General features: G+C 34.9%; 1 protein-coding gene across 1 annotated transcript; it reads right to left on the bottom strand.

Annotated features, from left to right (window-relative positions):
- Positions 1–31,940: 31,940 nt before the first annotated feature.
- On the bottom strand, positions 31,941–42,680 carry LOC133309012 (uncharacterized). Its single transcript, XM_061509755.1, has 7 exons — positions 42,399–42,680; positions 42,084–42,274; positions 41,880–41,974; positions 41,367–41,783; positions 40,420–40,528; positions 33,451–34,096; positions 31,941–32,280 (listed from the first exon to the last, which is right to left on the bottom strand). The coding sequence occupies exons 1-7, from the start codon at positions 42,643–42,645 to the stop codon at positions 32,159–32,161; spliced, it is 1,827 nt and encodes a 608-aa protein (XP_061365739.1). The 5' UTR covers positions 42,646–42,680; the 3' UTR covers positions 31,941–32,158.
- Between the last annotated feature and the right edge of the window lie 16,325 nt (positions 42,681–59,005).

Here is a 59,005-nt window from a genome sequence, read left to right as displayed (position 1 = left end):
AAATAATAATAATAATTTATTCTTGTTAATTACTCAATTAAAAGGAATGGTCATTCAATATTTTGCTGTATATCATTATTTTAATGCTATAGTTGTTTCCAACCCAATGAGTAGTTGGCTTTTCATATTCTTCACAAAATTATTATTGGTGGAGTTGAAGTATTATTGAGATTAAATACCAAGCATTAAGTATGTGCTTATATATATCTTAACTTTGGGAATAATTATTTATACTTATTCAATTAAGCTAATGAATGATATTTTGATATTATCATATTCAACTTCAACTATGAAGTGTTTGTTAGAATATTAAACATACTAATTCAAATATTTGTCAACTCTTCGTCTAATATATATTTCACAAATACACACATGTCAGAGAGTTGATTTAGAGACAACGGTAGAAAACATAGATAGATACTATACTAATCTAGAAGCAACTATAAAAATCCTTTTTGGTGTGGATAAATATAAAAAGCTATTACATGCTGTTATAAAATGCTGACAGTTAGAGGTGACAAATTGGGCTCGTCAAGAGGGCCAGTCCGCCAACACGTATTTATAATTAAATTAAAATTTCACCCTTATTCTTTTAAATTAAATTACTAAATCCAATTTCAATTTTTGTAAATACAAATTTGTAAAATTCAAAATACTAAAGACACAAATCATTATAAAAAATAATTATTTATTCTTATTCTGTAAATCGACTTTGCAATAAATGAAAGTTTATTTCTGAGAAATATTGAAAGAAGCCAAATCAAATTTTTTAATTTTTGAATGACTACAAATAAGTGATATACTTTTACGATTTGCGTTCACTTTTGTAAAATGAACAAACCGACATTTTTTTCCCGTCAATCGGAGGGATGGATAATACAGTAGCAAATAAATAAATCTAAGGTTGGAGAATAGAAAAAGAGGTAAAGAGATTTTAAGGCCCTTCAACCCATAATTCAAAAGGTCCGTATTAAGCACATTTTTTTGTATTAATTTTTTTTAAAGCTTCTAACAATTAATAGGGAAGGTTGATGAAGATTGACATATTTGGTATTTACCAAAAAAAAAAAAAAAGATTGACATATTTGGTCAAACTTTCCACCCTTGTTAGTCATGATTTGAGTTTGATTCTTAGATTCTATTTGGTAAGTGATATATAATCCCACTGCAAACCTTTAATGGGGGAAGGTTGATGATCTTTGTGACCTCACATGTATACCACTAAAAATGTGTTTAAAATAAAAGAATAGTGATAACTCATGTATCTTAAAATAATCATAAATAATATTTGTTTATCAATTTTGATTTATCATGAGTATTTTAGGTTTTTTAAGCTTTTATTCCCCAAGTATTTGTGGTTTGGCTGTTAGCTACTCTATACTCCTAAAAAAGCTGATTATTTATTTGAAGGAGATATTACATAACATTTAACAATATTTGATATTAGATAATTTTAAAAAATGAGGATTTTTGAAATTATCTAATATCACATGTATACCATCTTAATTACATCATTATTTTTTTAAAGATATTCCAATCTGTTCATTGCTTCGCAACTAATCCGATTCGGGGCGGGTCCAGATTAATGCTTTAAATCATGTATCTTAAAATAATCATATAGTATTTATAATAAGATTTTTTTTATCAATGTTGATTTATCTTTAATATTTTAGGTTTTTAAGTTTTTTTTCTTCCAAGTATTTGTGTATTGGTTGTTAGCTACTCTATACTCCTTAAAAAAGTTGATTATTTATTTGAAAGAGATATTACATATTTACCAAAAAAAAAAAAAAGAAAGAAAGAGATATTACATAACATTTAACAAGATTTGAAATTAGAAAATTTCAGAAAAAGAGGGTTTGTGAAATTATCTAATATCACATGTGTATAATCTTAATTATAACATTAAAAATGTGTTAAAAAAAGATGGTGATAACTCATGTATCTTAAAATAATCATAAATAATATTTATAATAAGATTTTTTTTTATCATTATTGATTTATCATGAACATTTCAGGTTTTTAAGTTTTTTTGGATATTTGAAGTAGATATTGCATAACATTTAACAAGATTTGATATTAGATGATTTCAATAAACGAAGGTTTTTGAAATTATCTAATATCACATATATACCATCTTAATTATATCATTAAAAGTGTGATTAAAATAAAAGATAGTAATAACTCATGTATCTTAAAATAATCATAAATAGTATTTATAATAATTTTTTTATTATTGTTGATTTATCATGAACATTTTAGGTTTTTAAGGGTTTTTTTCCAGGCATTTGTGGTTTGATTGTTAGCTACTCTATATTCCTTTAAAAAGTTGATTATTTTTTTGACGGAGATATTGCATAACATCTAACAACATTTGATATAATATAATTTCAAAAAATGAAGGGTTTTTAGAGGACACTCACTTTAATTAAGATGATTTATTATTCTTTTATTAAATATTTTTTTTTACTAATAATGATTATGTTTATAAAATATTAAATAGTTTTTAAGAATATTTTTTTTATTTGAAAGATGTTATGTCATATATTTTGGTTCAAATAGTAAGAATTTTTTTTTTTCAAAATCAGTGAACTCGAATTTGAATCGTCCCTTTCTAATGGATCCAACAAAATTCAAACTGAAATAATTGGATAATCAATTAATCGATGAATATAGAAAAAATATATTTGTAATGATTTAATATTTATAATATTTTTGGACGATAAAAAATATGATCTGTTATGATGATTTGTTATTTTTGAAAAAAATAATAATTTGTTGTTATGATGTCGCATTAGATAATTTAATTTTTATTCTAAAAATACTAAATCTCCATTTAAATTTAGTAACTTAAATAAAATATTTGATGATTTATAAAAGCATACTTCAGTACACTGTAATTAAAAAAGTGTTTGATGTCCCACCAAAAAAGGGTTTGATGTCCCAAAAAAAAAAAGAATTTGATGTTTGTCATTTTTAATAACATAAGTTATGTCATTTTAGGAGAGAGATAGACACAAAAAATAAAAATTATGGGGAGAAAGTTAGTAGTCTTTTTTTAATTTAAATTTTAAATAAATTTATTTTATTTTGTGTCTATCTATCTTAAAATAACATTTAGAATGGCAAAATTTTTTCCATTAATTTTTTTTTTAAATCTAATACATTTTTAATATTTTTTATTATCATTAAGGATATATTGATATATTTTTAAAAAATTACAAAAATCAAATCTTAGAGAGCACTATCGTAATATGATTTGATGATATCAAATCTTACTTTTTAAATTAAAATATAAATTAGAATTTGCTAAGGATTTGATGAGATGAAATCTTAACATAATTTTTAAGTTAAAGATTTGATAAAATTTTATTTTGAATTTAAAAATTGTATTAGTCAAGATGAAATCTTACCGTAATTTTAATCTTATCAAATCGTTTGTTTAAACCTCCTCAGGCGACTAATGTGATCCTCCTCTCTATATAAACCTCCTCTGGCCTAACCGTATTCCTCGTTCTAAAGTTTTAGGTTTACGTAGCGTAGCGTAGCGTATAATTTCGATTTTCGATCTACTCTAGTAGTAGTTCTCATGCTTTTGCTTATTCATCTTTTTTCGATTATATATGTTTGATGATCTCGTTCTTATGATCTCAAAGTTTGTTCTTATTTTTACGATCTGTTGCCGTAATCGTGCTTTGGTTTGCTTCCATTATTGAGGATGTCTAGGGTTTTTCCGATTCATATGCTTTTGCCGGATTGAAGATCTCAAGAAACTGATAGTTCTGGGAGTCTAGGTTTTGAACAGCTTGCGTTCATTCGTTTGGAGCATGTTGGAGTATGGATTTGAGTTTTCTGTTCTCTGGCTTTGCCAATCAAAGATCGGATCTTGAAGAAATTTTTGGCATTCTTGATACAGCAGTTTTTGAACGGCTAACAGCTCAGGATTACTAATTTCTTTTCTTCGATTAGTTGTTCTGCATTTTTATTTCTTAGGCATACGGATTAAATTGTGATCCTGTTTTTCTACAGCACAGTGCTTTAATGCTTTGGTGATCTCTATCTGGATTCTGAATTCTTGGATTTTTCTTTCCGTTTCTATCTTTCCTTGTTGGTTCTGAGCGTCTTGTTTTCTCTATTTACTTCTCGGGATTTCTGCTTGGGTGTTACAAGGAAGATAATCATGATAAGAAATATTCGCCGATTGAAGATATCAAGAAATTGATAATTCTCGGACTCTGTCTATTTGAAGTAATAGGATTTGAACTGCTTGCTTTCATTCGTTTGCAGCATGTTGGAGCATGGAAGTTTTCTGTTCGTGCCAATTAAAGATTTGATCATGCAGAAATTTCTGCCATTCTTGATACAGCAGACCAGAATGCCAACAACTCAGGATTATTAATTTCTGCCATACTTTTGCTTATTCATCTTTATTCGATTATATATGGTTGATGATCTCGTTCTTATGATCTCAGAGTTTGTTCTTATTTATACGATCTGATGCTGTAATCGTGCTTTGGTTTGGTTTGCTTCCATAATTGAGGATGTCTAGGGTTTTTCCGAGCGGATTGAAGATCTCAAGAAACTGATACTTTTGGACTCTCTTTGTCAATTATTTTTATGCATAATTCGATCATGGATTTTTAGGTTTTGAACTGCTTGCGTTTATATGTTTGCAGCATGTTGGAGTATGGATTTGAGTTTTCTGTTCTCTGGCTTTGCCAATCAAAGATTGGATCTTGAAGAATTTTTTGGCATTCTTGATACAGCTGTTTTTGAACCGCTAACAGCTCACGATTACTAATTTCTTTTTTTCGATTAGTTGTTCTGCAGTTTTATTTCTTAGGCATATGGATTAAATTGTGATCATGTTTTTTTGCAGCATAGTGCTTTAATGCTTCGACGCTCGTGCATAATTTGGTGATTTCTATATGGATTCTGAATTCTTGGATTTTTCTTTCCGTTTCTATCTTTCCTTTCTTTGTCTGTTCTGAGCGTATGGTTTTCTCTATTTACTTCTCGTGATTTCTGCTTGGGTGTTACATGGAAGACAATCATGGTAGGAAATATTCGCCAATTGAAGATATCAAGAAATTGATAATTTCGGACTCGTGCATAATTTGGTGATCTCTATCTGGATTCTGAATTCTTGGATTTTTCTTTCCGTTTCTATCTTTCCTCGTGGGTTCTGAGCGTCTGGTTTTCTCTATTTACTTCTCGGGATTTCTGCTTGGGTGTTACATGGTAATCATGATAGGAAATATTCGCCAATTGAAGATATCAAGAAATTGATAATTCTCGGACTCTGTCTATTTGAAGTAATAGGATTTGAACTGCTTGCTTTCATTCGTTTGCAGCATGTTGGAGCATGGAAGTTTTCTGTTCGTGCCAATTAAAGATTTGATCATGCAGAAATTTCTGCCATTCTTGATACAGCAGACCAGAATGCCAACAACTCGAGGATTACTAATTTCTGCCATGCTTTTGCTTATTCATCTTTTTTCTATTATATATGGTTGATGATCTCGTTCTTATGATCTCAAAGTTTGTTCTTATTTATACGATCTGATGCTGTAATCGTGATTTGGGTTGGTTTGCTTCCATAATTGAGGATGTCTAGGGTTTTTCCGAGAGGATTGAAGATCTCAAGAAACTGATACTTTTGGACTCTCTTTGTCAATTATTTTTATGCATAATTCGATCATGGATTTTTAGGTTTTGAACTGCTTGCGTTTATATGTTTGCAGCATGTTGGAGTATGGATTTGAGTTTTCTGTTCTCTGGCTTTGCCAATCAAAGATTGGATCTTGAAGAATTTTTTGGCATTCTTGATACAGCTGTTTTTGAACCGCTAACAGCTCACGATTACTAATTTCTTTTTTTCGATTAGTTGTTCTGCAGTTTTATTTCTTAGGCATATGGATTAAATTGTGATCATGTTTTTCTGCAGCATAGTGCTTTAATGCTTCGACGCTCGTGCATAATTTGGTGATCTCTATATGGATTCTGAATTATTGGATTTTTCTTTCCGTTTCTATCTTTCTTTGTCTGTTCTGAGCGTATGGTTTTCTCTATTTACTTCTCGTGATTTCTGCTTGGGTGTTACATGGAAGACAATCATGGTAGGAAATATTCGCCGATTGAAGATATCAAGAAATTGATAATTTCGGACTCGTGCATAATTTGGTGATCTCTATCTGGATTCTGAATTCTTGGATTTTTCTTTCCGTTTCTATCTTTCCTTGTCGGTTCTGAGCGTCTGGTTTTCTCTATTTACTTCTCGGGATTTCTGCTTGGGTGTTACATGGTAATCATGATAGGAAATATTCGCCAATTGAAGATATCAAGAAATTGATAATTCTCGGACTCTGTCTGTTTGAAGTAATAGGATTTGAACTGCTTGCTTTCATTCGTTTGCAGCATGTTGGAGCATGGAAGTTTTCTGTTCGTGCCAATTAAAGATTTGATCATGCAGAAATTTCTGCCATTCTTGATACAGCAGACCAGAATGCCAACAACTCGAGGATTACTAATTTCTGCCATGCTTTTGCTTATTCATCTTTTTTCGATTATATATGGTTGATGATCTCGTTCTTATGATCTCAAAGTTTGTTCTTATTTATACGATCTGATGCTGTAATCGTGATTTGGGTTGGTTTGCTTCCATAATTGAGGATGTCTAGGGTTTTTCCGAGAGGATTGAAGATCTCAAGAAACTGATACTTTTGGACTCTCTTTGTCAATTATTTTTATGCATAATTCGATCATGGATTTTTAGGTTTTGAACTGCTTGCGTTTATATGTTTGCAGCATGTTGGAGTATGGATTTGAGTTTTCTGTTCTCTGGCTTTGCCAATCAAAGATTGGATCTTGAAGAATTTTTTGGCATTCTTGATACAGCTGTTTTTGAACCGCTAACAGCTCACGATTACTAATTTCTTTTTTTCGATTAGTTGTTCTGCAGTTTTATTTCTTAGGCATATGGATTAAATTGTGATCATGTTTTTCTGCAGCATAGTGCTTTAATGCTTCGACGCTCGTGCATAATTTGGTGATCTCTATATGGATTCTGAATTCTTGGATTTTTCTTTCCGTTTCTATCTTTCTTTGTCTGTTCTGAGCGTATGGTTTTCTCTATTTACTTCTCGTGATTTCTGCTTGGGTGTTACATGGAAGACAATCATGGTAGGAAATATTCGCCGATTGAAGATATCAAGAAATTGATAATTTCGGACTCGTGCATAATTTGGTGATCTCTATCTGGATTCTGAATTCTTGGATTTTTCTTTCCGTTTCTATCTTTCCTTGTCGGTTCTGAGCGTCTGGTTTTCTCTATTTACTTCTCGGGATTTCTGCTTGGGTGTTACATGGTAATCATGATAGGAAATATTCGCCAATTGAAGATATCAAGAAATTGATAATTCTCGGACTCTGTCTGTTTGAAGTAATAGGATTTGAACTGCTTGCTTTCATTCGTTTGCAGCATGTTGGAGCATGGAAGTTTTCTGTTCGTGCCAATTAAAAATTTGATCATGCAGAAATTTCTGCCATTCTTGATACAGCAGACCAGAATGCCAACAACTAGAGGATTACTAATTTCTGCCATGCTTTTGCTTATTCATCTTTTTTCTATTATATATGGTTGATGATCTCGTTCTTATGATCTCAAAGTTTGTTCTTATTTATACGATCTGATGCTGTAATCGTGATTTGGGTTGGTTTGCTTCCATAATTGAGGATGTCTAGGGTTTTTCCGAGCGGATTGAAGATCTCAAGAAACTGATACTTTTTGACTCTCTTTGTCAATTATTTTTATGCATAATTCGATCATGGATTTTTAGGTTTTGAACTGCTTGCGTTTATATGTTTGCAGCATGTTGGAGTATGGATTTGAGTTTTCTGTTCTCTGGCTTTGCCAATCAAAGATTGGATCTTGAAGAAATTTTTGGCATTCTTGATACAGCTGTTTTTGAACCGCTATCAGCTCACGATTACTAATTTCTTTTTTTTGATTAGTTCTGCAGTTTTATTTCTTAGGCATATGGATTAAATTGTGATCATGTTTTTCTGCAGCATAGTGCTTTAATGCTTCGACGCTCGTGCATAATTTGGTGATCTCTATCTGGATTCTGAATTCTTGGATTTTTCTTTCCGTTTCTATCTTTCTTTGTCTGTTCTGAGCGTATGGTTTTCTCTATTTACTTCTCGTGATTTCTGCTTGGGTGTTACATGGAAGACAATCATGGTAGGAAATATTCGCCGATTGAAGATATCAAGAAATTGTTCTCGGACTCTTTGTTTCTGTCAATTATATGAATGTTATGCACCATTGGATCACGGAGTTCTAGGTTTTGAACTTTTTGCATTTATTCGTTTGCAGCACGTTGGAGTACAGATTTGAGTTTTTTGTCCTTAGAGTTGCCAATTGAAGATTGAATCAAGAAGAAATTTCTGCCATTCTTGATATTGCTCAGGATCTTTAATTTAATTTCGTTGATGAGTTGTTCTGTATTACTTTTAATATGGATTCAATCTCGAGGCATTAAATTGTTAGTATGTTCTTCTGCAGCATATTGCTTCGAAATGCATCGAGTCTCGAGCATACTTTGGTGATCTCTACCTGGATTCTGGATTCTTTGATTTGTCTTTTTGTTTCTCTCTTTATCTATTCTGTACGTCTAGTTGTGTCAATTTACTTTTCTGTATTTCTGCTTGGGTGTCACAGGAAAATATAATCCATAAATTGGTGGTCGCCTGTGGATGCAGTGGGGGAGATTATTGACGGACTGTTTTGGCTTTAGGTTTTATTACCCTTAATACAATCCTTTTCTTCTTTCTTTTTTCTTTTTGTGAATGTGTTCATTTTGGATTGACTGTCTTCTAGCTAGTGTAGCTAATTAATGATTTGGTAACTTGTCAGTGTTGGAATTCTTGTGTGTCTCTGTATCAGGAACGGGGTATATGGAGTATTAAGGCGCAGGAGTTTGCACATTTCCGAAGAGTTCGCTCTAACCCCCTAGTTCTCTTTGTCCTGTTCATCCTGTGTTTTGGCTTGGAGTATTCTGCTACTCTTATTTCTCTTTTTCTTTTTTATAATTTCTTATATGAATTTAAAGTATTTACTCGTCTAATTGGATTTCCTCTTCGTTACATGACATTCCTTTGGAATTGGAATAAGTATAAATTGTATGTTTTGTTTCTATATTGAACACCTGAATCTGCAGATATATGGGAATTTGGTCCAAATGGATGTGTAATATCTTTCTTAAGGTTGCTGTATCGGCATTTATTTTCAGTGAAAGAGTCAGTAAGTTTTTTTACCTGATATTTTTAGGTATTATTATTTTTATCATCGAAATATTTATTATTTACAATTTTAGTAATTTCTAACCTTGATAAGATTTGTTTGTATGATAATTTTTTTGTATCTAAGTATTAACCTTTGTGTTTCTATCCTGTAATAACATTATGCGGAGCATCAACGGTTTCAAACTATGTTATATCAATTTTCTATCTTCTTGCTTTGATTCTTTGCATTCGTGTGAAGATGAGTGCCTTTGTTCTTTATGCTGATTATCTGCATCTTTGTTCGGAGAATATTGCTATGGTTGCACTTCTATTTTGATGCTAAATTTTACATTATTATGCATATATTTGTCCTCGCCTAATTTTTAAGTACGAACGTTTGTTCTGTTATTTATATTCTGTATTCAAATCTTGAAGGCAGATAAGAAGTATGAAGCAAACGTGAATAATGAGCATCTTCCCTTCTGCTGGTGCTGGGTTTGTCATATATTTCCTTAGGAGTAACATGTCAGTATTTTTTAATTGATCAACTTAGTATTATTTTTGCTTGAAATTATTTAGATATTATTTTGTTTATGACTTTATTTCGTGACCTTTCTTTTTTTAACGAATTGCAGCGTCTTTGAAATTTTGAATCTAATTGTTTTTGCATTAAAGTAAATGCGCATGATGAGGCTGTTATTTTATGGAATTCTATTATCTTCAAAATTTTAAAAATCTTTTTTGTTTCTGTCTGAATTGCGCACGAAATTATTTAGATATTTTTTTATCATGCCACTATTCCTTTTTTATATTATAATTCCATTATCTTTGAAAATTTGATAAATTTTCATTTCTCACTATCTTTAAAATTTATATAATTGCTACCTTGTATTATATACACATTTTTTAATCACGTATGATCCCTTGAAAATTTCTTTTAATAGTTCTTTCTATTTTTTCTTGTGCGATCCTGGGAGGTGAAGTTTGTTTTGGTGTGTTTGAGTATATTAATTTTTAAATTAGAGGTTAACTTTTTAAGGTAAAATGCATTTGCTTGCTCCTAACAGCTGAAGAGAGATTGAAGAACGACTTTTCACACCTCAAAAACTAGAGCTAGTTCATTTGAACTTTCTCAATTAAGATAGTGATGACTCTATATTGGACTTGAAATAAAAAGTATGCCATCATACATATAACTCATCTATTCTGCATATCAAAGTTGTGATTTAGATTAACATGGTTATTCTTAAAAAAAAAACTGGATGTATGGTTTTGGAGATTCAATTTTTGTTGTAGTTTAGATTAGTACCTGCTCGAGCACAGGAGGCTATATTGAGCCTTGTATTCAGTGGTGTGGAAGCTAAGGCGGGAAGTTTTCTGTTATTAGAATGTGGAGAGATTAATACGGTAGTTCTTCTTCACGTAGGTGGGTAATATGGTTATTCTTCTTTGTAAATTTGGTCTATGTTTTGGAGATTGATATGTTGCAGATTAGTCTATGCTTTCTAAGACTTTTTTTAGCGAAGTCAAGAAACTTGTATGGAATAAGCACGTTGGTATCAGTCTGTCAGTTTCGGTTCATTATGTATTTTGTTTTTTCAGTATGCTGGTTTCAAGAGGAGTTGGGACTCCACAAATATTTTAAGGAGGTTTTTGTAGTTGGGGTATTTCAGGTTTTGAAGTAAGTTGTTGTGGTTCAGTTTGTAAAGTCAATGCTGGAGTTTTTTGCTAGCAGATTTATGCAAATGTCTAGTATAATTGTTTGGTTCACTTACTAACTAGTGCTGTTCAAATGGTTTGTCATCTAGAAAGCCTGTTGATTTCTGTTCAGTAATGCGTATTGTGCTCTTCAGTATACAATATGTTAAGAGGTGTTGAAGACTTACTTTAGTGTGCAGTTTTTTGCCATCCTTTCAAGCTACTTTGTTATTTTCATGTTCTTTAGCCAAAATGTTATATGTCTTGCCAGTTTGGTATGTGTTGATGCAGTAATAGAAGTGTTTTATCAGTATCTATTACATAGAGCAAACAGAGGTTAATGGATTGTAATATTTCCGGGAGATCAGCTACATCGGTTGCCCATTCATTGGCATTTTACGGTGTAAGGTACACTCGAGCGTTTTAAGAACTTTAGATAGAAGTTGCTTTTGGTGATTTTACTGTTCATATAAGAATGTATGCTCATCTCTCAGCAGATTTTTAATCCGAACTTTGAGAATTTTTTATCAAGTGAAGCGTGCTAACTTCACCATCTGCTTATTTTGGTAAATGTGTCTTATCTTGGATGCAAGCCTTTTTTGAGGATGTTTCTTATTTGCAATTCTTATGTTTGTAATTTATAGAGTTTACTTTTTGGGAATTGATGGTTACTTGACGATGTAGTATTCTATTGTGGATGTTTGAACAATTGTTTTGGATGTTTTCTTAAGCTATGATTTGTGTTTCAGATTGGTTTATTTTTTATTTGTGGGCATGTTATTGAGTTTTGAAGGATTAGTATGGCTGTGTTTTACTTTATAGGTGTGAAATAGAATTTTTTTTGAAAAAAAAGCCTTTTCATATTTTTCTTTTATACTAAGGACGTTGTTGGCGTACATGATTTTTGGAATCCATAATAGGGGGTTAAAATTGTAGTAGTTGGTTTCATGCAGTATTCGATATTTGGGTTTTGTATCCTATCTTACTCCAGGTGTTTAGTTCAGGAGACTTAAAAAATGTTTACCACTCATTACCGGTCTTTTGCAAATAGTCCTTTGTACTGTATTGTGTATTGGGTTTTTTGTTTGTTATTATTATTATTTTTTTTGAAATATTCCAATTGGTTAATTGCTTCGTGATTAATCCAATTGTAATCCCTAGCTGCTCAGTTCTCATGTACCAACCGAGCTACTCTAATTGAGTTAATTTTTTTAACTCCGCCTATGTGTGATCATCTATAAATTTTCAGTGATCCTTTGATATTATATTATATCCACTTGAATTAGAAATACATGGAGCCACGAGAATTTACTCGCACTCACATTTAAGTAGGTGTAGTATGTATCAAAGGAGTATTGAAAATTTATTGTATGACTATATAGCCTGTCCCAAGCCAGGATAAAGGAGGAGGGTTGTGGCATAATGAGTCTCTTATAAAAGCAATTAACACTTGTTGTCAGCAGTGGAGTTCGATTCAATATTTGTGCTTGTAGAATGTATAGGTGACCTTATGCTAATTTTCTGAGAACAATTTTTTTGTTAAATCCATGAACGGTTCATTTTTGCCATAAGAATCTTAGTCTAAAGCAGGGGTTGGCAAGTATCATTTTAGAATACAATTATATGATATTATGTTTTTTTAATTTAGTATTGCTTTTTATTTTTTTACTATACTTGGGCTTAACCTTTATTCTTTATAAATTAGCCTCACAAAAAAAATCAAATTGAGATAACATCAGGTAAATTTGAGCAACTTAAAAAACGACGTGTTGATAAAGGAAGCTAAATTAATGAAGTAAAAACGTAATTATAATATTGAACCCAACTTAGACTCAATCTGATAGTTCCAACAGTATTCTTAATGACAAGTACAAGTATTAAAGGGAAATTACAAGTATGAAAATGAAATAATAGTGAGACAATTACAAGTTACAAATAGCTACTACAGAATATTACTACTTATATTACTACCTAGAACACTGAGAGAGGCTCTGGTTCATTCCCAAATCATTCAAGAGGTGCTCAAAAGTTTCAAGTCCAAAGATGATGCTCTCTTATGCTTGTACTCCTATTTGTAACAAGCTTGTAACAAATTTCTTGCTATCCACATGACCACTCCCTAGCTGTCATTGCCTTGTTGTCATCACTATCCATGTGACCAATTTTATTCATTCACTACTGCTGATTCATCCCTTAATCACGTGGTTCATCTAATTCAATGCTCTTCTTCCTCATATTATAAGTGGTGGAATACAAAATTGGGTAACAAGTTCATTTTTTTTTTTTTGATAACACAAGTTCATTTTTTTTAGTTAGCTGATTTGTTGTTTCAGCCTATACTTTCACTTAATTATATTAAATGAATGAGTTAATGTACAATATTTTAGGAGAGTTACTAATCTCATGTTATTGGAGACAGTACTCTCATGTGAGAGAAAATACATAGGTTTCACAATTTAAAAAAAGAAAAGAAAAAATTGACATAAAATTCTATGGGTGTATAGTATAAGATAATTTTTTTATGCAAGAGGCTTATATTTCCCATATTTTAGATATCGAAATCATTTATTATATTATGCTATATAATATTTTTAATATCAGAATCGTATATTTAACCATATCATTATGGTATCTAAATTGTAAGTCTTTTGTTGGTGTTGAACAATATGATCTCTTATATCAAAGTGTTTTTTTAAGGAAAAATACATTTAGTCATTGAAAAAAACAGTATAGGCCCGTTTGGTTTGTAAAATAATTCTGGTAAAATTTTATTCCTTGAATTTTAAATAAACATGAAATGCCCTAGGTTTACCAACATAAAATGCCATTGAAAATGTGGTATTTCAGGAATATTGGGTAGGAAAATATTGTGTGAATTTTTGAGACAAATTTACCCTCCATTTCGTGCCTAAGTTTGCTTGACTGAAACATAATTTGCACTTGTTTGACATTCCTTCGGTAATCCTCTGATACACAAAATTGATTTGTCTGAAACTTGGCTATAGGAGTTGCTTTACACGTTCGCCATATGGAAGCCACATATGCCATGATTATAACACCTTGCAATTTTAAAACATATATTAAGATATTACATATAGATTAAAGGGTAGGATTAGTGAAAATCCTGAAATTAAGGTCAAAATACAAAGGAAGGGTAAAACGGTAATTAGCCAAACACGTAACCCTCAGAAAGTAAAGACTGAGTAGGAGGTCTCAAATGATAAAACTAACTATGGAAATGGATTCAGAACGAAAAATTGAGTCGTTAGGCAAGTTTCTGAAAATTTGGTGAATAGTGTTTTTACTAGGTAAAAATATCGCGGTACAGTTGCACTGTAAAGCGTGCCGAATGAATTTTGAGCTCTAGGTTTGGATATAAGTTATAAATGGTACTTAAGACTAGGAAATATGATTTCTGGTGAAAATTGATGGAAATTAATGTGTTTGGGGAAGCGTGCCCTCGGCGCGCGTAACAGCTTAAAACTGTGATTTCTCCGAACGACCGGAAAACTCCAGATTCATTTGATCAAAGGCTATTAAAGGACAATGGTTAATGTCAAAAATTAGAGTTTCTAAATAGTTTATGAATTTATGGACGTTTAGCGGAATAGGCGGGAGATTCAAATTAGTTTGAGATCGCGTGAGGTGGCGGTGGGGCCCACCTCACTTAAGTGGACTTTGCCACTTGGACAACATAAAAATCTGGTCATTCTCTCTCCTCCCCCCACCTCAAACCCGCGCCCTTCCTCCATGAAAGAGTGAGGAAGCTTTGCTTACAAAAAGAAAATCGACCAAAACACATCCAAGACTTGATCAAATCCAAAAGTGTTGAACCTGAAAGTTGCTCCAAATTAGCTTGTGTTCATCTTTCCTTCCTTGAGTGAGGCACAAAATTGAGTGGTTGTGGAGATAATCCCCCTCCTTTGGGCGGCGGTTTTGGCATTTTTTGTGGTTGTTGGTGGCGGTTTTGGACCGTTCAAAGGTTGAAATTCACTCTTGGGTTGCCTAGGAGTTGATTGGTGGTAAGCTTTCTCCTCCAATTTATGGTTTTGATTTGGATTGAATTTGTGACATAGAGTGGGTTGTATGAATTGATGTAGTTAGAGAGCTCGAAATTGTGTATTAGACAAATGTGGCTTAGAATGATGTTTTAGAGTTATTGATGTCATACAAATTATTGATATTGATATGCATCGAAGTGAGCCTTTGGGCGGAGTATTCTCCAGAACCTCTGGGTTACTGAGATATATTCGTATATCTCACCCCGCTTTGAAGATTTTATTTCAGGTAGTGCTAGTTGTGTTGGAGCGGCGGGGAAGAGGCCCGTAGGATGATGCCCATGGGCGTATTGTGGATTTTTTTATTTTGGGGTCACATGACCTAGGCTAGACTTAGGACATGAACATTATGTTGAGCTAGGACCATTCATATTGTCATTTTGTTCATGTCTCTTTTTGGCCAAGTTTAGTGGTTATTTATTATGTTTCATTTGAAAGTTATGGTGTTGTAATTAAAGTTGTAAATTGTAATATGTCCATTGGAGGTGATGTAAATTGTATTATAGAGACCATATGTAATATTGAAGCATGTATGTGATGAAAGGGCAATAGGCCTATTCTAGGATTTGATTTATGTTTTATGTCAAACAATGGCATGCAAAGGGATTTATGTGATTGAAATGATTTATAATGAAATCATTGAATTGTAAAGTAAGCTAAATGATATAAATTGTGAAGGGTTGTAAGAGCACCAAGGCATTGCTGGTCCTTGAGTGCCACCCATGTTTATTAGGTACAAAATTGAGGTTAGATAACACACCTTTCAAAGGTGGGATTTATTGGAAAAACAAAGGAAACTCTAGCGAAATTTCTAGAAATTGGCAGGATTTGGGTGAACTTTGGGAGAACATATCTCCCTCCACAAAAGTCCAATAGGGACGTGCCATACACCATTTTAAAGCTTGAGATGTCAACTGTCTTGTAACAAAATTTGAGAACCAAAGGAGAACCACGTAGCCCTGTAGGAGACAGAGAACACGAACTGTTCAGAACGCCCCCCTGCACATGGTGCTGTTTCTGGCAGTTTTTGGGGAATTTATTCCCGCTTTGTTTCTTGGCCAAAGTAGGTGTATGATATGTCAAATTGAAGCTTGAGGTGTCTAGTTTATTGTATACATATTTGAGAGCAATTGGATTAGTGGATTTTCCAGAATCGTTTGGAGTGTGAGGGCTGTTTGGAGCCCTGTTTGGGGTTGGCTGACAGATTGCTTGTCCAACTTCAAACGGCGATAACCAGAGCAAACGAGAACTTTATAAATCGTGTGATATCTTGTTAGTATAACACCTCTCAATTCTAAACTATATATTGAAATATTAAACATGGATTAAATGGAAGGATTAGTGAAAATCTTGGAAATTAGGTCAAAATACAAAGGAAGGGTAAAACGGTAATTAGCCAACACGCAACCCTAGGAAGATGAAAATTGAGTGGAAGGTCTCAAATGATAAAAATAATCCTGAAAATGGATTCAGAACGAAAAATTGAGTGGATAGGCAAGTTTCAGAAAATCCAGTGAATATTGTTTTTACCGGGTTAAAATACCGCGGTACCGTTGCACGTAAAGTGTGCCGATTGAGTTTTGAGCTCTAGGTTGTGAATACAAGTTATAAATGGTATATAGAACTAGGAAACATGTTTTCCGATGAAAATTGATGGAAATTAGTATGTTTGGGGAAGCGTGCCTGCGGCACGCGTAACTGCTTAAAACAACATTTTCTCCGAACGACCGGAAAACTCCGGATTCATCTGATGAAGGGTAATTAAAGGACAATGGTTAATGTTAAAAATTAGAGTTTCTAAATAGGTTATGAATTTATGGACGTTTAGTGGAATCGGAGGGAAATTCAAGTTAGTTTGAAATCGCGTGAGGTGGCGGTGGGGTCCACCTCACTTAAACCACTTAAGCCACTTGTCCAAGTGGACTATTCATCTTCATTTCTTCTTCTTCTCTCTCCTAGGGCCGAGCTTCCCCATGGAAATGGGAGTTCTTCAAATTTTTAATCTCTTCTAACTTTCTCTATACACAACCAAATCAACCAAAGTTTGTGAGCAAATTTGATGGAAACCACCACCCGAACCCGTTCCACCGATTAGTTTCCCTTGAAACCCTCTCTATTGTGAGAAAAGAGGCATATACAGCCACGAATTTATTGGAGAGTTTGTGATTTTGGGGTTGATTTCTTAAGTCGTTGCTTGTGGGGTGCTAGGAGGAGCCTTGTGACGTAATTGTGAGTAAGTTTCTTCACCTTTTGATGGTTGATTGATGAGTTTGATTTTCATGATCCCAAAGCTATGTTTTGATGATTTGTGTTGTTAGAGAGCTCAAATGGAAAATGTTTGTAGATGAATATGTCTTAGAATGATGTGTAGGAGCTATAAATGCAATAAAAATTATTGGTGAAAAATGAGTTTTAACTTGGGAAATTTTGGATTGATGCCGTGACTTTGTGTTTTGGATTTGTGTTAGGATTGTGTTGGTGAGTTGTTGTATGATTGAATGATGTTATAATGGGATTGTATGAGGTGTGGAATAGTTAAATTTGATTGAAAGTTCCTTGGAGTACACCTATGTAGAATTCGGCCTTGTGAAGAAATTAAGGAATGAGATGTTGTAAAATTGGTTGGATGATGTGTTTTGTATTGTATGGTAATTAGAAGGGTTGTGTGGTGATTGGAAGGTTGGAAAATCAATGGAAAAATATTTGGTAGTGTTGAGTGGGTAATTGGACCTAGAGCAAAATATTAAGCAAAACGATGTTAGGACTATGTAAATTGAAAAGTGGCACCTAAAATGGTGTTTTGATAACCTAAGGATGCTTAAGAAAATGAGAAAGAAAATTTAGAAAAATAAATTGCAAAATAACACTATAAAGGCCGAACCTTGTGTGGGGGAGGATTTTTGACGTTTTCATATTTTGATAGATTTGCCGTGTATTGATGATTCGTACATGGTTGTTGTAGGTTGCCGTACGTAGATTTGAACCCCGAACCGTGAGTTCAGTGGATTGCCCTTGGTCCCGGACCAAGTGGGATTGAGGTGAGTAATTGGAACCATGCTTGTAGAATTGTAACTTGCATGCGTTTGTATAAGTGGTAATTGATTGGGAATGTCCTCTGTGTAGGCATCGCTGTTGTGAAACGAGCTCGGAGAATATAATAATTGGGAGCTAAGTGGAGAGGACTATACAGGTAACCTCTTGGTACTGGGGCTTAATCCCCTTGTGTGTTCCACCATGCCTGTTGAGGGTGATGGTAGGATGTGTATATAAGTAATGTAGAATAACATGTTCATGCATATAGTATGTGTGTTGGTACATAGGATGTACGGTGTCTCTGGCCAGTAGACAGTTTGCCTTCGGGCGTTACGGACTTCCACTGGATAGGTCTCCGAGAGGGAGTTCCAGTTGACCTAGGGTCGTGGTGTGTGATCCTGATAGGAGCACACTAGGAAGTCTCGGGTGTATATGGATGGAGGGTGCCTTGGTTGGATGTTCTAGGAACACGCCTTGGTTGAAACTCGTAGGCTTATATGCCGAGCCAATAGGCTGGACGTTGCGTGGTATTGACATCGACCATTCCAGCTTCGTCGTATTTTGTATCCCTATGTTCCCATATTTCTCTAAATCCCTTGCTTTATCTCGTTTTCAAGATGTTATTTTATGTTATTTATATGCATCGAAGTGAGACATTGGACGGAGTATTCTCCGGAACCTCTGGGTTACTGAGATATATTCGTATATCTCACCTCGTCTTGGGGGCTTTATTTCAGGAGGTAGCAGTGGCGTTGAAGCGGATGGCAAGAAGCCCTTAGGATGATTAGCTGGAGGGTTATGTATTTTGCATTTTGTTGGCCATTGGGCCTAGGCTAGACTTAGCTCATGAAGAAGGCATGTGATTAGGGTTATGAGTACAATTTTGTCCATGAAGTATTTTGCCTAAGTTTAGTTTGATTCATCATGTTTGTTTTGGAGTATGTATAATGTAAATTGAAGGTTATGATTTATAAAATGTAATGCGTTATTGAAAGATTTGTAACATGTACATGAATTGATGTAATATGATGAAAGGGCAATAGGCCTATTCTAGGATTGATTTATGTTTTATAATGTAAACAATGCATGCAAATGGATTATAGTGATTGAAATATATAAGGTTTGAAACATTAAAGTAATGGAAATTGTGTAATTTGATATAAACTTTGATGGGTTGTAAGAGCCCCAAGGCATTGCTGGTGCTTGTGTGTGCCACCCAATGATTATTAGGTACAATTGAGGTCTTAGAACACATTTGCAAATTTGGGAATTTTTGGAAAAACAAAGGAAACTCTAGCGAATTTTCTAGAAATTGGCAAAATTTAGGCGAACTTCGGGAGAGCATATCTCCCTCCACAGAGGTCTGATAGGGACGTGCCATACGCCGTTTTGAAGCTTGAGATGTCCTCTATCTCGTATCAAAATTTGGGATTTTTCTGGGTTGAGCGTCGGCCTGTAGAAGGCAGAGAACACAGACTTCCCATTTGGTTACTGCACATGTGGCAGTTCTGGACCGGTTTTGGGAACATTATTCCCGCTTAGTTTCTTGGTCTTTAGGTGTATGATATATAAAATTGAAGCTTGAGGTATCTAGTTTGTTGTATAAAAATTTGAGAGCAATTGGTTGAGTGGATTTTCTGCAGTAATTGATTTAGTGAAGGATGTTTGGTGCTGTTTTGGGGTTGGTTGACAGATTTGCTTGTCCAACTTCAAACGGCGATATCCGGAGCAAAAGAGCTCTAAATAACTCGTGTGATAGCTTCCTAGAAAGATAATTGAGTGTAGAATAACATATCAAAAGATGGGAGGCTTGTAGAATGCGGTTTGTCCGCAGAAAATTAATGACCGAAACATGTTCGGATAGGTAGAAAACGTAAAAGTGAGAATTTAGCTAAGTGGGTTTATGGGAACCCCTTAGTGACTTGAGAGGAGTGTTATATGATATGTAAGCAGTTTAAATAATTGTTCCGCAAAGAGTTTTTAGTACGGTCACAACTTTTATTTATTACGGCTTTGTTATTGTTTTAAATGCTCGCGTAGTAAAAAGGAAAAAAGTTTACTCGTATTTTTATAAATGAACTGCTGTGATTGTAACTGCACTTAATATCACAATTAATGTTAACAATACCGGTGTACAACGGGCTGTTATAGTTATAAAGATAATTAAGTCTATAATAACATACTAAAAGATGAGTAGCGCGCGACGTGCGAATTTTCTGCAGTAATTAAAAGACCGAACCGAACCATGTTCGGATAGGTAGAAAACGTAAAAGTGAGATTTTAGGTAAGTGGGTTTATGGGAACCCCTTAGTGACTTGAGAGGAGTGTTATATGATATGTAAGCAGTTTAAATAATTGTTTCGCAAAGAGTTTTCAGTACGGTCACAACTTTTATTTATTACGCTTTGTTATTGTTTTAAATGCTCGCGTAGTAAAAAGGAAAAAAGTTTACTCGTATTTTTATAAATGAATTGCTGTGATTGTATCTGCGCTTAATATCATAATCAATGTTAATAATACCGCCGGTACGTAACGCGCTGTTACAATGATGATGCAGCAATGACTATTTCCTAAGTTGTGATTTTTTATAAGGCGTCCACAAAGTGTGTGCAAACCAAAGTGACCCAATTATATTTAACCGCTCTACCTCTGATGTTGATATCCCATGAAATGCCCAACCGACGATGTTGAGATATATAGTCCCACATTGGTTGTATGTGCAACTAATGTGGAGTTTATAAGGCCTTGGGCACTCCCAGCCTTTGAGCTAGCTTTTGGAGTGGTGACCTCAAGGTTCTTTACATGGTATCAGAGCCGGATTGGGCTCGAGGTAGCCTATTGATTGGCTAGGAGGCGGGTCGAGTACTTTGCGCTTCGGGTACTCGGTTGAGGGGGAGCATACCAATGGTGGGTTTCACACTTGAGGGGGAGATTGTTGAGATATTCAAGTGTGATGAGTCCCACATTGGTTGGTAATGAGCTAAGTGAAGAGTATATAAGTGAAAGGACCCATGAACCCAATGCCTTAAGGTTTTGGATTGAGACATGGTGTCGGATCAACTTGCTACGGTTGGTGTAGCCTTAGCTCATTGGTGGTGGCCCCCCGCCACGGGCTTCCCCTGCACTCTCTTGTGTGAGGGGGCGTGTTGAGATATATAGTCCCACATTGGTTGTATGTGCAACTAATGTGGAGTTTATAAGGCCTTGGGCACTCCCACCCTTTGAGCTAGCTTTTGGGGTGGTGACCTCAAGGTTCTTTACATACGATATACCAAATTAAATTTAATTTTCAATGACTATTACCTGTGATGTTCTATATTGCAGATTAGTCCGTGCTTATTGATACTTTTTTCAGCAAAGTCAAGAAACTAGTATGGAATGCTTGCAAAGTTCACTATTGTTAAATTAATTACATCATTATGCAATGGTTCATGATGGCCTTTCGAGTAGAAGTAAGCTTTTCATTTCGCAACTTTGTTATGTTGAGTTCATGCTATTAAAAAACTATTTTAAGTGTCAAACTTAGTATTCTTGTATATGCTATTAAAATTTTTATTTCTTATTAAAAGTAGTTTAATCCTTTATACCCGTCAACGAATAAGAAAATTCTTATTTTGTATGTTGCTAGTGCTTATAGCTTTTATTAGCATTGATTATAACCTTGCCAAAATGAATCTTGGTAGTTGATATTATTTTGCCATATGTGTATATTTATTTCTCATATATTGTGTTGTTTTATTATAGTTGTTGACTAAATGTTGCTATCCCTTTGGCGTGCACAGAGTTCTAGATTTTAGTGTTTTTTATGTATCAATCTTTTTGCTTGGTTTTTATAATGTGAAGATTGTAATGTTTGCTTATCAAGTGATATCTCTTATCAGAATTTTGGCGTTTAATGCAAGTGAGAAGCACCGTGTGCAGTTTGTTCTTTGGGATTTTTTCTATGCATACTGGAATGAGTTCTTTTTTATATTTGCAAGGTTCTTTTATGTGTGGATGTTGGTGTGTCCGGACAGGGGTCACCTTTAAAACAGGAACGAGTTTCTATGCATTCGGGTAAAAATCTTGCTTCCTAGTTGTGATAATGCATGCGAGGATGAAACTTGTAATTCTTTGGCCAGAATGTGTGTAGTTTCATTCAATGAAACGAGGGCATAATTGGGTCAGTTTAGTTGTTGCAACTAGCAAGTGATGATGGTCCCTAGTTGTGATGATACGAGGATGAAACTTCTGATTCTTTGACCAGAATGCGTGTGGAGTGACCAGAATGCGTTTGGAGATTCGTGCAGTGAAAGGCATCGGCAACTAGCAAGTGATGACGGAGATAAAGTTTATTGCAAGTGATTTTAGTTTTTTATGCAGCACTGACATTTTGGCTGACTGTATGAAATGAGTTTTGCTTTGCCGATTATTATGCTTGCTGGTTCCGATTTTGAAGTTTGCTGTTGTTTTAATGACCTGCTGCCATAATAGAAGATTGCCGATTGAAATGCTTTTGCTCTTGAGAAATTTATTGTTCTTGGACTTTTTGGCCTCAATTATTTGAATACTATTATCCTTCAATTTATCAGGGGATTCTAGGTTTTGAACTGCTTTCGTTTATTCGTTTGCAGCACCTTGATTTCTGGATGAGTTTTCTTTCCGTAGACTTCTGCAATCATAAAGAGTGGATGTGAAGAAAAATCTGCCATCTGTGACAGCAGATCAAAACGGCTAACAACTCATTTATTTTATGGCTCTGATCGCGCTAGGCATTCGAATTGAATTGTGAACCTGTTTCGAATGTGTCGAGTCTCCTACATAATTCGGTGATCTCTAACGTCAATTCTGAATTCGTGGATTTCCGCTTGCATGTTATTGGGAAGACAATCAATGAATGTGTGATGGGCTGTGGAAGAGGTGGTTGGGAGAGCATTGATGTACTTGCAGTTCATCTTTAGGTGTTATTACCGTTAGCATTGATGGAGTTGCAGTATTCAAATTAAATTGTGAACCTGTTTTTCTGCAGCGTAGTGTCTCGAAAGCATTGAGTCTCAAGCACAATTTGGTGATATTTACTGGATTCTGAATTCATGGATTTGTCTTTTCTTTCTTTGCGGATTCTGTCCGTTTACTTAGTTTACTTTTCCGTTATTTTCGCTTGCGTGTTATAGGGAAGACAATCAATCAATGTGTGATGGGCTGTGGAAGAGGTGGTTGAGAGAGCATTGATGGACTTGCCGTTCGTCTTTAGGTGTTATTACTGTTAGAACTGTCATTTTAATTTTCTGTTTTTTATTTTATTTTTGATGTTTTCGTTGTGGATTTGGGTTGTCTTCTGGCTGGGTTCTGGATTTTGATTGTTTGGCAGTGTCAGAAATTCTTGTGTGTTTCTGTATCAGGAACAGTATATTAGGCGTAGGAGATTACACGTTTTCCGAAAAGCTGTGTATTTCTTTGCCTTCTTGGGACAGTTTGGTTAGGCCCTTAGCTATTTATTCTTGTTCTTATCTAGTAATTCGCTTTTGCTGGATTGAAGATCTCAAGAAACTGACAGTTCTCGGTCTCGTTTTGTCAATTTGAAGTAATAGGATTTGAACTGCTTGCTTTCATTCGTTCGCAGCACGTTGGAGTATGGAAGTTTTCTATTTGCAAGAGTTGCCATTTAAAGATTTGGTCATGTAGAAATTTCTGCCATTCTTGTTTGTTTCTGTATCAGGAATAGTATATTAGGCGTAGGAGATTACACGATTTCCGAAAAGCTGTGTATTTCTTTGCCTTCTTGGGACAGTTTGCTTAGGCCCTTAGCTATTTGTTCTTGTTCTTAGCTAGTAATACGCTTTTGCTGGATTGAAGATCTCAAGAAACTGACAGTTCTCGCTCTCTCTTTTTTTCAATTTGAAGTAATAGGATTTGAACTGCTTGCTTTCATTCGTTTGCAGCACGTTGGAGTATGGAAGTTTTCTATTCGCAGGAGTTGCCGTTTAAAGATTTGATCATGAAGAAATTTCTGCCATTCTTGATACAGCGGACCAGAACGCCAACTACTAAGGATTACTAATTTAGTATCTTCAATTAGTTATTCTGTGTCTTTATTTTCTGGCTTTGAATGAGGCATACAAATTAATTTTTCAACCGGTTTTTCTGCAGCACAGTGCTTTGAATGCATCGACCCTGCGTGCATAATTCGGTGATCTCTGCCTAGATTCTAAATTCTTGGATTTGTCGTTCTGTTTCCATTTTTTTTGTCGGTTCCGAGTGGTTGGTTGTCTTGATTTACTGCAACTACGTGATTTCTTCTTGGGTGTTACAGGGAGGATAATTATGACAGTAAATATTTGCCGATTGATATCCTTTTGTCGGATTGAAGATCGATCTCAAGAAATTGATAGTTCTCGGACTCTTATTTTGTCAATTATTTTAATATCATTCTTCATTTGGTCATATGGTGTTTTAGGTAGTGAACTGCTTGTGTTTATTCGCATGCAGCACGTTGATCTGTGTTATTTTAATGATTAGTAATGAAGAAATTGACAAAATCGGGTTATGAAGAAATTTCTTCATTTCTTTATACAACGAATCAGAACTACTAACAGCGAAGGATTAGTAATTTAGTTTCTTCAATGAGTTGATCTGTGTTATTTTAATTGTATGGCTTTGATCGCGAGGCATATGAATTAAAAAAATTTTGAACTTGTTTTCCTGCAGCCTAGTGCTTCAAATGTGATCGTCTGTCGTGCATAATTTGGTGATCCTTACCTGGTTTCAGTGTTCATGGATTTGTCTTCTGTTTCGATTTTTCTTTCTTGTTTCCAACTGTTTGGTTGTCTTGATTTACTTCTCCGTGATTTCTTCTTGGGTGTTACAAGGAAGATTATCGTGATAGGAAATATTTGCTGACTGATATCCTTTTGCCGGATTGAAGATCTCAAGAAATTGATAGTTCTCGGAATTCTTGTACGTTTCTGTATCAGGACTATGAGTTTACACGTTTCATTTGCTTCCTTAACGGGAGGAATTTGGGATAGTTTGGTTAAGGCCCTTAGCTCATGATGATCTGTGTTGTGTCATGGTTTGCAGAATTCTGCTACTCTTATTTTGCTGTTTTCTTGAAAATTCTTATGATTTTCAAGCATTTCCTCTTCTAATTGGAGATATCCTCTTCTGCACAGCAGCACATGATGGAATGGTGGTAACAAGCTTATGTCCCTTTGGAATGGTGGTAATAAGCTTAAATTGTTTGTTTCGATTTTATATTCAGCACCTGAATCTGCTGGTAGATGGAAATTTGGTCTAAACAGGGATGAATCAGCATCTTCCGCATGGTTGTATCATATTATAGTCAGTATTGTTTTGAAACTTCTAAGAAATTATTTTTCTTTATCAAACTGTTCTTTTATATATAATTTTTTAATAATTTCTTACCGTGACAAGGTTTATTTATATGGTCCTCTATATTCTTTTAAAACTCAGTATTGGTGTTTGTTAATTCCGATTCTTAAGTGCACAAATTGATGATTGGATTTTAATGATTTTTCTGTTGTTCAGGATTGTTGATCTAGGTGTTGAACTTAGTTTGCAGTACCTTGTGGTCTGGAAATGTATTTATGCTCTTAGGCATAGCCAAATTGAACACTGGATTTTAAGAATGTTCTTCTATTATATCTGCAGAGGTTTTTATCAGATGAAAGCAGCAAAGAGCCCTGAATTATTTGATTTTACTTTTAGATGAGTTTGTTTTGTATTGTTTTGTATTGTTTTTGTTTTCTGGAATTGATAGCCATGAATATTAATTTAATAGTGAACTTGGTTTTGTGCAGCGTAGTGTTTCTAACTATTTAATGTGACATTAGTGGTTGTGTATCTCGATTGTTGTCTTCTTGCACGGGTCCTTTGTGTTCAGGATTAGAGCAGTAGAGCTGTTTTGATTTGGTGGCTGACTTGCGCGTGAATTTATTCAGATATTTTTGGTATCATGCCATTATTTCCTTTTACAATAAAATTCCATGGTCTTTGAAATTTCGAAAAATTTCCTACTTGAAAAAGGTGAAGATTCAAACGCTCATTGCATGATTCCCTAAATGTTTTTTAATAGATACCTGCCTATTTTTTCCTACGATCAAATTGTTTTTGCATAGATTATTAGATGTATTATTTTTTTTTTGTAATAAGACTTTTTTCCGTACAATTCTTTCATCATCAAAGTTTAAAAAAATTCCTACCTTTTATTATATAAACATATTAAGAGGGGTGTATTGGATTGAAATTTCAAAGGATTTTAATGAATTATTTTCGGACAAAAAAATTCGTTGGTATTCGATTAGGATTTTAATGGATTGAAAAAAAGTCATGTGGTATTCGATTAGGATTTTAAAGGATTATTTTAAAATCCGTTCAAATCCGTTGGTATTCGATCAGGATTTTAAACAATGGAATCACAATCTCGTGGTATTCAAAAATCCGACGATTTTAATGGATTTTCTATGGGTGTGGATTTCCTAAGACTTTTTAGTGAAAAATAATGAAACAATATCAATTTAAAGAAAGATTGAAACTTTCATAATATGAACCTATATTTCATAACAATACATTCAAGAACGAAATTCCTTCACTATAGGAAACATTTTCAAACAATTGAAAAAAATTTGAGAAATTTTCTAAACTTTCATGTAATTAAACTCAAAATTTCATATTCAAAATTTTCTTAGAATATTCAATGAAAATATGCATATGATATATGGTTAGAAAACTCTGATCACGTAAAACAAAAACCCTAAGAATTTCAAGATCAATTGCAAAAAATTCCAAACGAAATTTTATCATGAACTTTAGATTCTATATGCAAATTTAGAATTATTTTTATAATTAAAAAAAATTGGGTGTTATAATCATACATGCATAACTTTGATGACAAATGAAGAAGATAATTTTAACCCATTAGATATGTGAAAAGCTGTTGTATAGTAATTTTGAATGTTTGTTAAAAATTATATTGTGTTTTACTGATTGAGAAAATTATATTAGGTTTTACTTTTTTTTATTAATTTCATTGCATTTCTTTGTTATTTTTATGGAGAATATTATACTTACAATCTATTTTTGTTTACAACCTTTTACAACCATATCTTAACCGTTGATTTTCGTCAATCAATGGTTATTATTTTCACAAATCAAACTCATTAATTAATATTTAATTTGGAAGTTAACCGTTGATATATGGTTATTATTTTCGCAAATCAAACTCAAACTCATTGAGAAAATTATATTAGATTTTATTGATATGTGGAGAGTTGTTGCGTAGTAAGTTTTTAGATAATTTTCGACCCCTTGTTAAGTTTACTTTTTTTTTATTAATATCATTGCGTTTCTTTGTTATTTGTTTTTATTGACTTTTGTAATTATGAATATTCGGTAAAAATTCATATAGTTTTTTAAAATCTTATAAATCCATATTGTCCTTTCAAATCTTATGAATTCTATTAAAATGCTTTAAAATCCAATCCTATGAAATCTTGATTGTAAAAAAAGTCTTTTAAAAAAGTCTATAATGTCTCTTCAATTCTAAAATGTCTTTTAAAATCTGTAGGATTTTTTATCTCAATTTTTTTTTTTTTTTAAATCCTAATCCTGACACTTCTTATTTTACCTATTATCCCTTATAAAATGTTTTTTTATTGTTCTTTCTTTCTTTTTTCTTTTTTTACTCGATCCTGGGTGGTGAACTTTGTGTTGGTGTTTGAGTTGTGTGCGGTTGTAGTTTTTAAATTAGAGTTTTTATAGTTCGTAAGTATGTTGTTCATTTTGGCTTTGAATGCAGAGTGGTACAGAACGAGTTATGTACTTTTTCCGTTTATTCCATCTAGTGTTCTGCACAGCTTCTGTTAATTTGGTGAACCTCTGCCTCAAGAATATCACTTTTCTCCTCTCAGTTTTATACATTCCCAGATGACTGGGACAAAAAGAGTTGTGAAATTGTTTCTCTCAATTATTTCTTGTTACAATCGCTACCAGGTGAATAGCAATCATGGAATTCTTTGATTGGCTCAAGACTGATGATCTACTCTCTTCAATGAGTTGTGAAATTGTTCTTTTTAGGCTATGAGTTGTGAAATTGTTCCAAGTATTTCATCCTTATTCGGTGTAGTATCCTGGCCACCTGCTAACTTGGTGACCTCTGCTGGATTCAGTAAACTCAAATTTCTCATTTTTTGATTTTATACATTTTCAGCTGACTGGCTTGTACGAAATGAAATTGTTCTCAATTATTTTATCTGAGTCTTAGGATAATTGGTGATTTATCACATCTATTCTCTTTTTTGGATTTTAGACATTTTCAATTGATGATAGACATTCATTACTTGTCTATGATTTGCAACTGCTTGAATGTGCATGCTGGGCCATGACAGCAGGGAATTGATAGAGAGATTCATTTTTAGCCTTGGTTATTGTTACGTCTAAACATTATTCTTTTGTAAGGCTTTTTACAAATAAATATCAAACTATTTTTCTACGAAGTGGACTCTGGATTTCACTGTTTTCGTTGGATTTTGGTTATCTTAACTGTGTGCAATTAATTCCTGGCAGTGTTGAAGTCATCTTGGGTTTCTGCTGAAAGAAAATAGCAATGTAACTTTTAAGGTGTAGTTCCCTGCCTTGTGAGTTCTGAACATCGCAATGGTGGAGCTGGTTGTGGTCCTTTGTGGTTTGTTCTGATGGTTTGTGTGCTTGTTGCAACGGCTGTGATGTGGTGTTTGTTGTTAATTCTGTCACATTCCTCGTTTCATGTCATATGTGGCCTCTATTGATTCTGTTAGGGTTGCTCATTGTGTTAATGGTTGTTTTTGGTCGTGGATGGGCTGTATTAAGGTTTTCTCTGCTTCCATAAGCTCTTCGGTGATTTCATCTCGCATTTCTCTGGTTGCTTTAAAGTGAAGTTAATCATTTGCTTCTGTGGTCACAACGAAGTTAAAATTTTTTGTGGCATTTTCTTTGGGAGAATGGGTTATTGTTTCAGGTTCTGAAGTTCGTTGCTGTGGTTTGGTTCATACAAGCTGGATATCTGTTACATTTTGTGCATGAGAAGGTGTGCTTACTAATTTGAGGGGTCCAAAATGGTATCAGGCTGTTGGTTTCTGTTCATTATATATTTTGTTTTTTCAGTATGCCGGTTTCAAGAGGAGTTGGGACTCCACAAAGTGTTAAATATTTTAAGGAGGTTATTGTGAGGTGGGGTTGTTTCAGGTTTTGAAGTAAGTTGTTGTGGTTCATTTTGTAAAGTCGATTCTGGATTTTTTTGCTAGCAGATTTATGCAAATGTCTAGTATATTTGTTTGGTGCACTTACTAAATAGTGCTGTTCAAATGATTTGTCTTCTGGAAAGCCTGTTGATTTCTGTTCAGTAATGCGTACTGTTCTCTTCAGTATACAATATGTTTTTGAGGTGTTGAAGACTTAGCTTTAGTGAGCAGTTTTCGATGATTTGCCAACCTTTCAAGCTATTTTGTTATTTTCATGTTCTTTAGCTAAAATATTAGATGTCTTGCCAGTTTGGTATGTGTTGATGCAGTAATAGAAGTGTTTTATCGGTATCTATTACATAGAGCAATAAGAGGTCAATGGATTGTAATATTTCCGGGAGATCAGCTACATTGGTTGCCCATTGATTGGCATTTTACGGGGTAAGGTACACTTGAGTGTGTTAAGAACTTATAATCTAACCTTTTTTCTTTATTTTCAAAGCAAAATGACTTTATTCTCGATCTCTTATTATGTGTAAAATACAAGTTGTTATTATTCATATCGAACTCTTATACAGACTAATGCAATCTAATGTTAAGAGATCTTTTGTCGGGTGTTGACATGACCTAATACGGAGAAATCGAGTTATCCTCAATGTTTGAAAATGATAAAATATCTTAAAAATTTTCATATTCTATTCATAATTGTTGGTATGAGCTGCTATGCATCTTGTGTATTTCTTTTTCTTTTTTTTTCTAAAAAAAAAAAGAGATTTTTATTAGTGAAGTAGTAATATTGTTATGCGAAGTGAGCAAGAGTAAGAGAAAAAGGAAATGGCGAAAGGAGAATAGCATACTTGAGTTGAGTTTTCATCATGTGATATAAGTGTTAAACCTTAATGTGGTTCAACTTCGACTAAAAGAGTTAAGAATTTGCTCAATAATAAAATCATGAGACCAATTATTTTAGTCACAACTCACAAAGTTGTTTCACAAAGTTCTAAATTGATTATTTGAGTCAATTGTTCTTTTTAATGTTGTTTTCGTTAAAAGCTATTAGAGTTGCATAAGAAGTTTGTCTCCTTATTGACTTCCACTTGCAACCCACCTTTTTTTCTATAGAATGCAACCTGTTGGATTTTTGTGTGTGTAAATCTCATGGGTTATGAATAAGAGAAAGAGAGAAAGTGAAAGGGGTGTGTGCGTAGAAGTTCCATATTGGACAAGAAGGTCCATTGCACACTTTTAGGAGGTCATGCTCGAATGCTGTTCACTTTTGTATGACTTTCTTCATCTATTTTTTGAAAGCGTATGCGTCGTGAAGTAAAAGAATTCATTGCTCAATGTTCAATATGTCAACATGTGAAAACATCAACTTAGTTTCCCATGGGTTTGTTGAATCTATTACCTATCCCAGAAGTTGTATTTGATGACCTGACATTAGACTTTATCACACTGTAAATCTGATGGTTTCTCAACAGTCGATCTGGATCCTCTCATGTGAAAATTTACATTACCATGTCATCTGGGGAATCATAACCATACAAAGGTGGATCAATGGTAATAAAGGTGGAGAGAGAAAAAATGTTAAAACAGATAATTATGAAATCATAACCGTTGATTTACCTTTGTATGGTTGTGATCTTTCCACACGACCATATCATGTTTTTTTTTCCACGTGGGAGAATCCATTTCCACAATCTTAGTAGTTATAGACCGCCTTACAAAGTATATTCACTTTGGTCCGTTGCCAGCTAGCCATATTGCAGCAACAGTGGTCCACCTTTTCTGCAATATAGTGGTTAAATTACAAAGTATTTCATCGCTCCTTAGTGTTAGATCAAAATATGGTTTTCCTAAGTAAATTTTGGCACAAATTGTTTCAATTGAGTGGAATCCAACTCCACACAAGCAGTGCATACCCACGAGCCTTAATCTGATGGTCAAAAGAAGAGACCAATAAATACATTGAGCAATAATTGCGAGCCTTTTGTTCAGAGCAAAATAGTAAGTGGTCTTCATATCTCTATTGAGCTGAACTTCATTATAACACTGCTTTTCATTCCTCAATCAATACGTCACCATTTGAAGACATATGGCAAAGCCCCAGTCATAATTCCTGCTTACCCATAATTCGAAAGATCTTGATGATAAAGATGAAAATAAGGAGCCAAGATCTAGTGTTTGAGAGGGGAATACAAAGCTCATGTTGTAAGATATTTGTTATCTATGTCATAGATATAAAGTATGTAGAACCCATTCTTTTAAAATAAATAAATAAATATAGGATAATATTTTTCTTCTATTACATAAAAATATTATCTCCTATACTCACATTTTTCAAATGGTCCCACAAAAAAATTGTGAATATAAAAAATAATACTTTTCTTATGCAATGTAAAAAAAATATTACCCATATATATTAGCAAAACTTTTAATATATAAATAGGGAAAACACATTTTCTCATATTGTAAGAAAGTTATTTTCCTATACTAGTAAATCTTCGATTTTCGTACAATATTTTTTTGTTTTTTTAATAGATGCAAATCCCATACAAAATATTTCTATAATATAAAAAAAAAATTCTCAGAAAATTAAAACTCATAAATAGAAAGGGTATATTATCTTATATAATATGAGAAAAACATACCATATCAATTAATTACGTAACCTGCTGTAGATAAAGTTTCTACTAAAATTAGGTGGAACAGAAATATATTTCTAAGAGATGATAAATGGAAAGAACTTTGTCCATTCCTATTATCAGTTTACTCCTCCTATATTCAACTCAACCCAATACTACAAAAATAAATACATCCCCACCCGTAGCACTAACAGCAGTGTTACAAACAATCACTTTATGTAGCTCATTTCTTGGTTTTATCAAGAACTTCAATATATCTCTTTGGAACTCCATATTGTTCAATCAAATGCCTTCCCAGGTCATCAATAACTCCTCCTTGAACTAGAACTTCATGTCCTTTCTTACCTGCAAATGAATATGTTCAAATTTCAGATACACAATATAATAAATGCATATCATTTTATTGAAGGCAACTAGAAAATTAAAATTTACGGATCACAACCCAGTGTGTCAGAAGGGTGAACTGTCTGATGACCATCCCCAGGCCATTTCAGACAAAATATTTGATGAAATAACACTGGCTGTTGGTTCACTTCAATCTTATTCACTTTGTTATGTTAACACAAAAAGGATGCAAAAGACAATGAAGGGTAAATAAAAGAACATCAAAGTTTTAGCTGCATGCATGCCTAATCCCTGGTTTTGTTCAATTTGTTATAGTCTGAAGGATATTAATACATATTCATCAAAATGCCCCTGCAGTTGCCCTGCTCTATGTACTCAAAAGAGGTCAACAAAATTGTAACACTTGCTGCTTAAGCTCCCCAAAAAAGTTCTCAATCAAATTTAGTTTCCCATACAGTTCCTTACCCTCTAAGTACTGGTACCAAGAAATCAAATAACATGCAACTTGGGCTTGCAAAAAAGAAAAAAATAATACCCTCAAACATACTCAGTTATTAATATTTTTTCTGATTTACAAGAACTCAAAACCATTACCATGCTATATAGAAACTTACATATACCAACCTGGGCATGAAAAGCAAAATACAGATCCTCCTACTTCAACGGTTCTTAAAAATATCTCTGATACATAAGAAACTCACAACCTGGTTCTAGGGAGAACCCACTCGATTATAGTTTCCCAGCCAATTATATTCTTCATATTGGTCAATACTAAATCTTTTTCCTTTTCAAAAAAAAACCCTCAGGTATGTTTATTCATATGAAAAGGAATGACTGTCTGATTTGTCAGAAGGCATGACCAATGAAAAGAAAAAAGAAGAAGGACTAGACTACATAGATTTGATATTATTTTTCTTTCCAACTTAGAGATCAAAATGTAGTTTTACAATCTCAGGTATCAGCATTTTATCAACCACAGAAAAATAAAACCAAAATCATAATTTCAATACAAATGCAGATAAATGTGATTCAATTTGAACAAAGAAAAGCAGCACCTATCAGACATTAGGAAGAATAAAGAAACTCATCTGCTTGAAATTCCTATGATTCTTTAGCATAACAAGCGCAAACCAATATAAAAATTCCAATTTCAACGTGACCAAAAAATACCTGGTAGTTCTGCAACAGTGGTACTGCAAGCAAACTTCTTCTGCAGTTCTGATGCCAATGCTTCGGCATCTATAAGAAAGGTTTCCATACCAGAGAGTTTGGTTACCTTCTTGTTGCCTTGCCGCCGCTCTGTCACTAACTGAATTGTTTTAATTGCACCTTTACGAACTACAGAATCATTCCCTCTTGTCACAACATGGTGAGGTTGCATTCGGCTCACAAATGTTGGCCCTAAATCTTTCTTGTGAATTTCTGTAGGATATCTTGTTCCTTTTTTAACAGTCCCCTTGAACAGTGCATCACATAACATGGCATCTAGAACCACAATGGATTTATCTGTTGGTTTCACAAGATTTTCCTTTTCAATGTATTTGAAGACAATATCAGAAACTTCAGAAGCACTATAAAGTTTCCCCGTGTCAGCTCCTACAGATGAAAATATGGAATTGACATGTACACTTGACTTGTAGATTTCAGCCACTTCAAGAGTTTTGGACGAACGAATTTCATTGGAAGAGTGAACACTAGGCTGGTCACTTTTCTCCACTGGCCTTTTTTCAGGCTTAAAGGATGAATAGTCAGCATGGTTACGATGTACTGAAATAAGCATGACTTCTTTTTTGTATTTATCTTCTTTCACAGATATCTGTATAAAATGTGAATCTACATTAAGAAAGAATCCAGAAAAATCCAGAAATGGCATTGCAAGTAAATTTAAATGCAAAAGCTTTACTAACCGAAGACAAATGATCAAAAGGACCAAATATAGTATAGATAAAAAATGTCAATAAATTTTGCTCACAACTTACACACAAATCATACACTGACAGACTTAATTTTAATCCAAAGTTTGTCTCATGATACAATTTAGTTTTAATACATGGCTAAACTTTAAACAAATTCCATTAATAGTCTCAATTTTTCAATATCTCATCAACCCCAAATATACTACAAAGGCAACATTATAAGAAACATCCCATGCTGCGAATCATTCCTTATGTTTGATTTCAGCTGCAATAACAGATATGTTTTCAAAAAGTATTATGTTACGATCCTACTGCAAGGTATGGGACTTGGAGTCCCATATTGGTTATGTGGGTGACTAACGTGGGGTTTATATGGACTTTGGGCTCTCCTACCTCTTGAGCTAGCTTTTGGGGTAAGGTTCTCCCAAGGTTCGTATCATATTACCTTTACCAAAAGCTGTACAACATAGGTTGTAGTTGCAACACATAGGAAAATTTAGAATGTTGAACTAAATCCCTAGTTTCCTATTCAAACTTTTGTCATGGTCACCAATTTGGATATTGCTCTTTGTTGGAAATATTGTAAAGGGGTTGATAATACTGTGAGGGATGAAGTCCTATATAATTAAATTGTTTGTTATGTAATTCTTATAGTCATTCTATATAATAGAGCCTCCAATCTGCTATTGAGACACAAGGATTTCAACATATGCCTCTGGTTATTCAACAGGTATCAGAACTAGGTTGATGACAAGCAATTTTGTTTTGTGTCCTACTGGAAGCACTGTCCACTGGTGACTAAATCCATGCAGAAATTGTTTCGTCACTCCGGTTTCCGATGTCTCCTGCCTTGATGTCCCTCCAAAATCCATCCAAGCCATCTGCCACTGCCTGCAGCCAACCACCAATTGCCATGATGGTCACTGTCTAACCGTTGAAAAAATTATCCAGTAAAATTTCAATTGGATTTTGTTCTAGTTGCATTTTGTCCCAGATGCAGCCTGGTCTCGTCTGTCTTAGACCAAGATGTAAGCTAGTTGCGTCAGTCATTGTCCCAGTTACAGCCTGTCCTCGTTGGTCTTTGTCCCTTATGCAGTAATGTGTTATTGGTTATTTTTTAATATTTAGGGTTCATTTGTGACAACTGAGTACTGACAAGATTGAAGTTTAGTAAGCTTTAGTTTGAGGGAGAGAGTTCGAAATATTGTAAATACATTAATAATACTATTAGGGAAGAAGTCCCACATGATTAAATTATTATTGTTATGTAATTTTTATACTAGCCTAAGTTGTGCAAAAGAAAGACACCAATTTCAACATATGCCTCTCAATATTCAACACTTTGTTACAAAACCTTCCAGTAATACAATACAAATGGAATTAATGGAACTACTTTATCCAACCTGGCAACCTCCTATCCCCATACCAATTCTTCACGAAACAATTCTACAACAGAAATTGTTGTCAAAGTTGTTTCTTTCACCAGAGTGCCTCGGCTTATACATCTAACATGAAAAGGAGGATTTAAAGTGTCTGAATGATACAGTTAAAAGTGCACCCTAATAAAAGAAAACCAGCTGTCAAGCAAAAAAATGAGAAAAGTGACAAATTACACAAAATTCCGAGACTAAGATCCACATAACACAACAACTTACAAATCAATATGAATAGGTTAAGAAAATGAAAATCAGTGGATCTGGAAGAACAACAAAGTTCCAATTCAGATACACTATAAATATGCCGAGATCTACTTCAGCACCTCCTATATTAAATTCACTTGAATATAAAATAATAGAAGAATAATATGTTGTGTATTGATCTGTGTCAAGGAGTTACAAGATATAGAGACCCTAATGGGCTTAAGTGTAAGGCCCAAACCTAATCCTAATACAGTCAGAATACAGTCAGACTATTTACGGATAAGACAGAATCCAATCATATCTAATCAAATCTAATCATATCATATCTAATATTCTAACACTCCCCCTTAAGCTGGTGCGTATATATTATGAGCACCAAGCTTGTTACAAATGTATTCAACCCGAGGACCTCTAAGAGCTTTAGTGAAAACATCTGCTAGTTGATTAGATGAGTTGACAAAAGTTGTCTTGATTTCTCCTGACTGAATCTTTTCCCGAATGAAGTGACAATCAATCTCTATATGTTTGGTCCTCTCATGAAAAACAGGATTAGAGGATATATGTAGTGCAGCTTGATTATCACAGATGAGTGTCATGGGTTGTTTCTGTTCACAAAGATGAAGCTCCTGAATCAACTGCTTTAACCAGATCAACTCACAGGTAGTATTTGCCATTGCACGATACGCAGCTTCTGCACTAGAACGGGAAACAACAGGTTGTTTCTTGCTTTTCCATGAGATTAAGTTTCCTCCGAAGAAGACACAATAACCAGAAGTAGAGCGTCTGTCCGAGGGTGATCCTGCCCAATCGGCATCTGAGTAACCACAAATTTCTGTATTTCCCTGATCCGAATACAACAAACCTTTTCCTGGTGCTCCTTTGATGTATCGGAGGATCCTCACAGCAGCATCCCAATGTGAATCACAAGGGGAATCAAGGAACTGACTGGCCGTACTGACAGCGAAAGAAATATCTGGCCTAGTCACAGTAAGATAATTGAGCTTCCCAATTAGCCTCCGATAACGTCCAGGATCAGATAACGGCTCCCCCTGTCCGGGTAATAACTTGACATTAGGATCCATAGGTGTATCAACTGGTTTACTCCCCAACATACCAGTTTCTTCTAGGATATCCAAGGCATATTTCCTTTGACAGATAGAAATGCCCTGTCTTGATTGCGCCACCTCAATTCCCAAGAAGTAACGCAGCTTCCCAAGGTCCTTTGTTTGAAATGTACTAAACAAATGCTGTTTTAACTGACGAATTCCGTCTTGATCACTTCCGGTGAGAATGATGTCGTCAACATAGACTAACAAATAGATACACTTATCAGGAGATGTAATCCTATAAAACACAGAATGGTCAACTTTACTGCGGATTAAGCCAAACGCCTGAACAGCAGAACTGAAACGACTGAACCATGCTCGAGGAGACTGCTTGAGACCATATAAGGATTTCCGAAGACGACACACCTTTCCAGACTCCCCCTGAGCAACAAAACCAGGTGGTTGCTCCATGTAAACTTCTTCTTGTAAATCACCATGAAGAAAGGCATTTTTGATGTCAAGTTGAAGGAGTGGCCAGTGACGAACAGCAGCAAGGGCAAGAAAGAGGCGGACTGACGCCATCTTAGCGACTGGAGAAAATGTATCGCTATAATCAAGGCCAAAGATTTGAGTAAAACCCTTGGCAACTAAACGTGCCTTGAGACGATCAATATGGCCATCAGGTCCAACTTTCACAGTAAAAACCCAGCGACAACCAACTATAGACTTCTCTGGAGGAGCAGAAACAAGGTCCCAAGTGCCATTGGAATGAAGTGCAGTCATCTCATCAAGCATTGCTTGACGCCACCCTATTTGGGAAAGTGCTTCACCTGTGGTCTTAGGAATAGAAATAGAAGAAAGACTAGAAACAAAGGTGAAATAAGGTGAAGAAAGACGGTCATAACTCAAAAAGGTATAAAGAGGATAAGGGTTACGAGTAGTACGTGTACCTTTTCTTTGAGCAATGGGAAGAGTCTCTGATGAAGGATCCGGAGGGGAAGAAGCAACAGCAGTGGGCGATGAGTCAGCAAGAGTCGAGTCGACAGGAGGCACAGTTTTGCGACGCTGATAGGTGAGAAGTGGACGGTCCTCAGGTATAGAAGCAATAGGTTGCTCATCTGGAATAGAAGCACCTGCAGCTGGCAAAGACAAGTCAAGAAAAGGGACAGGAAGGACATGATCAACCTGTGACATCTGAGATGGGATAGAATTAAAGGGTTGTTGATCAAGAAAAGTGACATCAGCGGAAACTAAGTAACGCTTAAGGTCGGGAGAATAACAACGATAACCCTTTTGAAGACGAGAATAACCAAGAAAGATACACTGAAAGGCTTTGGATGTTAACTTATCCTTACCAGGAGTGAGATCATGAACAAAACAAGTACAACCAAAGACATGTGGAGTTAGAGGATAAAGAGGAACATCTGGAAGCAATAGATTATGAGGAATGTCATTGTGGAGCACAGATGAAGGCATGCGATTGATGAGAAAACAAGAGATGAGTACAGCATCTGCCCAGAAGTGAAGGGGAACCTGCATATGAATAAGAAGGGTACGGGCAGTTTCAATGAGATGTCTGTTTTTACGTTCAGCCACCCCATTTTGTTGTGGAGTGTGAGGACAAGTAGTTTGATGTAAAGTACCTTGTGTGGCCAAGAAATTAGAAAAATCAATAGAAACATATTCCTTAGCATTATCACTACGTAGAATACGAATAGAAACACCAAATTGAGTATGGATCTCAGTAGAAAACTTTTTATAAATGGAAAATAGCTCGGAACGATTTTTCATTAAATAGGTCCAAGTGCAACGGGAAAAATCATCAATAAAGGTAACGAAATACCGAAAACCTAAGACAGACAAGGTACGACTTGGACCCCAAATATCTGAATGAACAAGAGAGAAAGGGGCATCAGCTCGTTTATTGACTCGACTGGCAAAAGAGGAGCGTGTATGCTTCCCTTGTTGACATGACACACAATCTAAAGACTGAAGACCGGACAAAAGAGGAACCATTTTCTGCAACTTTGAAAGACTTGGATGACCAAGGCGACTGTGGATAAGTTGTGGAGATTCTGTGAGAGAGCATGCTACTGAAGGACGAGGCACATCCAGATAATAAAGCCCTCGTGACTCACGACCCACTCCAATCATTTTTCCCGTACCCGGATCCTGCACAGAAACAGAATGGTTAGAGAAAGTAATGGTGCAAGTGAGGGAGTGCATCAACTTACTAATAGAAATTAAGTTATAAGGGATGCCAGGAATGTAATAGACAGATGTCAGGGCCAAGGTAGAGGTCGGATGAGCTTGTCCAATCCCACGAACTGGGGCTTTGGTTCCATCCGCAAGGGTAAAAGACGGTAAATGATCAGAGTAAGTAAGAGATGTAAAGAGTTCCTTATTACCACAGAGATGATCGGTAGCACCGGAGTCAAATATCCAAGTGCCAAGTGATGTAGAATGAGAAACACAAGAGACAGGATTACCAGTATAAGGCTGAGACTGAGGAGAAGCCTTCCTGAGAGGGGTTTGGAGTGCAGCATAGTCTGAACCTGAACCAAATGATGCATTGTCTGACTGAGCTATATTTGCAACAATAGAAGGAGAGTTAACCTCCGAGAGATCAGGAGATGCTGCTGCCATTTAAAGATAAAATATAAAAGCCGTAAACGAAGGCAAACGATATCCAATCAAGAAGAACCACGCGTCTAAGGTCAGACCCACAGAGAAACAATCACAGATCCAGAAAGGGGAGGAGAAGGCGAGCTTCTCTGTCCAAGACCGGCCGGAAAAAAAGCCGCCGGAATAGTGCTCACGCGCCGGCAGAAGGTGGCGCGTGAAGCCCACGCGCAGAGAAGACAGGTGGCGCGTGACGGCGCGTGGGAAATGCGTTGCTGACCGGACCACCACAGACCTGGTCGCCGGGAAGAGAGGGTCCTGATCGCGTGAAGTTTGGTCGGAAAAGTCGCCGGAAAAAGTCTCCGATTGCCTGAACAGTGATTCTGACGGCGGGCGGTGGTTCCGGTGGCCGTCGGAGGTGCTGACACGTTTGGAAAAATCACTCAGAGGCTGTTTACAACCCTAGAAGGCTTGCCGGAAGGACGCACGGCAAGAAAGAGGACTCCTAAGCAGTGGGCTTAGGTTTTAAAGCAAAAAACAAGGTTTCTAAGCGGAAGCGAGGGTTCCCAGAACGAAAGAGCCCTGATACCAACTTGAATATAAAATAATAGAAGAATAACATGTTGTGTATTGATCTGTGTCAAGGAGTTACAAGATATAGAGACCCTAATGGGCTTAAGTGTAAGGCCCAAACCTAATCCAAACCTAATCCTAATACAGTCAGAATACAGTCAGACTATTTACGGATAAGACAGAATCCAATCATATCTAATCAAATCTAATCATATCATATCTAATATTCTAACAAATTCAATAAATTCATATGATGATTAAAATTTTTCCAGTCAATATCAGCAAGCACTTTGATAAAAATATTTTACTTCCTGAGTAAAAAGAAAGAAGTAGATGACATACCAAGCCGGAGGAGGATTTTGCTTGTAACCACTTTGATAACTTCTTGTAGGATGATTTCTTGACGTCTAAAGTAATCCCTGAAGGCCTGCACGGTAATACATGGTTTGACCTACAATGCCCATAGACAAGCATTAATTAGATTACTGACAGTAAAGTAAAGGAGAAATTTGAAGAAACAAATGTAATAAATTCCTATAATCACCTTAAACTTTAATTAAAAAAAAAAATGCCAAATAATTTACACAAGAAATGCACCATTATTCCACTAGCTCATGCCTTGCAGCTTATGCATACCTGACCCCTAATATCTTGTTTGTGATCTTTTAAGATATATGTTTATGTAAACTTTCTTCTGATAGAACCAATTGAGACAACGTATAAGATATGTTTGCATTAGCTGAATGTGACTCCCAAAGTTTGAGACCCATAACTAAGGAGTTGGCTAATTTACCGTAAAGATAAAGCAAACTAAAATCTTAATTTAAAATAGGGAATTGTCAACAGTTAATGTAACAAAAAAGAAATGGTTAATTACACTTTTGGTACTCAGTTTCATTAAAATTCAATCCCCCTGCCCCCCTTAATTGCAACAATGTTATCCTCAGTTTTCAATTCATAAAAATAAGTCACGATATTAGTTTGATGCTGAAGAGCTACTATCTTCGTTGATGTGGCAATACCTTTTTTCTGCTGATCTGCATAAAATTTTGATGACATGGCACACTGTTATTTACATTACCTAAGTTCTCATGATCTCATCCAATTAAAAGTATACTCCACAGTGGTCATATTATGGAGACCGGTGTTACTGAACGAATTTATCTTTAAAAAATTCAAAACTAACCCTAATTGTCAACCAAAATTCCTAGTTTGCTGGATTTTTTGGCCAATCTATTTTTAATGGTTCACTTGGTCAACCAAGAGCCCAAAGAGAGAGTTAACCCTACCATAGAGTGCTTCCGGGCATGGGAAGGTCTTTGTCCTTCAGTGTTGTATGCAATGCTTGTAGAAGGCACTTGTCCAACAGCAAATCTATGTCTGCAGTTGATAGACTATGCTGGTCATTTGGGTCACCAGCAGAGCCAGTATCCGGTAACTTCAAATCACCCACGCCTTCAGTCATTTCATTTGCAGCATCATCATTCGGTGTTGCCAATGCAGTGCTGGACTCAGCTTGTGACTCATTCACATCCATAGATTCTACCACTTCATCCCTTTTTGTGTTTCCCTGTTGATCAATTGATGTCTCACAAGCAACCTCAGTGAAATCAGAATCATGAGAAGGTGATAATAAAGAAGGATCCTCAAACACAGCATCTTCAAAAAAACCAGCATTAGGCACATAACGTCCCTCAACCGATTCCCTACAAATCCAACCAAAAATAAAAATAAAAAAATTCAATAACAAAAAGATTTGTTACTTGTAATGAATCAAACAATCAGGGTCAAGCAATACTTGCCACAGCAAATCACGATAATAATGAGTTATTCTCAAGGCCTTTCCACGCAATCCAGCTTTTAAAGCTTCAGTGCTGCTCATCGTGGTACTCCCAACCTTGATAACAATGAATGAATGAATGAATGAATGAAGGGTTAACAATAACAAGTAAGGTAAGGATGATAATAGGAGATAAAGAAGAAGTGGTGGTGGTTAAAGAATATACCGCAATAGGAGCAGGATTTCCGGGTACTTTAACAGACCATGTTTCACCAGCTACAAATGAAGGAAGACCTTGAAGATGGACATTGATACCTGGGAACATCAAATCAGCTCCTCCAATAATAAAACGAGAAACCTCACCACCCTTCAGCATGAAACAAGGGAGTAACTCTGGAACCATCCACAGAGCATAAACTGCCAAAATCACAAATGAAATCATCATGCTTTTTCATAACTCATTTCCAATTTCCAAACACTGAACCAAAACCACAACAAGAATAACGGTTAGACATATATATAAATAAATAAATATACAAACCTGTAGGGTAAATTTCAGAGGAGCGGCCATCAATATCGAAAAACATAGGAAAGCCTCCCTCAACAGAATAAACATGTACTCGATTTTGAAACTTGGAAACTGTTATCTCTGCCTTTGGAGGAAGCAAAACGTCTAAGTCCGAATCAGAAGCTCTTGGGAATTTCTCCTTAATGTTTCGTTTCAGCTTCTTCCTATCAGCACCTGACAACCTCTGATGAGACTTCGCCTCCACCGCCTTCTTGAACATTCTCGTTTTCCTTTCTCGCTCTCTCTCTCTCTCTCTCTCTCTCTCTCTCTCTGCGTTAAGTGAAACTATGTATGACGAGACTTTTTAACTACTTGTTCAGTTCCATAATTCCATGGGACTAATGTTATAAGAAATAATTTACACATATAAAAATATGGGAAAAGTATTTTTTAGCCGGAGATAAAGTTATCTCTAGTTAGGGACTTACGGTCTAGTCTATATTAAGTCAGACTTAATCTATTATAAATAATAAAATAGAACATGCCTAGGCTTTTAAAAAAATCTTTTTAGAAAAGAGACCATAAGTTTTTTTTGTACATGTCGAAACTATAAGCCTACACGTCGGCCTATATCATATTATTTATTTAAAATATAATAAATAAAACTATTATTTTAATAATTTTGAATAATAAAATAATATTATTTTAATTGTTAAATGTTTAATAGGCTTAAACAGACTAATAGTTCTAGGTTAAGGCTTTTATTTTTTAAATATAGGTCAGACCAGACTTGTAATTTGAGGCTTATACAGGCTAATAGACCAGGCCATACCCAATATTTTTCACACAGGCCTAGCCTATTTAAGCCAAAGCCTAGCCTAACCTAGCCTATTTACACCCCTATCTCCAGTGAGCTCAAAACGATGTCGTTTTGGATTATATAATTAAAAAATAATAATAATAAAGACTAATATAACTCTACAATATATTAAAATTATAAAAATATCTTGATTTTTGTCCCAAACTGACATCGTTCTGGGCTCAATTTATCTCCATTGACTGAAGAAATTCTTTACCCTAAAAATATATACGTATCATATTTTTTCTCATGTATTTCATATATTTTTATATGTACTTCATATATTTTTATATGTACGTAAAAATTTTATAATATAAAAAATATTAATTCGATAATAAATAGAGAAACTTGTAAAGTACTACTAACCTAGGTAAATTTGCTTCCTAAAATTATTGAGTTTATGTGAAATTTTCTATTTCTTTTATGAGGAAGGTTATATTTATAAATTAAATTATTTTTAAATTTTTATAACCAAATTTTAATTATTTATTTCTATCAATCTAATTGTTATAATTTATTAGGTTGATTTATTAATAAATTATAATTATTAAATTGATGAAAATTAAAAATTAAAAATTAATTATAAGAGTTTATAAATAATTTATATCGTAAATATAACACATCTCTTTTTTTGTTTCATCTTATATAGAGAAGAATACACTCGATCCAAAACTTTATTATATTTTATAAAGCGTCACCTATGTAATTTTGGTGAATGTGGAAAAATATTTAATATGCGCCAGGTTCTGATCTAAGCAAATGAAAATTAGATATTTTCTGACTTGCTTATATAGAGGAAAGAGAATTTTGTGTTTTTACAAGTGGCAGCTCCTCAATGGAAGACTTAAGCAAGTTTCCAAGCTTGACATGAAAGATGTAGTGCCAGTTTGTATCATCTTTTTTTAAGTTAGAAGCTACTTATAAGTAGACCAAATAAATTTTGAAAAATGCTCTTACAATAAAAAATTCTTTTTTTATAATGAAGAAAAAAGCTAAAAGCCAAAAGTTCCTAGGAGGAGCTTGTTTTAAAACTCTTATAGTCTTACCAGCTTGTCTTGATTTGTTTACATTTATTTTAAGTGAAGTGTGAAACCAATGCACTCAAAACGAAGAGTTCAATAATACAAGAGTTTTGATGATAACAAACAAGATTGGAAGTGACTTCAAGAGTAATACAACTCACAACAATCAAAAAGTCCAAGGAAGCAATCCAACAAGACAAAAGAAGCAAAGCTATCAATGTAACACCCCGTATATATCCGGCAATGTTATCATACTATCGTATTAAGCAGCGCTTAATAAAAATGTGGAATATCTTTTTCTTTTCAATTATGATGTCATTATCATTACCAACTTGCTTATTAATCAATTAATAAAACAACGCATGTATGTAATTGCAATAAAACAGCTATCTGAATATACCTCATAACATAGATAATAAAAGTGTGGCTCTAGTCACGGAACTACAACAACGTAGACCGGACCATCTAACAGTTTATACAACTCCAATCTAAAGCACTAACATAAAGTGTCATGGACAATCCCCATGCTCACTCAAATAAGGCAACACGCCCAACATCAGTCTCAACAACAACGTAAACATAAATAACGGAAAATATAAACAGCATCCATAACCAGTCATGGCAGCAAACAACATAATATCATCAACTAAGCTCTGGCCTCCTACCGCCAGAGGCATCAGTCACCAAACTACTGGAACCTGAAATAAGCATTCCCCAAACATGGGGTGAGATCTCTAAACAAGAAATCTCAGTAAGACAAGGGGTCCTCAAGGATCTTCCACCCCAAGCTCACTTACATGTGCAATATAAGTTTAAAAGCAGATATCATCATCAGTTCTAAAATAGTGCAATGCAGCCTATGTAGCACCGATACGACACGCGACACGTGACACGACACAATACGACACTCCGACACGTCAATCCTAAAAAATTATGGATTTCGACACGTTGGGACACGTTTTAATATTAAATAATATTTTTAATTTATATAGTGTATATTTCATTTAATATTTAATAATTTAACAAAAAAATGAAACTAAATTAATAATACCCATCAACACGTTATAAAGATGGAAGCTTTAATAAAAAAAATAAGAACTGGGATGAGAGAGGGATATAATATCAGATAGAGAGATCAAATCATATTAGAGAGATCAGAGAGAAGAAGATACAATAAGAGCGTGATAGGAATTGACAACAATGATGCTGAGATAATCTCTTATCTACTTAAGGGGAAAAAAGACAAAAAGATAAAATTGATATGATCAGGTGGAAGCTTGATTAATATATTTTAAATTTTATAAAAAATATAATTTAAAAAAAAAAAAAAAATTAAAAAAAAAAAATTACGAAAATGCCATTTGACCGTGTCGGACACGGTCAAATTCGCGTGTCGGAATGGTCAACGTGTCGGAAAAAGTCAACCGCGTGTCCGACACCGTGTCGGAGCGTGTCGCCGTGTCGGAGCGTGTCGGACCCGACTCTTCCTGTTTTTACAAGTGTCCGTGCTTCCTTGAATGCAGCAGATAATCATGTCATGTGTGTCAATTCTATTCTACTGGCCAGAGAAATGCAGGATTTACATACGCCAAATACTCACACTAGTGCAAGACGCTACTTGCATCCACCCCGGATCACCGTCTTGTATGGCGCTACATACTCAGGTTTACTGTCAAGATGGAACAACACATGCATATTAAAAGCCATTACACATAAAGCTCAACAACATTTCAAATATTCAAAGCATGTAACACAGCATGCGTACAACCATACCCCCATGGGACATGGTGGAACCATAACATGGCTAAGCTGAGGACACGAAAGCTTACCTTGCAAGCTAACACCCAAGGCCAAGAGTCCACAGCTCAAAGTCCAAACACAGCAGATTCACAATCTGTTATGGACCAATACTATATCAATAATAATGCAACACAAGCATATAAATTAAAGACAACGCCTTTCCTTACGTTTTACGTCTTAAGGCTCTATACCAAGCCATAAGCCCTTAATCACAACGATTCTAACTTAGTTCATTAGTTACAGAAGTTCAACTTCATCAATCTAGGGTCCACAAACCCCCAATAGCCTACTGTACGCACATCACAACTACTGTTCTACGAAATCCCAGAATATCCGGATATTTCTCGAGACCATATCCGGATATGCAATATCCAGATATCTCACTGGACATATCCGGATATGCAATATCCGGATATCCAGAATCCCATATCTGGATATCTAGTATCCGGATACTCAAAACCCATATCCGGATATCACATATCCGGATATTCCTCGGGCACATATCTGGATATTTCACGACAGAATGCAGAAGATGCATTTCGTGAAGATATCCTTCCAAGGTTCCATTTTTAACACTTAATTACGTTAAAGCATGCATCTTTATACTGATTAAGGTCCACACCCCAGTTGGTTACTTGATTAACCCATTAAACATGCAAAGATCACACCTTTAACCCATTAAAACACAAGCTCAAGGTAGGTACAACTCACCAAAGCTCAAAACAGAGGCAAAGGGTTGCTCTTGGAGCTCACAACCAGCTCCCAAACTCTGACTTGGAAGAGTGCACGAAAATGCACAACAAGGTGGTTTCTTTCTTCACCAAGATGACCACTTGGAGCTTTAACAACCAAGAACAAAACCTCTACACTCCAACCTACTAACACAGCCCCCTCACAAGCTCCACACAGCCACCAACACTCAGAAAGAGACCAACAAAGCAGTCCCAAAGCTAGCTCTCACCCTCACCAAGTGTTTAGGAAGAAGGAACAAGCATCAAAGGTGATAACTTGGCCAAGAAATGAAGGAAAGAGCAATGGAGCACTATTCTGGTCAGCCTCCACTAACAACTCACGCTGGAATTCTGTTTTCTAGGGCATTGTGCCCTTACAAAGGGTATTTATAGCTCAAACGCACTTAAACACACAGTATTAACTTTAATTGCTACGCTTAGAATTTTAATCCCAAACTTTGGAATCTGAAACTACACATTTTTCCAAGAATTAACATATTTTTCTTATAATTTTCTGAGCACCTTTCCGGTACGCGCTTTTCCAAGCCAGTACCGGTTTCTAGCACCAGTTCTCATTATTTGGACTTGAAACTCGTTTTACAAGTCCTATGTATCATTCTAGTAATTATCATGCACTTACATTAATTTTTCGGGATACTTTTTCGGTACTCATTTATACCAACTAGCAGAACCGGTATCTGCACTTTTCTTCCGAAAAGCGACTTTCAGCATTATTACTCACTTACTATAATTATTAAAGCCTCATAATAATTATTAGGGTCAATTATGGAATCATTTCCTATTTTCTCATAATTTATTAATTAAATTCCTTAATTAACGGTCAGGTTCTTACAATCAACACACATGATCAAGTTGAAAGATAAAAAATCAAGCTAGTAGTACATCATTGGGGCTTAGACCTAAATGTAAAGGTAATTGACTAATGGTGCATGAATGAGCTCAAAGGATATTTAATTTTATGCATGCATTATCCATAACACTAATCACTTGAAAGATTTTGAATAACTTATGAAAAAGACCCTTGACACATTTCATAACCTCGAAACATTTTTATCAAGGAAATGCACTAAAAGTGATTGGAGGCAAGTTAGAATGCTCTGCAGCTATGGAACTCAAAAACTGTAACACTTAAGTTCTGTCAAGAAAGTATTCAGATACTTAATTGACTAGTATTCGAATATTTGTGCTGAGAACAAAGTATTCGAATACCTTAGGAAAAGTATTCGAATACTTGATAAAGTATTTAGATACTTCACGAAAAAAGTATTCGAATACTTATTAGACAATGAGCATTCTAATGGCTATAAACGACTAGTTTCGTACCAACACCTATATAAACTCATTTATTGATTTTCAGAACAAGAAGAATCACTACTCCATTGATTTTACAATCATTCTTGACTATTCTTATTGAATCAAACACAGTCATTATTTATCCTTACTCATATTGATCATAAAACTTCTTTGAGCTTTGTTCTTGTGACATTGATCAATACCCATAAGCTTCAACTTGTATAATCTGTACTTTAAGAGTACAAATCCATTTCTAAACACTCTCCTTCTGTTTATTTGAGTTGAGGGTAGTGAGACCCTAGTGGAAAGGTTGCTCATAGCCTAAGAAAGTGAGTGGAAGTGTAAAGGTTTCAAGAATCAAAATTCTTAAGGTTGTAGTGGTTTGTCAAGAACCCTTGAAGCTTGACCAACAGTGGAAATTTGATCGTGCGGCTTCAATCCGGACGTAGGTCACGATGGTGGTAATCGAACCGAGATATATATTGTTTGCAATCTCTCTAACTCCTTATCTCTTTACATAAGTTTGTTAGAATACTTGAGCACATTTAAATTCATATTTTGCACATTATTTGCGTGTGTTAATTTCTATTCATTAGACTTTACTTGTGTCAAATCATATAAACTCAAGAAATTCATTTTCAAGAAAGAAAGTGAGGCATTTTTTGAAAATATTTTTAAAACTCAATTCACCCCCTTCTTGAGTTTGAGGCCACTTGTCTAACAAGTGGTATCAGAGCTTGGACTCTTGTATAAAAGAACTTAACCATTTCAAGAAAAGGGATGAACTCTTTGAACAATGATATGCCCCTTGAGGGAACTTCAACCACAAGACCTCCTTTCTTTAATGGCACCGATTATACTTATTGGAAAAGTCGGATGCAAATATTTCTTGAGTCCACTGATTTAAGAATTTGGAGCATTGTTGATGAGGGATATCAAATTCCCACCAAAAAGGATGAAAACAACAATGATGTTCCAAAGAAAGTAAATGAATTTTTCGGATGAAGAAATTAAAGAAGCAAATTGGAATGCTAAGGCTAGAAATTTAATTACTAATGCATTAGGTAGAGATGAATATTTTTATGTACCTTCTTGCAAAATCGCAAAAGAAATATGGGATGTGCTTGAAGGAACTAGTGAAGTTAAAGTTTCTAAAATTCTTGGATTAACTAGAGAATTTGAATTATTTGAGATGAATGATGGTGAAACTATTCAAAGCATGCAAAAGAGATTTACACATAATATTACTCATTAGATGCATTAGGAATTTCATACAATAACTTGGGTATAAACATACAATAACTTTTAATTGGTGACTAAAGTCTTGAGAAGCTTGAATAGGGAATGACAACCTAAGGTGATGGCCATTTGTGAATCAAAAGACTTGAAGACTATCTCCAATGCTACACTCTTTGGAAAACTTCAAGAACATGAGCTAGAGTTAGCAAGACTAACTTTGAAAGAGTAAGCCAAGAAGAAAAGTAAATGATTATCTTTACAAGCCACTAGCTCAAAATCTCAAGTTGAGGAGGAGAAGAAAATGAGCTCTCCGATGATGAATTGGATGAAGACGAAATGAGTCTTTTTGTGAAAAAATATGGCAAATTTTTCAAAAAGAAAAACTTTCAAAGAAAGCCTCCAATTCCTCCTAGGAGAAGACTTAAGGATGAAGGAGCTTCTCAACGTCCTCATACATGTTATGAATATGGAAAAATCAGACACTTTACAACTGATTGCCTCAAGCTTCAAAAGAAGAAGAAAAAGTGACAAGAACCAATTCAAGGAAAGGAAGAATTTTAAAAAGAAGGCCTATGTGGCTTGGGATGATGATTCAAGCAATGAAGAGACAAATGTATGTTTCTTGCAAGATTCTAAAGCCTCAAATGAGATAACAAAGGAATGCAACATATGTGCTTCATGACTATGGAGGATGGCAATGAATCAGAATCGGAGGTAAACTCTACTTGCTCAACTATTTCTCCTTCATATGATGAATTGTAAAAATTATTTGAAGAATTACATAGTGAATCTTTAGAGCATGTTAAATCTCTTAGAGAATCAAGAAAGGCCATTGCTTCTTTAGAAAAACAAATTGTATGTTTAAACATCATCAAATGATCATGCATCATCATCTTCATGTACTTCATGTGAAAAGCTAAAGGGTGAAATTGATGATTTAAACAATGTGTTAAGCAAATTCACCTGTGGTAGAGATAACTTGAATGTGTTACTTGGAAAACAAAGATGTATGTTCAATAAATCCGGATTAGGATTCAACACTAGTATACAAGAAAAATCTTATAAGAACTTTTTTATATCACCATCTTACAAGACTAATAGTGTTTTCTTTAAATGATATCATTGTGGTGGAAAAGGACATAGTGCATCAACATGTAAGATTAGAAAGAGTGGAATTAATGGTTAAAAGAAATTGTGGGTTCCTAAAGGAACTAGGCCTATGACTAACACACAAGGACCCAAACAAATTTGGGTACCAAAGATTAAATGTTAAACTTGTTTTGTAGGTATGCTTGAAGAGTATATCATCCAAATGAGTATTGGATAGTGGTTGCTCAAGGCATATGATGGGAGACATTACCAAATTTCTTTCAATCACAAGGAAGGAACATGGACATGTATCTTATGGAGATAATAACAAAGGAAATATCCTTGGTATTGAGAAAGTTGGTAACTCCTCATCTACTTGTATAAAAAACGTTTTACTTGTTGATGGTCTTAGACATAACTTGTTTAGTATTAGTCAATTATGTGACAAAGATTTTAAAGTTTTTTTTTATTCTAAATATTGCAAAATTGAAAATTTAAATGATAAGCAAGTTAAGTTTATAGGTTATAAAGTGGATAATATCTATATGATTGATCTAGATGGTATGCCTTTGAATGACGATAGTTGTTTGGTTAGTAAGGAAAATGATTAATGGTTATGGCATAAAAGAATTGCACACATTGACATGGGTCACTTGAATAAATTGATCTCTAAAGATTTAGTAATTGGACTTCCAAAGCTTAAATTTTAAAATGACAGACTATGGGATGCATGTGTAATGGGAAAGCAAGTAGATGCTTCCTTTAAATTCAAAGATATTGTTTCAACTACTAGGCCTTTATAACTTTTAGACATGGATCTCTTTGGACCTACGCAAACTATGAGCTTTGGTGGTAATTACTATGCATTTGTCATTGTGGATAATTTTTTCCACTTTACATGGACATTATTTCTTGCTCATACAAGTGAAGTTTTTCAAGCATTTAGAAAATTAGCCAAGTTTATTCAAAATGATAAATCTTTGAACATTGTTTCTATTAGATGTGATCAAAATCAAGATGTTGAAATTTTTTGTGATAAAAAAGGCATTGAACATAATTTTTCCACTCCTAGAACTCCACAACAAAATAAAGTTATAGAAAGGAAAATCGTGTCTTGCAAGGACAATGACAAATGAAAATAATTTTCCAAAATATTTTTAAGCGGATGTCGTAAGCACCGCTTGCTATGTTATGAATCGTGCTTTGATAAGGCCTATTCTAAAGGAAAACCCCCCATGAGCTTTACAAAGGAAGGAAACCAAACATTTCTCATTTTCACATTTTTCATTGCAAATATTTTATTTTGAACAATGGAAAGGATAATCTTGCAAGTTTCATTCAAAATCCGATGAAGGTATATTTTTAGGATATTCACTCACAAGTAAAGCATTTAGAATCTATAACAAAACAACTATGGTAATTGAAGAGACAATTCATGTAATATTTGATGAGACTAACTCTTCTTTTCCTAGAAAAAAATATTTGCGAGGATGATATTGTAGAAAATTTGAGCAACATGAACTTGAATGACAAAAGGAAAGAGAAAAAGCAAAAAGAAAAAGAGCAAGTTCAAAATGAAGGAACCTCTCAACCCAACAAGGAAGAACATGATCTTCCAAAAGATTGGAGAATGGCAAAAGGACACTCCATGGATATGGTAATAAGTGATATCTCTAAAGGGGTAATACTAGAAAATCAATTAGAAACATTTACAGTCATTTAACATTTGTTTCACAAATTGAACCTAGGACCATTGATGAGGCAATTATTGATGAACATTGGCTCTTGACAATGCAAGAATAATTAAATCAATTTAAAAGGAACTAAGTTTGGGAAATTGTGCAAAGACCTAATGATTATCCAATAATTGGTACTAAATGGGTCTTTAAGAACAAGCTTGATGAAAATGAAATAATAACTAGAAATAAAGATAGACTTGTTGCTAAAGGATATAATCAAGAAGAAGGAATTGATTTTGATGAAATATATGCTCCCATGGCAAGAATAGAAGCAATTAAACTATTGCTTGCATTTGCATGTATAATGGACTTCAAACTATTTCAAATAGATGTTAAAAGTGCCTTCCTAAATGGCTATATTCAAGAGAAAATTTGTGTTAATCAACCACCCGGTTTTGAAAATCATGACTTGCCTAACCATGTTTTTAAACTTAAAAAGGCTTTATACGATTTAAAGCAAACTCCAAGAGCTTGCTATGAAAGGTTAAGCAAGTTTCTTTTAGAACAAAGTTTTGAAAGAGGAAAGGTTGATACAACATTTTTTATAAAAAGGAAAAATAATCATATTTTGCTTGTTCAAATATATGTTGATGATATTATATTTGGTGCTACTAACATTAAATTATATGAAGAGTTTGCCAATCTCATAAAAAGTGAATTTGAGATGTCAATGATGGGTGAACTCAACTTCTTCCTTGGTCTTCAAATCAAACAAGAGAAAAATGAAATTTTCATCAACCAAGGCAAATATTGCAAGGAGTTGCTCAAGAAGTTTGGAACGGAGAATTCAAAAGCAATTGATACTCCCATGAGAACCTCTTGTACATTGGACAAGGATGAAGGAGGTAAACCCGTTGAAATCACAAAATGTAGAGGTATGATTGGCTCACTTCTTTACTTAACCGCAAGTAGGCCAGATATTATGTTTAGTGTGTGCATGTCTGCTAGATTCTAAGCTAATCCTAAAGAATCACATTTAAGTACCGTAAAAAGAATCATAAGATATCTTATAGGCACTACACAAGTAGGACTGTGGTATCCTAAGGGTGCTCCATGTGAGCTTATAGGTTATTCCGATTCTGACTTTGCCGGTTGCAAATTAGATAGGAAAAGCACTAGTGGCCCTTGCCACTTTCTTGGTTGTTCACTAGTTTCTTGGCACAGAAAGAAACAAAATAGTGTGGCATTGTCTCCGGCCGAAGCGGAATATGTGGCGGCCGGTAGTTATTATGCTCAAATTCTTTGATGAAACAACAACTTAAAGACTTTGGACTTGAACTTGATCATATCCCTATTAGGTGTGACAACACTAGTGCTATTAACCTAACCAAAAATCTCATTATGCACTCAAAAACTAAACATATTGATATACGACATCACTTTATAAGAGATCATGTGAAAAATGGTGATTGCATTTTAGAACATGTTGAATCCTCCAAGCAATTGGCGGATATCTTTACAAACCCCTCTATAACACCTCACAATTTTAAATAAATAAATTAAAATATTAAATGAGCAATCAAGTGATGAATTAGTGAAAATCCTAAAGATTAGGCCAAAATACAAAGAAAGGGCAAAACGGTAATTAGCCAACACGCAACCCTAGGAAGATAAAAATTGAGTAGAAGGTCTCAGATGGTAAAAATAACCCTGGAAATGGGTTCAGAACGAAAAAATGAGTGGACAAGCAAGTTTCAGAAAAATCAGTGAATAGTGTTTTTCGCGGGTAAAAATACCGCGTTACGATTGCACCGTAAAACGTGCCAGTTGAATTTTGAGCTCTAGGTTTCAAATATGAGTTATAAATGGTTTGTTGAGTTAGGAAATACGATTTTGATAAAATTTGATGGAATTGAGTCTTTTTGGGAAAAATTGATGAATAATGATTTTCCGGTGTAAAAATACTGCGGTATAATTGTACCGATAAGCGTGAAAATTTTATCAGGATTTTTGGGAAACAAAAATATGACATGAACAAGAAAAATACGTAGGTCATGAATTTGCGGTTGAAATTAGATGATTGATTAAAGTTAAAACGCGTGTGGGACCCGCCTGTGACTTAAGTGAGTCAAACTCACCTTTTCTTCACACTTTCTCTCTCCTCCCCTCCTTCTTCTTCACGGTGACAGCCCCTCCATCCCCTTCATTGTGCAAAAATTTGATTTCATCATAACTTAGTCGTTTCTCCACCGAATCCATCGATTCTTGTCTTGAAATTCGATGGAAATCATCATCCGAACCCGTTCCACCGATTAGTTTCCCTTGAAACCCTCTCTTTGGTGAGTTATTGCCCATTTACAGCCACGAAATTTTGGAGAAAAAATGGTTGTCCATGGAGCTTTTTGATCTTCCATTGCTTGGAGGAGTCTTGGGTTAGCTTCTAGCCTTTGTTGTGAGTATGTTTCCATCCCATTTACATGGTTTAATTGTGATTGAAATTTTGGAAACCTAAAGCTTGATTTGATGATGTGTTGTGTTAGAGAGCTCAATTTGAAAATGTGTATTAGATGATAATGTGTTAGAATGATGTATTAAAGCTAGAAATGCGATGAAATTTATTGGTGAAAATTGATGAATTTAACTTAGAAAAATTGATGATCATGATTTTGGAATTTGTGAATTTTGGTGTTGAGACTTGTTTGATGAATGGTGGCATGATGGTATGATGATATAATAGGTTGTGTGAAGGTTGGAATGATTAAAGTTGTATGGAAATTCCTTGGAATGCCATAGGTTAAAATTCGATTCTTTGAGGAAAGATTGAGGAATTGATGTTGAAAAATGAATTGGATAATGATTTGTGTAGTTATATGGTGCTTAGATGGGTTGTGTTGTGCTTGGAGAGTGTTGGAATCAATGAGAAAATTAAATTGTGTTTAGAGACCTAAATGAGCCCAGAATGAAATATTTCGCAAAACGATGCGTAAATGTCGGAAAATGGAAAAACGACGATTGAACTAGCCTCTAAACAACCTAAGGGAGTGTTATAAAATGAGAAAGAAAATTTAGGAAAATAAATCTCAAATTTACACCTACATGGCCGAACCTCCAAGGGGAAAAGGGGTGATTTGGCGATTTTCGCGTTTTGATGTAATTCGACGCGAAAATGACGAACCGGCACTTGAACCGGCCTATTGACAACCTAATGAGACGTAACAAAATGAGAAAGAAAATTTAGAAAAATAAATCTCACATTTACACTACAATGGCCGAACCATCAAGGGAGGATGGGGAGGATTTTTGTGATTTTGTGTTTTGATACTATTTGACGAGTACTGATGGATGTACGTTATTGTATAGGTTGCCGTACGTCGACCTGAATCCCGAATCTTGAATCAGTGAGTTGCCCTTGGTCTGGGACCAAGTGGATTGAGGTAAGAAATTGGTTCATTGCATGTGTAATTATAAATTAACATGTATTGGTTGATCTAAGAGTGATTGGGAATGTCCTCTGTGTAGGCATTCCGCTGTGTACCGAGTTGAGGGATAAGCTGCTGCGGAGCTTGTGGAAACACGAATTAAGGTAACCTCTTGGTACTGGGGCTTGTTCCCCTTTTCTGTTCCACCTTGCCAGTTGATGGTAACGGTAGGAAGTGTGTATGAATAGTATATAACACATGAGCATGCATGCATTATTGCTATGGGTACTTATGTACCGAGTCTCTGGCCAGTAGACAGTTTTATTAGCCTTCGGGCATTTTCGGACTTCCGCTGGATAGGTCTCCAGGAGGGAGTTCCAGTTGACTGCGGTCATGGTGTGTGATCCGGGTAGGAGCACACTAGGAATGTCTTTGGCGTTTTGGTTGGTTTGGGCATCATGGTTGTGGTTTCTGTGAACACACCTTGGATGATACCCATAGGCTTATATATGCCGAGGGCGTACGTGGAATTGGGGTTACCATCCCGTATCGTCGTATTTTGTTTTCTTTATATTTCCCATTCTCTAAATCCCTTGCTATATCCCGTTTTCAAAGTGGTTGTTGTATTCTATTGATATGCATCGAAGTGAACCATTGGGTGGAGTTTTCTCCAGAACCTCTTGGTTACTGAGATATATTCGTATATCTCACCCCGTCTCGGGGCATTTATTTCAGGAGGTAGCAGTGGAGCAGGAGCCTCGGGCAAGAGGCCCGCAGAGTGAGCGGTGGAGCGCTTCTTATTTTGCATTTTGTTGGCCGTGTGGCCTAGGCTAGACTTAGGGCATGAACATGTCATTTGTATTTATTAGTAGCTTCATTAGCATCTTGTTCATGCCATTTTTCCTAAGTCTAGTAGTGATGTATTTGGTTATGTTGTCTTTTAAATTAAGTTGAAATTTTAGAAGAATGTAATTTGAAGTTTTAGTTTCAAGTTGTAATTTGTAAAGCCATATTGTAATAGTATTGATGCATGTCTAATTATGATGGAAGGGCCTTAGGCCTATTTTAGGTTATGATAATATGTATGATGGGAATATGCATGAAAAAGGTGTTAGTGATTGCAACTACTTTAGAATGATTAATATTGACTCTATGTTTAATAACTATAAACTGGATTGGGTTGTAAGTGCCCCAAGGCGTTGTTGGTCCTTGTGTGTGCCACCCATTGGATTATTACTGTATTATCATGTGTTTATTAGGTACATTTGAGGTTTAAATGATCTTTTACAAATTTGGGATTATTGGAAAAACAAAGGAAACTCTGGCGAATTTTCTGTAGAATTGGCAGATTTTAGGCGAACTTCGGGAGAGCATATCTCCCTCCATAGAAGTCCCCTAGGGACGTGCCATATGCCATTTTGAAGGTTGAGATGTCCTCTACCTTGTGTCCAAATTTGAGGAAAATCTGGGTTGATCTTCGGCCTGAAAAAAAATAGAGAAACACGGACTGCCCATGTGCCCCTGCACCTGAGGCAGATTCTGGACCGGATTTGGGAAATTAATTCCCGCTTCGTTTCTCGGTCAAATTGAGCGTGTGATATATCAAAATGAAGTTTGAGGTGCCTAGTTTGTAGGATAAAAATTTGAGGGCAAATGGTTGAGTGGATTGAGTGCAGTAATTCGAGCAATGTGAGTGGTTTGGAGCTGTTTTTGGGGTTGTTTGGGCTAATCGCTTATCCAACTTCAAACGGCGATAACCGGAGCAAATGAGCTCCGAATTGAGCGTATTTTAGCTTGTTAAAAAGGGAATTAAGTAACACAAAGATATAATCTGAGAAGTAGGGTTGGTTGCGATCGGTTTGGTCGCAGAAAAACTTAGAGTGTAACATGTTCGAATTGGTATAAAACGTAAAGTTGGAAATTGGCTAAGTGAGTTTATGGGAACTCCTTAGTAACTTATAATAAGTAACGTAAGTGATAAAAACAGTTTAAATAAGTCTTCCGCAAGAGTTTACGGTTACGGTCACAGCTTTTAATTATTACGCCTTTTTATGATTTAAATGCTCGCGTAATAGTCGGAAAAAATTTATTCTCGTTTTTATAAATGAACTGCTGTGATTGTAACTGCGCTTAATATCATAATTAATGTTAACAATACCGGTACGTAACGGGCTGTTACATTTTATGGTATCAGAGCAGTTTTGTTAGGGAACTCTGATAATGTATATATAGTTGTGTTGTGTGTTGCATAGTTGTATGTAGATTCTTATCGATTACTGCATATGTGATTCTTTAGTGTGGGTCTGATCAACCCATTCCTTTGTGTTACATGCGTAGTCATCGTAAGAAGCCTACGTGGCAACTGTGGAGCACCAAATGTAAGTCTTTAGCCTGATATTGTGGATGCAGTGTTGACTGCTTCATGGACAAGAGATGGCAGTAAGTAAAATATGAATATTATAGGACTTCAGGGAAACATACTTAAATGTTTTGTCTGACCTTGTAGATGAAATTCATAAAGCTGGATTGTAAGTGAAAGTTGTAAACAAATCTATGATATGTACGGTATTGCATGGATGAACCTTGTAGTACCATGAATAATAAAGATATATAATTGAGATGAGTCCATAGTATGGAAAAGGTATTGGTGAAGCTTCCAAGTATATGTGTTGTATAGTAAAAACAATTATGTCCAGGTGGACGTGGTGGAGGGACTTCATCAAGGTGGAAGATTAGAACCTGTTGGGTTATTGAAAATGATGAACAGATATGCTTAGGCATGAGTTTGAATATTTTATGTTGACTAGAAGTTATAAGTCCTCGATGGATGATGTACACTTAAACAAATTGAGATGGTTCATGCAGAGAAATAAATAGAATAATTGATGATTAATCCTATGGGATTTGACCACTTGAAATTATAATGCTGGTCAATTGTTAAATTGAGATATATTGAAATATGGGATTTAAACCCATAAGGAGGTAGTGCTGATTAAACATAGGCGAGATGAATTAATTATGTATTATATGTATAAGGAAGAAGTTGAGAGAATCGCCATGGATGGCATTGAACAAGGTTCATTGAGAGTATGATTGTCCGTAACGGAATAATGGTTTAGCTTGACCGATATGCCATGAAGGAAACAAATATGACTATATGTGTGCGTTAATGTGTGGAATTCTCCTTGGAAATGGCTACTATGTAGAGATTCAGGTGTTATGAAGCATAAGAGGATTGATCCATGATGGAGGTCTCTTGGAAATCTCAGAGAATGAATATCGTAATTTAAATGGCCTAATTACTTGTGGATGTTGTAATGCATTGTGAATAATACCTAATGGCCTGATGGCCAGTATACCTATTCTGATGAATAAACGGATAATAATCCAGTGATGGCCTAAGTGCCAGTATACATATATATGTATGTACACCTTGTGACGGCCTGAGCGCCTAATTATCCGTGTTGAGGTAAATTATTAAATTTTTT

This window comes from Gastrolobium bilobum, unplaced genomic scaffold (assembly GCF_033153095.1).
Source record: "Gastrolobium bilobum isolate Gb01-03AN ecotype WA unplaced genomic scaffold, APGP_CSIRO_Gbil_v1 utg10965, whole genome shotgun sequence".
Lineage (NCBI taxonomy): Eukaryota > Viridiplantae > Streptophyta > Magnoliopsida > Fabales > Fabaceae > Gastrolobium > Gastrolobium bilobum.
The sequence above is the reverse complement of the archived record's forward strand: the minus strand, read 5'-3'. Positions and strand labels throughout refer to the sequence as shown.

Excerpts from the sequence above, each read along its gene's own strand:
- LOC133309012 (XM_061509755.1), bottom strand. The coding sequence starts at position 42,645 with ATGTTCAAGAAGGCGGTGGAGGCGAAGTCTCATCAGAGGTTGTCAGGT. Across the intron at positions 34,097-40,419 it reads CAAAATCCTCCTCCGGCTTG|ATATCTGTGAAAGAAGATAA; the intron begins GTATGTCATCTA and ends CATTTTATACAG. Across the intron at positions 32,281-33,450 it reads CACTGTTGCAGAACTACCAG|GTAAGAAAGGACATGAAGTT; the intron begins GTATTTTTTGGT and ends ATTCATTTGCAG.